General features: G+C 40.5%; 3 protein-coding genes and 2 long non-coding RNA genes across 6 annotated transcripts; 1 reads left to right on the forward strand and 4 right to left on the reverse strand.

Annotated features, from left to right (window-relative positions):
- The first annotated feature begins 15,338 nt into the window (after nt 1-15,338).
- Nucleotides 15,339-20,922, forward strand: LOC101465556 (uncharacterized). Its single transcript, XM_076881077.1, has 3 exons — nt 15,339-16,070; nt 16,257-16,420; nt 20,052-20,922. Exons 1-3 carry the CDS (start codon nt 15,360-15,362, stop codon nt 20,137-20,139), a joined length of 963 nt encoding a protein of 320 aa, XP_076737192.1. The 5' UTR covers nt 15,339-15,359; the 3' UTR covers nt 20,140-20,922.
- An 11,520-nt stretch (nt 20,923-32,442) lies between these two features.
- Nucleotides 32,443-35,981, reverse strand: LOC143415697 (uncharacterized). The gene is made up of 2 exons (XR_013096126.1): nt 33,437-35,981; nt 32,443-32,749 (listed from the first exon to the last, which is right to left on the reverse strand). It is a non-coding gene; the product is annotated as an uncharacterized LOC143415697 (long non-coding RNA).
- Nucleotides 35,982-38,155: 2,174 nt separating this feature from the next.
- On the reverse strand, nt 38,156-50,774 carry LOC101484233 (sialoadhesin). 2 transcript variants are annotated; one of them, XM_076881074.1, is made up of 13 exons: nt 50,688-50,774; nt 49,760-49,834; nt 49,327-49,402; nt 48,163-48,270; nt 47,990-48,022; nt 46,954-47,235; nt 46,379-46,645; nt 45,323-45,628; nt 44,968-45,228; nt 44,211-44,459; nt 43,945-44,007; nt 42,816-42,867; nt 38,156-40,573 (listed from the first exon to the last, which is right to left on the reverse strand). In XM_076881074.1, exons 3-13 carry the CDS (start codon nt 49,385-49,387, stop codon nt 40,525-40,527), a joined length of 1,731 nt encoding a protein of 576 aa, XP_076737189.1. In that variant the 5' UTR covers nt 49,388-49,402; nt 49,760-49,834; nt 50,688-50,774; the 3' UTR covers nt 38,156-40,524. The 2 variants fall into 2 exon arrangements, with proteins under 2 accessions (XP_076737189.1, XP_024655387.2); XM_024799619.2 differs by lacking the exon at nt 48,163-48,270.
- A 5,054-nt stretch (nt 50,775-55,828) lies between these two features.
- LOC105940468 (uncharacterized) lies at nt 55,829-58,985 on the reverse strand. Its single transcript, XM_076881127.1, is given in 6 exon segments — nt 55,829-56,002; nt 56,083-56,172; nt 56,331-56,576; nt 56,656-56,919; nt 57,140-57,175; nt 58,949-58,985. Coding segments are annotated over 6 exon segments (771 nt in total). The 5' UTR covers nt 58,980-58,985; the 3' UTR covers nt 55,829-55,898.
- A 7,615-nt stretch (nt 58,986-66,600) lies between these two features.
- LOC143415706 (uncharacterized) lies at nt 66,601-68,707 on the reverse strand. The gene is made up of 3 exons (XR_013096135.1): nt 68,273-68,707; nt 68,018-68,108; nt 66,601-67,912 (listed from the first exon to the last, which is right to left on the reverse strand). It is a non-coding gene; the product is annotated as an uncharacterized LOC143415706 (long non-coding RNA).
- Nucleotides 68,708-72,089: the final 3,382 nt, after the last annotated feature.

The following is a 72,089-nucleotide window of genomic DNA, read 5'->3' on the forward strand; positions in this document are numbered from 1 at the left end:
CAGACATCCCATCCCGAGAATACAGGAGATCCTGGAAAACCTTGGGGGCAACTCTTGGTTCACAGTATTGGACCAGGGAAAGGCTTATCACCAGGGTTTCATGAGTGAGAACAGCAGACCCTGTACCGCATTTATAACACCATGGGGACTCTATGAGTGGGTGAGGGTCCCATTCGGCCTTACTAATGCCCCAGCAGCATTCCAGCGCTACATGGAGGGATGCCTGGGAGACCTCAGGGATGAAATGTGTGTCCCATATTTGGATGATGTACTCGTCTTTAGCTCAAGCTTCGAACAACACATCCAAAATGTGAGGAGAGTGCTACAGCGACAAAGAGAATGTGGTATCAAATTAAGGCCACAGAAGTGTGACTTTTTCAAACGTGAAGTCTGCTATGTGGGGAGAGTGGTTTCAGCAGAGGGATACAAGATGAACCCCAAAGAAGTTGAAGCAGTGCAAGCACTGAAACAGGAGAAACCATCGACCGTGAGAGAGGTGAGAAAGTTGATGGGTTTCCTTAGCTACTACAGACCCTACATACAGGACTTCTCAAGGACAGCCAAACCCCTCTATGAACTCTTAGCAAAGCCTAAGTCTGAACACAAGCAGCGTGGAAAGAGTAAGGAGTGCCACCGCAAATCTGCCCAGCTGCCACCATCCCATCCAATCCAGTGGATGACAGTTCACCAAGAGACATTGGACAAAATGGTAAACCAGCTGACAAACCCACCAATCATGGCATATCCAGATCTAGAGAAGCCATTTGTTCTTCATGTAGATGCCTCTGAGGATGGTTTGGGTGCAGTCTTGTACCAGCGTCAAGGGACTGCCCTGAGAGTCATAGGCTATGGATCACGGACGCTGACAGCTGCAGAAAAAAACTACAAGCTACATTCAGGCAAGCTGGAATTCCTGGCACTGAAATGGGCCATAACAGAACGCTTTCGTGATTATCTGTTTCATGCGCCTCATTTTACTGTGTACAGTGACAATAACCCGCTGACATACGTCATGAAGTCAGCGAAACTTAATGCAGCTGGACACCGCTGGGTGGCGGAGTTGGCAGATTATCGGTTCACTCTTAAGTACAGGCCAGGGGCAGCGAATCGAGATGCAGATTTCTTATCAAGAAGAGGAAAGCCCATTGAAGACATCATGCAGGAATGCACAGAGGAATGTCAGCAACATGCCATTGAATGTATTGGGAAAGCCCTAGAGAGAGAGAAAACAGGAGAAATGAACTGGATCTCAGCTGTCACCTGTAATGTCAACGCGTTGCCAGAAGGATGCATCGTCTCAGAACCAATTCAGCCGTTTGCAGTTGACGACATCAGGGACGCCCAGGATGCAGACATAGCCATAAACCGAGTTTTGTCCCTGAAAAGAACACACACCTACCTGAAGCATAAAGAAAAGATGGCGGAGAGTGAGGCAGTTAGGTACCTTCTTCGGCAGTGGCCCCATTTGCTGATTGATGGAGATGGCACCAGGAGAAAACAGTTTGTTGTTCCTGACTCATTAAAGCCCATGGTCTATAAACATCTACATGAGGAGATGGGACATTTAGGAGCAGACAGGATGGTTGCTCTCGCCAGGGAGCGCTTCTTCTGGCCTAAAATGAGGCAGGAAATGGAGCACTATGTCACTCAGGTGTGTCGCTGTATGAAGAAGAAGAAGCCTAACAGAATAACCAGAACACCAATTCAGAGCATTGAAACCTCTGCGCCGTTTGAGATGATATCCATTGACTATCTGCATTTGGACAAGTGCACAGGAGGTGAAGAATACATACTCGTAGTTGTGGATCATTTCACCAAATATGCCCAGGCATATGCGACAAGGGACAAGTCTGGGAAGACTGCGGCAAGAAAGCTCTTTGATGACTTTATCATGCGCTTCGGTTTCCCATCCAAAATACACCATGACCAGGGGAAAGAATTTGAGAACAATCTTTTCCGCAAGCTTCAAGGCTACTGCGGTATCAGCCATTCTCGTACCTCCCCATACCACCCACAGGCCAATCCCGCAGAGCGCTTCAATAGGACCCTCCTAGGTATGCTCCGGACACTTGATGAATCTCAGAAGTCAAGATGGAAAGACCATTTGAACAAAGTAGTTCATGCCTACAACTCGACTGTGCACGAAGCAACAGGATTTTCTCCATTCTTCCTTCTCTTTGGCCGTGAACCAACCTTGCCTATCGACCTGCTCTTCCCAAAGAGAGAAAAAGAGAAGAGTCAGTCACACAGTGGCTATGCAGAGAAATGGAGAGGAGTTATGCAAGAGGCATATACAATTGCAAGGCAGAACATGAGAAAGAGTGCAAGAAGGGGACAGAAAAACTACAATCAACGTGCATGGAGCTCTGTGCTTCAGCCAGGTGACCATGTTTTGGTGAGAAATCTCACACCCAGAGGAGGTCCTGGGAAACTGCGCAGCTATTGGGAGGATATGATTCATGTCATCACCGAGAGGAAAGGTCCTGATAGTCCAGTGTATGTGGTTGAGCCGTTGCAGGGGACAGGAAGAAGACGAGTGTTACACCGTAACCTACTGTTGCCGTGTCCTTACCTGGTTGAAGAGTCTGGGTTGTGTGAAAGCAGCCTGAAAGAGAAAAGCCGTGGAAACAAACAGAGACAGTCAGCAAGAAGACATCATCAGACCAAGCCCGATACTGACCAAACAGACACAGGCAGTTCTAGTGAAGACGACTGTCACACGTGGACAGCACTCAGGTATGCTGATCCACCCCTCAACCCAGAAACAGAGGATTTCTGCCCCCGGAGTGACGCACTCGGAGAGAAGTCTGAGCCTGCTTTCAGAGCAGAGGGGCATCCTGAAGAGGAACAGGTGGAGGAGAGACCCAGTTTGGAGGAGGAGGTTGAAGCTCCAGCTGTTGGACCCGAGAGTGACCAGAGTGATGCTGAGACATGGAGGCACAAGCCAAAGAGAATGAGACAGCCCCGGCGTGTCTACACATATGACAAACTAGGCCAGCCAACCATCCAGCAATGGAGCACGTGCCCTGTCAGTGTGAACAGCCCTTCAAGTGGCATCCATCATTCCTCTGTCCCACCATTATTCATGTATCCTTTACAGTATGAATAGATATAACAGAAAAACACAGAGTCAACTTCACAAGAGAGTTTAATCTAAGCGTAACATTACAGTTGCAGTTCATGTTGTTGTAGTATTGACACGTTACAGTTAAAAGAGAAACAGGTACTCTGAGCATTATTACTATAATAAATAGAGGGAAGGTTTATCATTCTTGTGTCAAAGAGTAAGACAGTAGTGAGTACAAGATGGGTTTACTGAACTCATGGTTTTGAAGTGTGTAATCACATGATGTTGGGGTGTAAATGGTATTCTCCTTGTCCCACTGCGAAGATTCGGCGGGCCCACCAATACTTCGAGGGATAACCCACCCTTCAGTACAAAAGGACTATGAACATTTAGTTTTGTATCGTGACCATGAGAGACTTGTCCTGAGATACTAAGAGATGGTATAGCCTCTCACCCAGTAGTGTGTAATATGTGTGGAAATACTTGTTTGCTCACTCATCTTTGGTTAAATGTTCTATTTTTGGTAAATTGTCAAAGATTAGAAAGAAAATGTGTGGCAACATTTTTCTTTTGTGGGGGAGGGTGTTGCGCTCTAAAAGTAGTTATAAAACTTAAATTTTTCTGAACTGTTGGGAAAATCTTTAAAGACTATTCCTTTTTAATTGTGTTTTGTTTTTGGACACAGTTCTAGTTAATTTTTGTAGTTTACTGGCTCCAGGAGGTCAGAGTTCAGATGTGTGATGTCATCAGTAAGCGCAAAAAAAGCCCAAACAAACAGTGTCTGAGACGTGAGGGAGCGACGTTTTGCTGATGATCCGCTATCCTGCCTGTAAACTCCAAACCTGAACTGAGGAGAATAAAGTTGCAAGAAAAAGGAGAATGGAGTCATGTCTCTCTGAGGGTGCAACATTTAGAATACACTTTTCTTTCATGAAAAACCATGTTCATTAAATTAAATTAAATATGTTATACATTTAAAACTCTTACATGCAGATATTTAAAAAAAAAATGACACAAAATACAGTCGTGGCCAAAAGTTTTGAGAATGACACAAATATTAGTTTTCACAAAGTTTGCTGCTAGACTGCTTTCAGATCTTTGTCCCAGTTGTTTCTGTGATGTACTGAAATATAATGAAAAGCACTTCATACGTTCAAAGGCTTTTACCGACAATTACATGACATTTATGCAAAGAGTCAGTATTTGCAGTATTGGCCCTTCTTTTTCAGCACCTCTGCAATTCGACTGGGCATGCTCTCAATCAGCTTCTGTGCCAAATCCTGACTGATAGCAACCCATTCTGTCATAATCACTTCTTTGTCAGAATTAGTGGGGGGTTGCCTAACTTTTTAAAGTTTTAAAGTTAGGCGCACTGGCACAAAACTTAGGCACACTCCAATTTTTCAACCGCACCGCTTAACACCGCAGTTTTACATGTGCACTTCTTTTTTTTTTTCGCAGTCCATACATACAATATTGATTTGTAAATGATTAACTAACAATCTTGTGCTTAAATATTGCTTCATCAATATTGTAGATAATGTTAAACTTAACATTAAACAAAAAAGTTATCAATAGTTCTTTTCATCTTTTCTTATTACCCACAGCTACATCCACTTCTGTTGGGCATAGGCTGCTCACTAGGGCTGGGTATCATCACTGGTTTCTATGATCCATTCGATTCAGGTTCTCAAAGTCCTGATTCAATTCGATTTAGCCTCAGACAGTCAGAAATATTATAATTCTATAGCCATCAGAATTGTTGTCTTGAGGCCAAGAAAGATGCCAAGCGGATTTATTTTACCAAGTGGATCATCATGGCCTTGCCATATTGGTCCATTTGATTAACCTTTATTATAATTATGAATTTATTTTATTTTCAAATGCAAACGGGACAGACATAACTGTGGGATAGGACAGGGGGAAAGAATGAAAGAAAGAGGGGGAGAGAAAGAAAGAAAACCAAAGGGGAGAAGAGACGGTGAGGAATTGCACCTTAGAACACACATGCATCAACACTACTATGAGCGGGTGGGAGGAGGTTTGGAGTCTTTTCTCACCCCCGTTCTCTGCGGCCTGCTGGAGCGGGGGGGCTGGGAGGAGTTGGCCGTCCGGCTGCGGTCTGGGGTGTGGGGCCTCCCTGCTGCTGCGGAGTCGGGGCGGTCTGCCTCTCCCCACCGCAGGGAAAAGGGTAACACCACCTGGGTCTGGGTGCGGTTCCCCCCTCCAGGGGCAGGGGTACCTAGACCCGGTTTGTAGAGTACGCTTGGGGAGTGTGATCGCGTATACAGCGTCTCTTTATATTTGTCTCCACGTCGGTTGAGTGTGAAGTGCACATGAGAGCATGAGGGTGGGAATGGATGTTTGTGTCTGTGTGTGCCTGTATGTTTGTATCTATATGTCAGGTTGGGTATCAGACGCCACCTCTCTGGGGACATCTCGGGCCTTCCAAGGTTTGGAGGCCTATCTCCACCCACCACCACTTCCCCTGCCGGTGGCGGACTCCCTCAGGTGTCGGTGCGTTGGTGGTTCTTTGTATCTGGGGGTGGGCGTCCGGGTACACACCGGCTCACTCCTTGGCGGCCGCTTATTGGGGCTCGCTCGGGCCATTTCTGAGGTGGGGTGCCCCGGCCTCTTGGCCTGGGGCTCGGTCACTCAGGCACAGCTGGCTGCCGGCGGAGCTCACGGGCGCGTCACTGCAACTCCCCCTGGCTTCTGCTCCGCGGCTGCTGAATGAGCCCTCATCTGGGACTCTCTTTAGCTCTTACTGGGACAGTGGCGCAGCTGCCCCTCTGTGGGTCTTCCTTGGTCTCTTGTATTCTGGGGGCCTCTGGATGTCTGGAGTTTTGATCTCCTCCATACCCGCTTGATACCATAAAGGACGGGGCTGTGGCTCCCCACATTCCCTAACAGATCATTACATGGAGAAACCTTTGGAATGCAAGCATGCTGATCCACACAGGTATGCACACAGGTGTACACATGGGTATTCACAGACGCGGACTAAAGCTTTCTTGGCTGCTGCCTCAAAGCACACTGTGCGCTGTCTATCTTGCGTGCTGAACAATATCGTCTATTATTTAGTAACTATTGACTAGGTAGTTTATTGTGATGGTGCTTTTTTTTTCTATTATTATGTTGCTCTTTGTTGTTTGCTGTCTCCTCTGTTTGTTTGTTTTTTTTTTGTTTTTTTTTTCTCTCCATACAGGTGACCCAGGAGTTTTTTTTGGTGTTTTTTTTTTTTCTCTCTTCCCCCCCTTCTCACCGTCTCTTCTCCCCTTTGGTTTCCTTTCTTTCTCTCCCCCTCTTTCTTTCATTCTTTCCCCCTGTCCTATTTAAAAAAAAAAAAAAAAAAAAAGATGACAAAGGATGAACTGAAGCTCCGCCATCACGTGATGTCACATGCTGCTGTTTCTGATGTCAGTTAGGAAAAAAAAAAAAAAAAAAAAAAAGAGAAGAGACGGTGAGAAGGGGGGGGAAGAGAGAAAAAACAAACAAACAAACAAACAAACAAACAAAAAAAAAACACTCCTGGGTCACCTGTATGGAGAAAAAAAAACAAACAAAAAAAAAAACAGAGGAGACAGCAAACAACAAAGAGCAACATAATAATAGAAAAAAAGATCCAAACGGGACAAAAAAAAAAGAAATATTATAATTCTGATCATTTATCAGTAATGACACATGTGAGACTTGAGCGTGAGCATCACAGCCGATGCCTTAGCATCAAAATAACTGATAATAAAACACAGAAAACAAAAACATGAAGGAGATTTTCCTGCCCTGGCTTTTTATAGCAGATAACCTTAAAAATATTCTGCAATTTTGCATAATTTTTGTCCGAGATCATTTAAGTAAAAAAAAAAAAAGATGAAGAAAGAACAGTAAACAACCGACCTGTAAACAACGGTAGACTGGTGGGTGATAAGCAAATGTATAATGCAGAAAACAGATTTGAGACGGGAAACTGTTCTTGAAGTGCACACACACACACACAGAGCGAGAGAGAGAGTACTTATTATATCTATATAATGCGTGAGCTGTGCATGAAGTGTGATTTTTATCGCGGTGGAAGCAAAACAGCAAAAGGGAATTCATGACGACATTTATCAAATATGAAGCGTAGTTTGTCCGAGACTTCTTTTGCTGCTGGCTCAGTGAATTTTGGTTGGAGAGAGATAAATACTGTGTCCAAATTCAGGGAAAGGATGTTCATACGGACACTACCTACCTACGTCACAAGGTAGTGTCCTTAGACGGACGGGTAGTCAGGAAGTGAGCGGCTGTGGACAGCCCCTTTTTTTCTCCATAGAAACTGAACATAGAAATTTAACAAACAATGAGTGTCCAACACAACAGATAGGCTGTGCACAGTAGTGATGGGATTTCCAGCTCTTTTTAGCTCAGCTCACTAAAAAGAGCTGGCTCTTTCGGCTCCGAACCGACTCTTTAGGTTGTTTTGTTGCTTTAATAATAATAATAATAATATTAATAATAATCTATTATTAACAACAATATAAAATTATGCACAAAAAAAGTGGTTTTATTTATATATGTTTATATATAAATATATGCGGTGGCCACTAGAGACAAAGCACGTACAAACTCCAAAACACATTTCTAGCTGAACTTCCAAAACAGAGCTACACGGATCACTTAAATTACACAATTGAAGGCATGAAAGCATATGTGTATTGTTTGTGTATTTACACACAAGCACTCATATATATTCAAATAATTTAAAAAAAAAAAAGTTCATTTACCTGTTATTACCACACACCAAATCCAGTCGTTGGTACTTGCTGGCTTGTGTAGCCACTAGGTAACAAAAGCTCAACACTGCCCCTAGGAACCTGGAGCACTTCTGTTGTCTTTTGTATGTGTTTTAGAGTTTTTACATGTTTTGGAGTTTTTACGTGTTTTGGAGTTTTTACACCAGGGACATCAGAGGTTCTGCACAGCAGCGGTCCGTGAGTCGTTTGGTATCGGGCCACGAGAGTTGAGGCTCCGCTGTGAAATTTATGGTTTTCAGGGTTTTTATCGTTAACTCGGTTTCCCTGGGTCTTTCCCTTGTTGTAGTTGTGTGTCTTGTTTTGAAAGAAATACTTACACGTTACCATAGCACCCAGAGAGGATTAAGCGGCAGAGAGGATGATGTTACAGGACGACGCTGCTAATAAAGTTACACAATTACACAGTACATTCACGTTTATTATTATATTTACAAAATACGAAAGTTTTTGTCTTGGTCGGATCATTTTATGTGGTTGTATTTATCCGCGACACCTTAAAAATATTAAAGCCCGCTCCATGTCTGACATAAACCGGTCAGTAGCACAAAAAAAGGTTGGGGACCGCTGCTGTACAGCATAAAGGTTAATAGGACCGCACTCATATGAATATGGTGTGTAAATTGATCTATTCTTGTACATCCACGCCATAGCGGCCCAATTCTTCACCCCAGTGAAGAGGTGATCATTTTCTCCTCGTTTTAATAAATTAAGCTGTTTGGTCTTTGTTCCACACAACATATCACCAATTCCACAAAATCTAAATAAGCTGTATGTAAGAAGCAATACATGAAAAACTTTGACAGGCTAGAAAATTATTTTGGCTTTGTTAAATGCTCAGTACTCCTACTTAGAGGTCTGTTTCACCCAGTCCTTCCCCACAGGTGCCACAGCAAACTGATGTTCCCCCTCTGTAGCATGTGTGCTGAAGAGCAGAACCAACACACTGCACACTGACAGTGGGAGGATGTTGTCGGGAACCTGGGTGAAACAGACCTCTAGATGTGCTATGCCAGACCTTGCCAAAGTGTGGGGCCCACCCCCTAGGGGGGGCGCAGAGCCATTGCTGGGGGGGGGGGGGGGGTATGAAAAGGAAAAAACAAAACAAAAAAAACAATGCTTGGACACTGCTAGCACGGGGCGCCTCCACAAACGCAAATCAGGAGATGAAGCATCGCTGAATGTGTTTCCAAACCAACTTCATTCTAAGCCAAAGACTAGAAAATATGTTGACGCTGTTGGGTCTAAACTCAGACCCCGCTGTATCCAGAACTTATTCCCATGAAAGAAAAGCAAGGCAACAATGTTCGATCGATTTCTTGCGCAAGGGAGGCCTCTCATCTGTGACCAGCACGTCGAAATGACCACAATAGTGGCCTCCTCTCGCTGCCTTTTATTGACAAACTTCAAACAATAGTTTACAAAACACCTCCCCTTGCAACCCCCTTTGGTTACAAAGACAAGGCACTGTATGTAAATGTATACACTGAGTGTGTGTGTGTGTGTGTGTGTGTGTGTGTGTGTGTGTGTGTGTGTGTGTGTGTGAGAGACCTCCTGCTGACCAAAGGGTCATAAACCCAGGAAGCTTACATCAGAAGAAACAGATCTTTCAGATAGGATGTATCTACAATAAAACCTCCCCCAGCACAGAGTGGCTGGAGAGGTGGTCAGGATCAAAGGAATGGCTTTGATCCTACTGCTTAAACTAAGGCTGTACAAATTTAAGAAACACAATGGCAACATTCAACAATTAGACTTAACAGACGCATATCTTCCCTTTGGTTTCACCTGCACAAGTGCCAAGGTAGGTCTCCCCTGCAGGATTGGTTTTCCCTTCGTCGGGAGCAGCGCTGGGCTCTTCAAATCACGGACAAACAGTATCATACATTCTTGAGTTTTAGTTCACAAACACTTGTTGTAATAACTAACTACTCCTGACATTTTGGAGATGTTAGCTCTTTATACAGTAAAGTTACAGCGAGATACAAATAACATCAGGCTGATCCTCCCACGATTTGTTCCCCCGGTTCAAATCACGGACAAACAGCATCCAACAGTTGTTTATGTTGTTGAACTTTTTTTGTAGAGGGATTGAAAAATGTATTGATAGCAATGTTGAATATTATTACACAGGGAAAAAAACAACTACATGTAAAATAATTACATCGTGACGTCTCTGCCTTTGTAAATGGAGGGACAGTAACTGCGTGTATATGTAAGCATGTGAAACCTGCAGATAGTTAGATTAACAGTATTTTTGTCTCTATCTACAATTCATCTCATGTAAACAATAACGTGGCGCACAGCTGACGTAAAAAAAGGCACATACCTTTGACGTTGCGTGACGAACTCTGTATTCCTCGTCCACACGTAAACGCAAAAAAGGAGTTTTAAAAAATCTCAGTTTTCGGTGATTCGAAACACCGTTTACGTGTGGACGAAACAGCTGCGTTTTCAAAACTACCCATGTAGGTGCGGACATAGCGTAAAAGAGTTAGTCGTTTTTACTACGTTTACGTTCTTACTACCTGTAATTTATTGCAGATTACTTGTTTGCTTAATTGTTTACTAAATGTTTGAGGTGTGAAATAAACCGCAATGGAGCAAAATATAGGTGTGTGTGGTTGGAGGATGTGTCCGCGCACGAGGGGGGGCGCGAACATTTTTCTTGTAAAACAAAGGGGGGCCCAGCAAAAAAAGTTTGGGAACCAACGTGCTATGCTGTCCTGCAATAGGTGTAGGCTGTTGGGGGGATTCCCATGATGCATTGTGTTTCTTCTTCAGTCACCTTTCTCACTGACTATGTGTTAATAGATTTCTCTGCACTGAATCATACCTGTTATTTATCTCTGGCTGTATTCCACAGCAGCACAGCAAAGGACCACTGGGTCAGACCTGCTTGCAATGTGCGCAGTTATCTATGACACAAAGTTCACAAACTGCTGAGTTTACTATTTACTACAGCTGAGCACTTGATCATCCAAAGTTAAAACTTATTGCTGCTGTTACATATCCTCCTGAGGACCAAGGAAAAAATGTCTTTCACTTTAACACTTGTCTACTACAGAGGACACAATGAATAGGCTGGGTTTCAGGAGGACATAATCATGACTACGATGACCTGGATGACTGAGAACCTTCACAGACATAATCATGAAAAATGACAGTTATTCTGATTTTCCAGCTTTGTTTTGAAAATCATCACAGGCTCCATATTCCTGGTATCACTCAGGTATTTCCAGGTAAAGGTGGAGCCTGACAATATTATGGGTACAGGAGGAAGTAAAGTTGAGTGCAGGTGGATGTTTCAGTGAAAACGAAGTCTGAGACACAGTGAGTAATAGAATTTTTTCTCTCAGTTTAAAATGTCATTTCAAATGTTTATGTTCTGCTCTGTGCATGTAATCACTAGATCAACAATAAGCTCTCATCTTGTTTGAATCTGAGTTGTATTTGCTGTTAAACATTTTTGATCTTTGGAGATTTTTAAAACCCATCTGAGGGATTAAGGAAGCGTAGTCTTAAACAGAAGCCCCAGGTACACCATCAGCCTGTTCATGTGTCTAACTGCTTTTCCCCACTCAATGACATGCCTGCAGGGGATCAAACCCCAGTAATCGGTGATTCTGTTCTGAGACGTGAAGCTAGAGACACCAGCAACCATAGTCAATTTTCTTCCAGGGGCCAGAGCAAAACTGAGGAAATTTAAAACTGCTGGCTAAACACAAATGGAAATTCCATAAAACTGTAATTCACATTGGCAGTAATGACACCTGGTTACATCAATCGGAGGTCATTAAAATCAATATTGAATCGATGTGTAAATATGTCAAAACAAACTATGTAGTTTTCTCTGGTGTCCTCCCCAATCGGACCAGGAGTGACATCTTCATGACATGTTTAGCCGCATGTTCTCCTTAAATTGCTAGCTGTCTGAGTGGTGTCCAAAAAATGATGTGAGCTTTATAGACAATTGGGGAACTTTAAAACAGAGTTAAAAGGGAGTTTTTCCTTTGCACTGTTGCCAAAATGCTGCTCATAGGGGGGTCATATGATTGTTGGGGTTTTCTCAGTTTTTTTATTGTAGAGTCTAGTTTACAATATAAATTCCCTTAAGGGAGATGTTGTTGTGATTTGGCGCTGTATAAATTAATTAGAACTGAAATTTAAATTGAATTGAATTTGTAAGTAATTATGCTTTCTCCTGACTTTAACTCAGTAAGGGTCCACTGCAGTCTTCCCATATGGAAAAGATATGTATAAATCTTATAAAGTTTGTATCTGTCTTGTGTGAAACTTGTATGAAAAGCACACAAGAGTGAAAACAGATATAAGATCCCTTGAAAAATTATACAATGAAACTTGTATGTTTTGGATACTTACTACAACAATATTTGAAAGTAATGAGAAAGTGGCCACTTTCATGAGTAAATCATGTAAGTTTTTACTATTTCTTTTCCATATGGGTTTGGTTGGCTGTCTATAACAAATTCTGTATTAGTCACATTTCCTGCACAAAACCACTTTGGTCACCTGTGTTAAACTAAAAATAACACGTATGTGCAAAGGTAGGGAGGAGCAGTAAGAAACAAAGTCAACTAACATCTATTTCACCTGAATGTGACCTCACTCACCCCATCCTGAAAGGTTGATATCAACCTGAGTGTTGATACGGTTATCTACGACACAAAGTTCACAAACTGCTGTGTTTATTATTTAATACAGCTGAGCACTTTATCATCCAAAATAAAAACTTATTGCTGCTGTTACATATCCTCCTGAGGACTGTGGGGAAAAAAAATCTTTTACTTTAACACTTGTGTTTATTAACCCTTCTAACAAAATCCACAAACATTTTCCTTGCATTATCATGTTGTTTATTACAAATGTTATTTATCACATTTATCGCTTTTTGTTAATAACAGTGTTAATTTTTGACAACGAAAGAGTTTTGTCCATAACATTTTGAAATTACCATTTTTTTTCTCTCAGAAACTCATGTATCACATATGATACAAATGGCATTAAAGGGTTAATGGCAGGACTTCTTTAATCAGTTTTGTACGAATGGGGTCTAAAAGACACGTTGATGGTTTGGATGAAGTAATTACTGAAGTTAAATCAGAAAGATCAATTGGAGAAAAAGAGTCTACATAAATTTCAACGGTACTAAAAGTAGCTGTAGATAATGTTAAATCTGTGAGATGATTATGGGTAATTTATTTTCAGTATTGATTAAAATTTTATTTGTGAAGAAGTTCAAGAAATCATTACTAGTTAACGCTAAAGGAATGGTTGGCTCAACGGTGCTCTGACTTTTTTTCGGGCTGGAAACAGTGCTGAAGAGGAATCTAGGATTGTTCTTATTTTCTTCAATCAGTGTTGATGATGTGGGTGGCTGTAGCTCAGGTGGCAGAGCAGATAAGCCACTAAGCAGGAGATCAGGGATACTTGAGGGTGCATGGGAGTTTGCACAACCAGTCTACATGTGTTTTGTGGACTTGGAGAAGGCATTTGACCGTGTCCCTTGGGGCATCCTGTGGGAGGTGTTGCGGGAGTATGGGGTGTCTGGTCCATTGCTACGGGCCATTCAATCCCCATACAACCATTTCAAGAGCTTGGTCCACATAGCTGGTAATAAGTCGGAGTCGTTCCTGGTTGGTGATGGGCTCCGTCAGGGCTGCCCTTTGTCACCCATTCTGTTCATAATTTTTATGGACAGAACTTCTAGGCCAGGGGTGCCCAATCCCAGTCCTCGAGAGCTACCGTCCTGCAGCTTTTAGATGAATGGCTTGTTATCAGGCCTTTGCCAAACATGATGGCATGCTGAAGAGATCAAACCATTTGATTCAGTTTTGTTGGAGTAGGGATGCATCTAAAAGCTGCAGGATAGTAGCTCTCGAGGACCGGGATTGGGCACCCCTGTTCTAGGCCAACCAAGTGGCCAAAGGCACTTAGGTGGTCTCAGGATATCATCTCTGCTTTTCACGGATGATGTGGTTCTATTGCCTTCATCGGGTGATGGCCTCCAGCTCGCACAGGAACGGTTCGCAGCCGAGTGTGAAATAGCTTGAATACGGACCAGCACCTCCAAATCTGAGGCCATGGATCTCAGCTGGAAAAAGGTCAAGTGCCCACTCTGGGTCAGGGATGAGTTCCTGTCCCAAGTGGAGGAGTTTAAGCACAGTGGGATGCAAACGTTTGGGCAACCTTGTTAACAGTCATTATTTTTCTATATAAATCGTGTGTTGTTACAATTTGTTACAATAAAAAGATGTCAGTTAAATATATCATATAGGACGGCGGTCCCCAACCGGTACCGGTCCGTGAGTTGTTTGGTACCGGCCCGCGAGAGTTGGGGCTCAGGTGTGAAATGTATGGTTTTCAGGGTTTTTATCGGTTTTCAGGGTTATTTTGTTAGCGTTTTTATTGTTAACTCGGTTTTCCTGGGTCTTTTCACGTGTGTTATGAATAAATCTTCTTTTTTTCGGTACCGGTACTAGTTTTATTTTGTTGTATTTATCCGCAACACCTTAAAGGCTGGTCCGTGAAAATAATGTCGGGTATAAACCGGTCCGTGGCGCAAAAAAGGTTGGGGACCGCTGATATAGGAGACACACACAGTGATATTTGAGAAGTGAAATGAAGTTTATTGGATTTACAGAAAGTGTCCAATAATTGTTTGGTTAATTGGTGAAGCTGATTGTAAAAACAAAGCTCTGTCTTTAATTTACCGGTCGATCTACATCCCTACCCTCACCTATGGTCACGAACTGTGGGAAGTGACTGAAAAGAACGAGATCATGGATACAAGAAATGAGCTTCCTCCGAAGGGTGGCTGGCCTCTACCTTAGAGATAGGGTGAGAGGTTCAGCAATCCGTGAGGGGCTCAGAGTAGAGCTGTTGCTCCTCCACATCAAAAGGAGCCAGTTGAGGTGCTTTTGGCATCTGACAAGGATGCCTCCTGGGCACCTCTTGGGTGAGGTGTTCCGGGCATGTCCCACCGGGAGGAGGCCCCGGGGCAGACCCAGGACATGCTGGAGAGATTATATCTCTTGGCTGGCCTTAGTATTCTCCCAAACAAGCTGGAAGAAGTGGCTGGGGAGAAGGAGGTCTGGGCTTTTTTGCTTAGTGCTGCTGCCCCTGCGAAACGACCATGGGTAAGGGCCATCCATCGGAAGATGATGTATGGATAGATGGAACTCTGTTGGAATAGCGTTCAGGTAGCCGGTGTGCTCTGCTTGGCAGCCTATTGGCCTGAGTGCTAGGTCTGTCCAGCATCTTCCCCCGCCACCTGATCTAACTCACACAGGTGGTGATCGGTTGACAATGTAATTATGTTTTAAAATTAAAAAATTGACATGACATTTTCATAAATTTTGGAAATTCTACAATTCTGTTATTAATTTAAAAATGTTGTTGTCACAAAATATTAGAATTTTATTTCTGATTGTACTTATGTTTTCCTCTTATAGAGCTGCTGACGTAGGTGTGACACCAAGATGGATGATGCAGACAAGATCGTGAATAAAATCTTCTCATGGATGGATCTACAAAAGGACAGTGTAGACAAGTTGAACGAGCTAGCCAGTGAGTTGGAGGAACAGCAGAAGACTATTAATGTCACTAAAGTTGTCGGGAGCTCAGTGTCTGTGGGTGGTGCAGCTGCCATGACAGTAGCAGGTGTAGTAAGTGTTTTAACAGGAGGACTGTCGATACCTTTGTTAGCTGGAACAGGAGCAGTGGCATCAGGTCTCGGTTTGGCTACTAGTGTGGGTTCTGATGTTGTTGGTGCTGTCTTATCAAGTAGGACTATGAAAGAGGCCCAAAATATTTCAAAAAGCCTTGATGATCTTACAGCAGAAATCACAGCACTCATGGAGTCCCTCTTAACAAAAGCAACAGGCAGACAGCAACGGGGTAAAAATGTTTCTCCAGAAGAATATGTGAAGGAGGCGATCTTGAGAGCAATGGCCAAACGCAAGGGTTTGATATTAAAGGAGAAGGACAGTTTAATCAAGCTGTTATCTCAGCTGCCTCTTGAGAAGATCTTTAAGAACGACGCAGAATCAGACCTCCTCAAAAAGTCAACAACGGAGGTGCCACTGCTTTCAGACTTTGTTACAGGGTTGGTCTCAGAAAAACTCATGAAAAATAAGGTCAGCAAAGCCAATTCCCTGGGTTTAAAGGCATCGACTACAGCAGTTGGAAAAGTGAGTATCAGACAGCCATTACAATGGGCGGGGTTAAGAAATACTCTAGACCAGAGTATGTTTGTGTTTCCAGAACCACTAATCAGAGCACTAAACAACATACTCAGATGTGAACTAACATTTCAATATAAAATAATCTCAGTGCAGTAAATCCTGGAGCTCTTATTCTTAAATGCTCACTTTCAGATTGGCAGAGGGGCAGTAGGACTTCTGTTTTCGGTTCCTGAGCTCATCGAAAACTGTAAAAATCTGAACAACAATGAGACAGACGCCAGTCGGTACCTGAGAGTGAAGGCTGGAGCAATACAAGAAGCTTACGAAGCCATGAAATCAGAGCTGGATGAAATTGAGTGAGTAAAATGAGAAAAATTTATTATTTCATAGAGGGTGAAGGGCCCAGCACCGTAAATACACTGAAATAAAAACCATGCTAGTGCATCAGTAATTGTCAAATGAATTAATTTTTTTATACAGCACTATATCACAACAACAGTCACCTCAAGGCCGTTTTTATATACCCCTACCCTCACTGAGCTGTGAGATGACATGAAAAAATTATGTTTCAACTCAAGAAGCTAACATGCAGCTATATTTCTCTTAAAAACCCAGTAAAATTGTTCTTGTACAGCTGTTTATTAATGGTAATTTTAGAAAACAACAAGATAACATTTAAGTAAAACCCACTACAAATTGATGTTAATTCCACATAGTTATTAATTTTGGTGCTAGTTAAGCAGTATACAGGACACAATGTCATCAAACTGTTAAACTCAGCTAAGTCCAACATTCCGGTAAAGATTTGGACCAGCTTAGCATTGCTTTAGTTCAAGGAAAGTTCATCAGGACTTGACTAACAACATACATTACATTGCAGCATCATAACTTTGTAAACATTTTATTCATACTTAGGGACTTTCAATTCAATTACATTTTATTTATACAGTGCCAAATCACAACAACAGTCACCTCAAGGCACTTGTTGAAAGGTAGACCCTACAATAATTTATAAAGTTTAAAAATCAGTGACAGCACTTTCAGAAAGACATCTATACATTTTGAGAGAAGCCAATTGAGTCTAATAACAGATAAAATGCTGTGTTGAGGCTGTCATTTTTACCATCTACATGGATCTTAAAATCACTCACAATAATGATTTTATAAGCAACGTGAGCTCTGTGTGAACAAGAGTACACTCTGGAAAGTAGACTTTGATGGTGTGACTGTACAGTTACTATACAGTATGGCAGCACTTCATAATGCAGCTTACCTGTTAAAATGTAATGTCCCAGTATTTACCATGTTTTCGTGTGACTTTAGGGTGTAATTATTTTTGTATTTGAAAATACTGACTGCTTCCAAATGGTGCTTAAAATATAAGCACAGTAGAAAAAGAGAGTAACAACTGTCAGTTTTACAGAAAAGTAAAAACATATTATCTCAATTTAATCTTTTCAAAGTTTTCAGTAGGGATGGAATTGATAAAAACGTAGTGATTCTGAATACATTATCAATATCACTTAACAATTTGATCCCTTGTTTTTATTCTCATTGGGCTCACACTAAGCAGCACATCAAAGACATTACATTCATGCAAATTGCATGCTGAGTGGTCAAATGTGTGTGTTGGACATAGTTCTCCATGATCGTTGTTGTCACTCAAAAAAAGTAATCACGCATAGTATTACACATATTACACAGAACACTTTAAAAAAGTATTGCTGTACGTTACTTAATTACTCCCAGGAGAAGGTAATTTATTATAATACTCATTATGTTACTTTCGGGTTTTTCCCTAAAATGACCTGAAACACATTGTTGCATAGCTACCATTTACTAATATAAATCTATTGCATTTTCATCTTTTTGTGCAATATAAAATATAGTATGTCTATATCCAAGCTGTAGACTGTGACACTATTTTTCTTCACCTGTGCGTGAACTGAAATCAGCTCATTGTAGCTCAAGTGCAACTGGAACTGATAAGGAAAATCTACAGACATGCTGACAAACAATTCCAAGGAACTGAACAACTGGAAATCATTTCTCGATTCTCATCTATAGTTCTGAATCTCTTTGGGGTATTTAAGGGAAATCTTTCACTTTTAACATTTTAGATGCACAGGATTATTAAGGGTGTGGTCTTATTATGCTGTATCCTAACTTCCCCTTTATTTACTACTATTTAATACTATTTGTTAGTATTCAAACTGTGAAAAGTGAAATTGAGTATCAACTAGAGCTGAGTGATATAAGATTTTTTCATATCACGATATGTTTTTTTCATTTCAGGCGATAACGATATCTATCACGATATAAGCCAAATAACTATATTTGTAAGATTTAAATGTGACGTTGCTCACAAGTAAAATGTGAAATAATCAGCAGCTTGTTTTTATTTAAATATTTATTTCCCATAATAAGTTCAACAGGGTAGATGTACTTAAGGAACATGAGACTTTTTCAGATAAATGAAGGCAAATATTGCAAACTACACAAAAGGCAGCCGCTAAAGCATTTAAGTTTAAAAATAGAACAAACGAAACACTACTAACTACTAAATCTTAGTTTGTTTTACAGAAGAACAGACAAAACTGACTAACTTTTGTCAATATCAAATAAACTGAGAACTAAAAGGAAATTCTCAATCTCTCCTTGTTGTATAGCTGAGCTTTTCAAACAGTTTTAACAGTTACTTTAGTCTGACAAAAGCCGAATGACGAATTAGCGCTTCCAGTCAGAGACTGAGGCTACGTCCACACGTACACGGGTATTTTTGAAAACGGAGATTTTCCGTTTTCGTTTTAAAAAATAATCCCGTCCACACATAAAGGCAGAAATGAAGGAAAACGCTGCTATGAACATGCCAAAGCAGCAGGTGGAGCTAGATTCCTAACCGTGCAGAAATGTTGGCCAATCAGAAGTCTAGAAGCCTCGGTGGGAAAAAGTAAACAAAGCTGGGGCATAGAAGCAGAACCGAGTCGTATGTGTGGAGGGACAGTAACTGTGTGTATATGTAAGCATTTAAACACTGCAGAGAGTAGAATTAACAGTATTGTGGAAATTCATTTCACCGAAACAATAACGTGGCGCACAGTGTGACGCATGCACCAGTTTATTGTATTTCCAGACTTGCTTTCGGCACAATTTACAGTGCACGCTACTCTGTTTTTTGTCAGACTTGAAATAGCCGAAATACCTTCACACTACGGAACTTCTATGGCTCTTCTGTTCGACAATCTCTCCGGCATTGGAACCATCATCTGTTTTCTCTTCAATAACCTTCGGTCACGCTCGGTTGATTTTTCTAGTCGGCACACTCATTTCCTCCATGACCCGCTGGCTGCTTCCCAAACAAACACACGTGCGGCTTGGCACTTGTGCTGTACGTGACAAGTCACGCGACGTGACGCTGCGGCTGTGATTGGTTCGGCTCTGCGCTACTTAATTTGGATTGGCTGACCTTTTTTTATTCTTTTCTTTTTTTTTTTTTTTTTTAAGAGGACAAGAGCGGCGAGGTCTATCGCGATAGTTTAATTTCTCTCTCGAGTAAAAGTTATAACGCGATACATATCGTTATCGTTCTATCGCCCAGCTCTAGTATCAACACAATAAGATGTGACAAGTTATCAACAAACAAAACATATCAATTAAATTCTTAATAAAACTGGTGTCAATACAAATATACATGAAAAGCAAATCTAAATGTTAAGACCACTACAAGGACCTGTAATGAGTATTACTAACATTTTCTTAATGTTTGAAGCTAATTTTAATCTTAGACAAAGCTCACTTCTTTCTTTTTCTTTATCGTGAGCCCTACCTTTACTCGCAGTCACTGACAACATATTTATCTAGTTTTGTTCTGATTCTGATATGTATATCAATTTCCTCCAAAGGACAGGATCACAGAGATAAGGTATTAACAGTTAATGTCAAACATTGCCTCACAGTCAATTTCATCCCTTTATGTTTTTCTTTCAGGGCAACGTGTGCGAGGTTAGCTGACACGAAGTGGAAGAAGTACAGAAAGAGAAGCTGTTTGTGTTCATGTGCTTCTTCATCACCATGATATAACCAAAGAGGGATCACTGAATCATTTCTCATGTATGAAAATATGAATGAAAATATGAATAATATTAAGCATCTGTGAGCAAGTGTTCTATAGCCAGTGTGGGGACCAATATATATATTAAACATCTGTCTTTCTTTCATTTTGACCCCAATATAAATTAAATCTTTAAAGAAAGTGCTGTGAATGATGAGTTGCCAAGTTAGTTAGAAATATATTGTACTATAAGCTCAAGTTATTCACATCCAGATATTTACATATCAATACCTATGATCCATGACTTGCTCCTACATAATGTTTAATGTGTAATCAAAATAGATATCTAATTTTCCTAGCTGATGGCACAATTAGACATTATCAGTATATTTAAATGGACTGATTCTTATACAGTGCTTCTCTACTCGCTCTCTCCATATTCTTAAGTGACTAATAGACATTCATACAGGTAGCCAGTGTTACGGATTCAAATATTGGGGATGGATACGAGAGGAAAAACCACAATAACAACACTGGTCCAGCCGGGTTGAGTCAAACAATGATTTTAATGATCACACGCGTGGGAGATGGACACCGTACGCAGACAGCATCAGATCTCAAAATGGTGGAGCATTGATCAAACTCTTATAGCCTCTAGTTGCCTCCACCTAATCATAAAAGCCTAAACATTCACATGCTTTCTCTCACACAGCGCCTAAGCTACGACCTTGGCTCCCTGTTTATCTGCTCCTGCTGAGATGGGGCAGAAAACTCCAGTATGTTCTGTTCTCTTCTAATCAGACAAATAAGGCGATGACTCTCTGCGAACAGTATTATTATTATATCATTATTATTATTATTATTATAACTCAGCAGTATAATGCATCATAAAACAATATCATTCATTCACAATGAATCAGCAGTCTAATATAATGCAAATCAGTTTAACTAATGCAATAGTTATCACCTTCTTCTAATTCAGGAGAATAATGCAAACTAAAACTACATAATAATTCACAGTCTTTAATTAATAATAATAATGGATTGGATTGATATAGCGCTTTTCTAGGCACCCAAAGCGCTTTACAATACCACTATTCATTCACTCTCACATTCACACACTGGTGGAGGCAAGCTACAGTTGTAGCCACAGCTGCCCTGGGGCAGACTGACAGAAGTGAGGCTGCCATATCGCGCCATCGGCCCCTCTGGCCAACACCAGTAGGCGGTAAGGTAAAGTGTCTTGCCCAAGGACACAACGACCAGGACAGAGGGCCCAGGGATCGAACCGGCGACCTTCTGGTTACAGATGCGATTCCCAACCCCCTGAGCCACGGTCGCCCTATAGTTAATTATAATTATAATTAGGGATATAACATGGCATAAAATAATATTATAATCCCACACCAGCCAGAATGAAGCTTCAACCTTTAGCTAGCACAATGTGTCACATAGTATCATGATCCAGTATACATTACTCTAAAGCTGTTAATGTTGCCGACAAATTATGCTTATTTTCACAAAATAATGCTGGCATGGGGAACTTTTTTAGTGTACATGATTTTTGCAGATACAGCAACAACTTATAATTGTTTAAGTAACAATTTAAATATATGTATAAGTGCTTAAAGTACAAAGTAAACTTGTGATCAAAAAAGCCTGCAGTCTGCACTTGTTTTTGCTTCTTAAAGTACATTTAAAAAAAGAAAACAAAATGAATATATACAAAATACACATATCCAAATATCTGGGTCCCGTCCCAAAATAAAGGTGTATTTTTGTTCTTTAAATTCTTTGCCTGGAGTAAGTATTTTGGATCGATATATTCCACTCAAATTATGACCTCATGTGATGCCTGAATTCACAATCTACTTTTGTAATTATATTTCAAGTATTTAAAAATAACAGGAAAATTCAATAAAATTTCATAGAAAAAAATCTGTTTTACAGTGTATCCAGAACCTGACCAAACAGGATACCACAATCTCAATATCAATATAATACTATAATAATAATATAATAATCAATATATATATACTTATATCATATATATAATATATCATATATTATACAATGAAGGCTTCCCTTCATTGGCTTCCTGTTAAATCCAGAATTGAATTCAAAATCCTGCTCCTCACATACAAGGTCTTAAATAATCAGGCCCCATCTTATCTTAATGACCTTGTAGTACCATATCACCCTATTAGAGCACTTCGCTCTCGCTCTGCAGGCCTACTTGTTGTTCCTAGAGTATTTAAAAGTAGAATGGGAGGCAGAGCCTTCAGTTTTCAGGCCCCTCTTCTGTGGAACCAGCTTCCAGTTTGGATTCGGGAGACAGACACTATCTCTACTTTTAAGATAAGGCTTAAAACTTTCCTTTTTGCTAAAGCATATAGTTAGGGCTGGACCAGGTGACCCTGAATCCTCCCTTAGTTATGCTGCAATAGATGTAGGCTGCCGGGGGATTCCCATGATGCATTGAGTTTTTCCTTTCCAGTCACCTTTCTCACTCACTATGTATTAATAGACCTCTCTGCATTGAATCATATCTGTTATTAACCTCTGTCTCTCTTCCACAGCATGTCTTTATCCTGTCTTCCTTCTCTCACCCCAACCAGTCGCAGCAGATGGCCCCGCCCCTCCCTGAGCCTGGTTCTGCCGGAGGTTTCTTCCTGTTAAAAGGGAGTTTTTCCTTCCCACTGTCGCCAAAGTGCTTGCTCATAGGGGGTCATATGATTGTTGGGTTTTTCTCTGTATCTATGAAGCGCCTTGAGGCGACTTTTGTTGTGATTCGGCGCTATATAAATAAAATTGAATTGATTTGATTTGAAAGATTGGATATTCCACCTGCTAAGAATGTTTTAATGCAGTACAGTTGTTATTATCATCGGTTGTCACCTCCTGCTTATGACAGTTAAAATAAATAACATTCATATAAGAAATAAAATTGTCTCGTGTAAACTGTATGTGGTGTTAAATAGGCCTATACTACTGTACTTTAATGTCAGTCATAAGGGTGTTACTTCAAGAGCCATATATTTTATGAGGTGGCACTCATTGTGAAAAGTTTGAGAACCACTGCCATAGATGAAGTAAGCTGCTCTTACACAAACAAACATGAAACACATTAGATGCTCAGTTTCACTCACATGTAGCGTCACAAATCCCAAACAAAAACAAGAGGACTTCAAGAGAATCCATCCATGACAAATGGAGAGTTCGTGGCATGACTGTAGTCTGAACTGAACAGAGAGGTTTCATCAACAGCTTTGTCTGTGGGTGGAGGAAAGAGGAGGAGGAATTCTGCTGTCGTAGAGGAAGAAGCTTTGACTGCAGTTGTATGCTATTAATCTAAGTGGACATGTGTTATAAAGAGTATGGGTTGAGACTATGTAAGGACAAGAAAGACATTGTGGACAAAACAGGACACACACCCCCCCCCCAATAATCTTTAGTTACAATATTATAGTTAGTTAAATGGTCTGATTGTTCAAATATGTATTTTCTTTGATTGTGGTAAAATAATGTGTGCCCCAGTCTCCAAAAATGACATAGTGCAGGAAGCGTAGTTATTCCTCCGTTACACCACAAGAGGGAGTATCCCCTAAAATGAGCAGCTCTAGTGGGAGTAAATAAGCCCAGCCACTACCCTTAAGGCAGTGCGCCTATAAGAGTTGTGTGAGACTGCAAAAGTGTGTAACGTTGTGCTATGTCCATGTATATATTTGCAGGTAAGCAGATACAAGATGGTAAATAACTTAAAATGTATCTACAGATGAGTCCACGGGGTTGCAGAGAATGTGGGAAAGTTGGCCGTTAATCCCCACTATGTGTCATTAGTGTATAAGTTATTGGTAACGATGTGAATTAGCCGTGATGCTAACGATTAGCAGCTAGATCTGATTCATTAGTTTGTGTGGAAACCTCGTGGCACTTTTGTGGATTTATACCTGTACCGGGCTGTAATCACAGCAGATATAGACTGGTGGATCACGCTATCTTTTGTTTATGTTTATTTCATTGTTACACTGTAAGAAATATTAGTGATTTGAGTTTAAAGACTACCCATAAGGCAGTGCGCCTATAAGAGTTGTGTGAGACTGCAAAAGTGTGTAAAGTTGTGCTATGTCAATGTATATATTTGCAGATGCAGTAAAGGCGAACTCACAAAGCCACACTGGTTTCAATTCATTTTAATCCAAGTGTGCAACAACTAGCACTGCAAAACAGGGAGACTCTGTTTTTGAGTTGGTGGTGGTCAGAGGGCCCGGTGGCGCCAGTGTCCAGCAGCCTCGCCTCTGTCAGTGCGCCTCAGGGCAGCTGTGGCTACAATGTAGCTTGCCATCACCAGTGTGTGAATGTGTGTGTGAATGGGTGGATGACTGAATGTAGTGTAAAGCGCTTTGGGGTACAAATACAGGCCATTTATCATTTACCACTTAAAGAAGAGACTGATTATAAAAAATATAGCTGATGAATTTTGTTGACGTCTTGAAGACTTCAGAGTCATTTAGCCTCAACTCTGAAACATCTCTGAGAAAGGATTGTGGGAAACACTGAAGAGACATGACCGAGGAAGCTGGTTCTGTTTTGTATCCAGAGTGCAGGAAGTGCTGCAATCTGCTGCACAGCTTCCAACCACAAAACCATCATGGCAACTCAGTATTTCTCTACTGTCTGACAGTGACAGGCCTAAACGGTGATTTAGAGTCAAATGCATTTAATTTCCCTTCTTATTCACACAAGGAATTTTTGCAGTTTTGTTTTACTAAATAATAACAGAGCAGATTGCAGATTTGTAGCCTGAGCTGAAAATCTTCACTAACCTGGAAAATCAGACCCAAAAACCTGACTTTAAGAGCATTTATCTCTGGAGAGAAAACTGTCTGCAGTCTGAACCAAACAGAGAAGTTTTTGCGAACATCCCTGAGAACATGGGAGGGAAGGAGGGCGTGAGTAAATCTTGTGATTTAAAGCACTTCTGCTAAGCAAGAGAGGAGAAAGAGAACGCAACTGAGATATCACAACTTCTGCACATCTTCCAGATTCATGAAATGGAAATATAAATTCTTGATTATGTAAATACTGGAACACAGCTTTGCTGTTGTGCAGAACAAAAGTCATGAAGTCCAAACTAAACTTTCTTAATGTGACTGGTTATTGTTGTTATGACCATGAATAAAAAAAAAAATCCCACATTGAAAGTTTATTTATATACAAGCACCTGCAAGCAGTGGGGAGGACAAACTCCCTCAATAAATCTATGGCGGAACCAGACTTAGGGAGGAGAAGCAATCTTGCACGAATATTTGAGGTGGTGTAAAGAAACAAACACAAACAGTGGAAGAGAAAATAGAGACTATCTAGCATAGTTGAGATATGTAAACATCTGCAGAATGAAAAAGTGAAAATGGTGAGTGGAAAATAAATGCTCAGTGCATATAGGGGAAGTCAGCAGCAGCTTGGTGGATGGGCCTGAAAGCTAAAGCTGAAGGTGAATAGAATTAATGATAAATAAAACGATCAGTAGCTAAAACTCTAGTGTGAATCGTAACGTTGACTTTGTCCTGTAGGCCTACCTGTTGCCTCGAACGGCCTTCACAGAACACAATAACATCATCTTCATTAGCACATAGACGACTCAGGATCTGATGGTGAAAAATAATTTTTGACATGTTTTACTGGCCAGGTAACATGTTGTTACCTTCCTTCACATCCATAGAATTAGTTTTGGGTTAAACTGAAGTGTCAGCCCTGCAGATCAAAGTATCGGATTATTTCCTGTCACTGAGTGAGAGACATGGTACATCCTGGACCTTCACAGGGCTGACACAGAAAGACAAACAACTAGACCAGGCAACAACTAGAACAACTCCAGGCCTCGGCAGCCTGAACCCAATTATTAGTTCATTAGCAGGCCTCTGAAGAACTACAAGACATGTTGAGGAGGTCATTTAGCCATTTAAATTAGCTGTGTTGGATCAAGGACACATCTAAAACCTTGGGGCCTGGAGATCCCCTGGGCCAGCTTATCGCCTTTTCCTTTTACATCTTCAGATTATAAGAGGAAACCCACACACGCACGCATTTTGCTGCTCTACATGCACATTTTTCCACAAACTTCAAATACATCACAGCCTCCAAAGTTTCAGGTGACAAAAAGGCGTCAAACATGTAACAAGCATCTTATACATAATAAAGTGGCCACAAGTAGAAACTATAAAATTCTGTTTATATTTTTGCACTTGTGTCAGTCTGAGTGAGTCCAGTTTATCACCAGCTGCTGTTTTTTTCCTACTTTTCTTCCTCAGTAACATTGTTCATCTTTCAAAACAAACGTTAATTTTTTAATCTTCTTTTGAATCTTACAAACTTTGCAGAAGAAACAAAAATGTTATAGTTTGACCTCTAGGTGGCAGTGTTGTCTTAGTGCTACCATAGCCACCTACAGAGGACTGCAGTAACAGTGTCAATATGTTGGAGCTGTAAAATAAATATGTGTGTGACTGAAAACTGACCTTGATCAGCTGCCAGTGATCCAGTCAAAGTGTGGGACACAAACACTATTAAAATATGTTTCATTTGGATTTCAGACTTAAGTTTTCCCAAATGTTAAAAATAGAAGAAATAAAAGACATATTACGTGAAATATATACAATTTTTGACATTGTAAGAAACACCTGTCAGTTTGCACATAAGATTTTAGTCATACTGACAATAATTTAACACTCTTATATGGTCACTTTGTGTTTTCTTTGCTAAATACTTCAATCCTCTACACATGCAGGCAGAAACATCCATTAAAGATCCAGACCTACATGAAATATAGGCTAAGATATATCTGCAAGACAAATGGGAGATAATCATCATCACGTGGTATTTGATATGTTCCTGTGAGTTGGTAATCTATCTATCCATCCATCCATCCATACATACATAACAAAGCACACACACATAATCTGGGCTTTCACTCCCTCGCATTGGACCTGTTACTGTAATCAGAGACAACATGAAGCTCTGATCAAAGAGTGTAGCTGCTACAGCTCTGCCACCACAGTCTGAAGCAGGAATAAGGTTTGACAGAGAGCTTCCTCTGTGACAGGATAATATGTTGAAGTTTCTTCTTGTTTCTGCTTTATGTTCACAGAGTAGGTGAATTTATCACTCAGTGTAATGCAGACAGCAGCGTGTGGACACACTGAGAGGCCCACTCCTGTTTTTCTCTGTTACTGACTCACAGGAACATCCCAGATGTCTCAATCCACCCGAAAGCATGAGTCACGATCAGTCACTGAGAACCACGTGACGATGATCTTTCCATCCATCTGACAAACATGTCTCAGAATATGTTTTCAAAGCTGAATCCAGGTCTCCTTGACTTCTGTCACCACACACAGACATGGCATGTATAGTTTCAACACTCCCTCAAACCCCCATCTTCTTTTATTTGAGCCACACTGGTTCATCTAAAGCTGATCTCAATAGCTACAAAACAAATTTGACCCAGAAGAGACTTTGTGTGCTTTTGATCGGTAGGCCCACCAAACTCCTTCACAGGAAGCTGATTTCAGCTCTCTGACAAACAACGTCTTGATCCCTGATCCGATGAATCTCACGCAGTAGATAATGCAGGGTTCTGGAGCTGAGGTGGGTGAGAGGACTCGCCCAGCCTGACTGCCTTGTTGCACAGGAGTCTTTGCTGCTTGGCCTGATACGAAGAAACCTGAGTAGCCCTGCAGGCCAATTCTGAGTCACACCTCTTATGGCAGCTCCCCTCTCGATCGTGACGATGATGATGATGAACACCTCTGGGCATCCAACTTTATACTTTACCCCATTCACATCCCATTCTCTTGCTCTCCCTCTAATATCAAGTCAACCAATTAGGTTTTGACATAAGATTCACTGATCTTCAGCCCCACCTTATTATCCTCTCCATCTCTGACCTTTCACCCACTTTTAACTAAGACAAAGGTCATTTCATGCCTTTATTCGGTTCATTAGCATTTCATTCACTTTAGCAGAATCCCTTTAAAACCAATTTTTCCCTTTTAAAACTACTCAGACTTCAGCAGTTTATTTGATCACGTCAACAAAGAGACTCTAAATGTAAGAAGAAACAGCACGATAAGTGACACTTTTCACATTTACTTTTTATTCTTTCAATTCAGCTTTCCAAAAAGTATTAATGCCTGAACATTCACACAATGTAATCAAATAAAGTTTCACTTTACATTTCAGACTGCAATAACCTGAGAGAGAGAGAGATAAGATAAGATAAAACTTTATCAATTCCTCGGGTGGGTTCCTCTGGGAAATTCGGTTCACAAACACATTTTTTTATTTGCTTTTTACACACACAAGAAACTGTAAAACCCAGAGCGCAAAAACAGAGGTTCAGGAAAATCTGTGTCCACAATCAGCGAAGAAGTGTAAAAACTGTTGAAAGGGAGAAAAGAGGAAAAACTTTGTTTAAAAAAAAAAACCCGGAAAAGATCGTAAGAAAAAAAAAAAGAAAAAAAAGTTGGAAAAAGTCTAAAATCCCTGTTCACAAAAGGTGAAGAAGCGTAAAAACTGTTCAAAAAGTGAAAAAACAGTGTTTAAAAAAACAGCAAAAGTGTGAAATGCTTCTCCAAAAATAGAAAAAAGGTTAGAAAAGTGTAAAAACTGTAAAAAAAAACAGACAAAAAAACAACAGCAAAAACAAAAACGTGTAAAGCGATTGCCCAAAAAGAGACAGAATATTGCAAAATGTCCAAAACGAAATCAAAGGTTGAGAAAACTGTAAGAACCGTATCCAGAAAAGTTGAAAAAGTGAAAAAACTAGGTTGAGAACCCCCCACCCCCCAAAAAAGACCGAAATCTGTGTGGCAAAACGGGAAGAAAGCTGCCAAAGTCGTGTCTCCGTCTTTGGTGTGGATACGATTTTTAATTAGGGCCTCTAAGCTAAGACTGAAAACCAAAAATCATATAAACTACAGTGAAACGAGCAAAAGTCGAAGTGGAACCCATCTGAAAAGAATTGTGTTTAAGGGTTCAGCAGGACTAGAGAACAATACCTGAACAAGTCTGCTGAAGCCCTTAAACACAGCCTCTCAGTGGGTAAAAAGGTTTCAACTTACCGTCAGAGGCTGAAGAAAAACTTGGGCACATAAGAGCCGATGTGTCCACACCGAAGCTGAGAGAGGCTGCTGAAGTGTTTTCAGCTTCGTGTGAGGCAAAACAGACAAGCCGCTATTCCCGAAGCTGAGCGGTCCCGAGAAATTTCAGTTTATTAATGTTGCATGTGTGAGCAGCATGTATGAGACACCTCTTTGCTCTCCGCTCGAATGGCTACACTCCGAATTACGTCACTGTTCGTGGGCGTGCTCTGCGCATGCGTCCTGGCTTGCACTGCTGAAGGCGAGCTCAGCGGTTCTTCACACACACGTGACAAAAAAGTCCCAGCTGAGTCTGGAAAAAACGTCACTCTGACATGTCGAGCTCCAAACAACAAGTTCATAGTTGTGAACTGGAGCAGAGCTGATCTGGGAGAAGAATATGTGCTCTTGTACCGGGACGAGCACTTTGATACCACCAAGCAGCATCCATCTTTTAAGAAGCGGGTGGCTCTGCAGGACAGACACATGAAGGATGGAGACGTGTCTTTGATTCTGGACAATGCGACGACTGCGGATGCTGGAACGTACGAGTGTCGCGTCTTCATGGAAGAAACACGCTCGTGGGAATCTATCTGCACCTCACACCTGTTTCTGCTAGAAGATCAACCAGGAGGACTGAGAGGGGACGGAGTCAGAAGAGGACGTGCTGGACTGATAGCGAGCGCGTCACTTTGTGTTGTGCTTGTTGTTGTTGCTGTTGTTGCTTTTCTGACCTACAGAACACATGGACAGAGTCAGGATTCAGAGCGTCCTCCTGCTGAACTGCAGACTGTCTGAAATGTCTCAGAGCGTTTTGCAGATGAACTTTGAGTCTCCTGCTGCTGAGCAGAGACAGACAGCATTCAGCAACACTCCACACAGACCACTGATTTCACTCTGACACTACAGGAAGGACTTCATCATCCCGCGGGCTGACGAGTACATTTACTGTAAATATTTTTCCCCTATTGTCTATGAGACTGACCAATAGGAGCAGAAAGTACTCAGCTGAGCCAAACTTTAAGCAGCTGTTACTGAACCCAGCCTCAGTGAGAATGAACTGTTCTGTCCAACACAAGCTTCATGTTGGAAACATCAGCAGGTCTCTTCTCTGACTCAGTCCAGCTGATTATTTGTCTTTGCAGGCTGATAATCCAGATGTTTCTACACTAATGTGTAAAACATCAGTTTCTCGGTTTCAGATTATTATTTATTTGTACCACTTTGTTATTTTCCATTTTAAAGGATTCAATAACTGTCAGATAACCCAAGAAATTACACGAACGTGTCAGTGTGCAGCAGTTATTCGTTTTATTGTGTTCTCTGTTGTGAGTTGTAAAGATTTAAAGCAGAATATATTGTTGTAAATGATTATTTGTGGATTATCAAATTTTCCTTCACAATAAAGTCAAATGTAACTAAAGTATTAGACAAACTGCAGCAACTCCTTTAGGAATACTTTCACATCCTGATGTAAAAGTTGTGTTTTTAAATCAAATATGAATGGTTGAGACACTTATGATGCACATTTGCTGATGAATGCAGCTTGAAGCTTTGATGAGACTGTTTCATTACTTGTTTAGGATTTTATTCATGTTTTTCATTCAAAATGTAAAAGAATAAAGAGAATAAATGTGACAATCATCACTTGACTGGTTTGCTTCTGCTTCATGTGTTATTTTTTGTTGTCTTTGTTAGCACCCTTCATGCTTGGGGTCGATTCTGTAGGAGTCAATTTGACAATTGTTTTCTGATTGTACAGAAAAAATGCATTTAAACCAAGTGCTCCTTGAGATATCTTTGTCTAATAATTACGTTTATCTGATGTTCCGAACAATGTAAATGTATAAAAAAAAAATTTATTTTAAAAGAACTCTGGAAATGGGGAATACTTTTCAAAACCACTGTACTCCACCGACTGTAGTGGATCGTCACGCAGGCACCCACTAATCATGACTCATGCTTTCAGGTGGATTGAGAGATTTGGGATGTTCCTGGGGGTTGGTAATATATATTAAAAAGGAAAACCCACCCAGTCTCTCACGTTGGACCTGTTACTGTAATCAGAGACAACATGAAGCTCTGATCAAAGAGTGTAGCTGCTACAGCTCTGCCACCACAGTCTGAAGCAGGAATAAGGTTTGACAGAGAGCTTCCTCTGTGACAGGATAGAAGTTTCTTCTTGTTTCTGCTTTATGTTCACAGAGTAGGTGAATTTATCACTCAGTGTAATGCAGTGTGCCTGTGGACACACTGAGAGGCCCACTCCTGTTTTTCTCTGTTACTGACTCACAGGAACATCCCAGATGTCTCAATCCACCCGAAAGCATGAGTCACGATCAGTCACTGAGAACCACGTGACGATGATCTTTCCATCCATCTGACAAACATGTCTCAGAATATGTTTTCAAAGCTGAATCCAGGTCTCCTTGACTTCTGTCACCACACACAGACATGGCATGTATAGTTTCAACACTCCCTCAAACCCCCATCTTCTTTTATTTGAGCCACACTGGTTCATCTAAAGCTGATCTCAATAGCTACAAAACAAATTTGACCCAGAAGAGACTTTGTGTGCTTTTGATCGGTAGGCCCACCAAACTCCTTCACAGGAAGCTGATTTCAGCTCTCTGACAAACAACGTCTTGATCCCTGATCCGATGAATCTCACGCAGTAGATAATGCAGGGTTCTGGAGCTGAGGTGGGTGAGAGGACTCGCCCAGCCTGACTGCCTTGTTGCACAGGAGTCTTTGCTGCTTGGCCTGATACGAAGAAACCTGAGTAGCCCTGCAGGCCAATTCTGAGTCACACCTCTTATGGCAGCTCCCCTCTCGATCGTGACGATGATGATGATGAACACCTCTGGGCATCCAACTTTATACTTTACCCCATTCACATCCCATTCTCTTGCTCTCCCTCTAATATTAAGTCAACCAATTAGGTTTTGACATAAGATTCGCTGATCTTCAGCCCCACCTTATTATCCTCTCCATCTCTGACCTTTCACCCACTTTTAACTAAGACAAAGGTCATTTCATGCCTTTATTCGGTTCATTAGCATTTCATTCACTTTAGCAGAATCCCTTTAAAACCAATTTTTCCCTTTTAAAACTACTCAGACTTCAGCAGTTTATTTGATCACGTCAACAAAGAGACTCTAAATGTAAGAAGAAACAGCACGATAAGTGACACTTTTCACATTTACTTTTTATTCTTTCAATTCAGCTTTCCAAAAAGTATTAATGCCTGAACATTCACACAATGTAATCAAATAAAGTTTCACTTTACATTTCAGACTGCAATAACCCGAGAGAGAGAGAGATAAGATAAGATAAAACTTTATCAATTCCTCGGGTGGGTTCCTCTGGGAAATTCGGTTCACAAACACATTTTTTTATTTGCTTTTTACACACACAAGAAACTGTAAAACCCAGAGCGCAAAAACAGAGGTTCAGGAAAATCTGTGTCCACAATCAGCGAAGAAGTGTAAAAACTGTTGAAAGGGAGAAAAGAGGAAAAACTTTGTTTAAAAAAAAAAACCCGGAAAAGATCGTAAGAAAAAAAAAAAAAGAAAAAAAGTTGGAAAAAGTCTAAAATCCCTGTTCACAAAAGGTGAAGAAGCGTAAAAACTGTTCAAAAAGTGAAAAAACAGTGTTTAAAAAAAACAGCAAAAAAGTGTGAAATGCTTCTCCAAAAATAGAAAAAAGGTTAGAAAAGTGTAAAAACTGTAAAAAAAAACAGACAAAAAAACAACAGCAAAAACAAAAACGTGTAAAGCGATTGCCCAAAAAGAGACAGAATATTGGAAAATGTCCAAAACGAAATCAAAGGTGGAGAAAACTGTAAGAACCGTATCCAGAAAAGTTGAAAAAGTGAAAAAAATAGGTTGAGAACCCCCCACCCCCCAAAAAAGACCGAAATCTGTGTGGCAAAACGGGAAGAAAGCTGCCAAAGTCGTGTCTCCGTCTTTGGTGTGGATACGATTTTTAATTAGGGCCTCCAAGCTAAGACTGAAAACCAAAAATCATATAAACTACAGTGAAATGAGCAAAAGTCGAAGTGGAACCCATCTGAAAAGAATTGTGTTTAAGGGTTCAGCAGGACTAGAGAACAATACCTGAACAAGTCTGCTGAAGCCCTTAAACACAGCCTCTCAGTGGGTAAAAAGGTTTCAACTTACCGTCAGAGGCTGAAGAAAAACTTGGGCACATAAGAGCCGATGTGTCCACACCGAAGCTGAGAGAGGCTGCTGAAGTGTTTTCAGCTTCGTGTGAGGCAAAACAGACAAGCCGCTATTCCCGAAGCTGAGCGGTCCCGAGAAATTTCAGTTTATTAATGTTGCATGTGTGAGCAGCATGTATGAGACACCTCTTTGCTCTCCGCTAGAATGGCTACACTCCGAATTACGTCACTGTTCGGGGGCGTGCTCTGCGCATGCGTCCTGGCTTGCACTGCTGAAGGCGAGCTCAGCGGTTCTTCACACACACGTGACAAAAAAGTCCCAGCTGAGTCTGGAAAAAACGTCACTCTGACATGTCGAGCTCCAAACAACAAGTTCATAGTTGTGAACTGGAGCAGAGCTGATCTGGGAGAAGAATATGTGCTCTTGTACCGGGACGAGCACTTTGATACCACCAAGCAGCATCCATCTTTTAAGAAGCGGGTGGCTCTGCAGGACAGACACATGAAGGATGGAGACGTGTCTTTGATTCTGGAGAATGCGACGACTGCGGATGCTGGAACGTACGAGTGTCGCGTCTTCATGGAAGAAACACGCTCGTGGGAATCTATCTGCACCTCACACCTGTTTCTGCTAGAAGATCAACCAGGAGGACTGAGAGGGGACGGAGTCAGAAGAGGACGTGCTGGACTGATAGCGAGCGCGTCACTTTGTGTTGTGCTTGTTGTTGTTGCTGTTGTTGCTTTTCTGACCTACAGAACACATGGACAGAGTCAGGATTCAGAGCGTCCTCCTGCTGAACTGCAGACTGTCTGAAATGTCTCAGAGCGTTTTGCAGATGAACTTTGAGTCTCCTGCTGCTGAGCAGAGACAGACAGCATTCAGCAACACTCCACACAGACCACTGATTTCACTCTGACACTACAGGAAGGACTTCATCATCCCGCGGGCTGACGAGTACATTTACTGTAAATATTTTTCCCCTATTGTCTATGAGACTGACCAATAGGAGCAGAAAGTACTCAGCTGAGCCAAACTTTAAGCAGCTGTTACTGAACCCAGCCTCAGTGAGAATGAACTGTTCTGTCCAACACAAGCTTCATGTTGGAAACATCAGCAGGTCTCTTCTCTGACTCAGTCCAGCTGATTATTTGTCTTTGCAGGCTGATAATCCAGATGTTTCTACACTAATGTGTAAAACATCAGTTTCTCGGTTTCAGATTATTATTTATTTGTACCACTTTGTTATTTTCCATTTTAAAGGATTCAATAACTGTCAGATAACCCAAGAAATTACACGAACGTGTCAGTGTGCAGCAGTTATTCGTTTTATTGTGTTCTCTGTTGTGAGTTGTAAAGATTTAAAGCAGAATATATTGTTGTAAATGATTATTTGTGGATTATCAAATTTTCCTTCACAATAAAGTCAAATGTAACTAAAGTATTAGACAAACTGCAGCAACTCCTTTAGGAATACTTTCACATCCTGATGTAAAAGTTGTGTTTTTAAATCAAATATGAATGGTTGAGACACTTATGATGCACATTTGCTGATGAATGCAGCTTGAAGCTTTGATGAGACTGTTTCATTACTTGTTTAGGATTTTATTCATGTTTTTCATTCAAAATGTAAAAGAATAAAGAGAATAAATGTGACAATCATCACTTGACTGGTTTGCTTCTGCTTCATGTGTTATTTTTTGTTGTCTTTGTTAGCACCCTTCATGCTTGGGGTCGATTCTGTAGGAGTCAATTTGACAATTGTTTTCTGATTGTACAGAAAAACTGCATTTAAACCAAGTGCTCCTTGAGATATCTTTGTCTAATAATTACGTTTATCTGATGTTCCGAACAATGTAAATGTATAAAAAAAAAATTTATTTTAAAAGAACTCTGGAAATGGGGAATACTTTTCAAAACCACTGTACTCCACCGACTGTAGTGGATCGTCACGCAGGCACCCACTAATCATGACTCATGCTTTCAGGTGGATTGAGAGATTTGGGATGTTCCTGGGGGTTGGTAATATATATTAAAAAGGAAAACCCACCCAGTCTCTCACGTTGGACCTGTTACTGTAATCAGAGACAACATGAAGCTCTGATCAAAGAGTGTAGCTGCTACAGCTCTGCCACCACAGTCTGAAGCAGGAATAAGGTTTGACAGAGAGCTTCCTCTGTGACAGGATAGAAGTTTCTTCTTGTTTCTGCTTTATGTTCACAGAGTAGGTGAATTTATCACTCAGTGTAATGCAGACAGCAGCGTGTGGACACACTGAGAGGCCCACTCCTGTTTTTCTCTGTTACTGACTCACAGGAACATCCCAGATGTCTCAATCCACCCGAAAGCATGAGTCACGATCAGTCACTGAGAACCACGTGACGATGATCTTTCCATCCATCTGACAAACATGTCTCAGAATATGTTTTCAAAGCTGAATCCAGGTCTCCTTGACTTCTGTCACCACACACAGACATGGCATGTATAGTTTCAACACTCCCTCAAACCCCCATCTTCTTTTATTTGAGCCACACTGGTTCATCTAAAGCTGATCTCAATAGCTACAAAACTAATTTGACCCAGAAGAGACTTTGTGTGCTTTTGATCGGTAGGCCCACCAAACTCCTTCACAGGAAGCTGATTTCAGCTCTCTGACAAACAACGTCTTGATCCCTGATCCGATGAATCTCACGCAGTAGATAATGCAGGGTTCTGGAGCTGAGGTGGGTGAGAGGACTCGCCCAGCCTATGTCCTAGTGCAGTCAGAGGGGGAAATCCAGGGCCAAAGGTCAGGCATATCAAGCACATAATAATTTTGTGGTCATCTTAGATGAGTAGTTTTATGGACAAAAACCACCAGTTCATTTAGTGTTCCCTTAGTGCTAATGCATAAGAGAAGTTGGTGTACTATAACTGAAGTAATCTTGTTAAGATAAGATAAGATAACCTTTATTAGTCCCACACGTGGGAAATTTGTTTTGTCACAGCAGAAAGTGGTCAGTGCAAAGTTATATAGCAAAAATTTGAATACAATAAGAATAATATACTGTACACAACTGTACAGAATAGAATAGAATAAAATAGTAGAATAAAATATACATTAGGATAAAAATAGAATACAAATGTTATATACAACTGAGTAAAAATACAACTTACAAAAATACTCAGAAAAGAGTATTGCACTTAGTCTTATTGCACATGTGTGGGTTTGTGTGTGATCAGCTGCGAAATCGCTCCATCCCACATTTAAGTCCTTAAAGTCATATTCTTCTATTGTCTTGACTGTATTTGAAGCTGTTTTTATTTTTGTATGATACCTGATTTATATGGAATATGGCTGAAGTAAACTAAAGTCTAAAATACTTAGTGATTTGTTTAATAGTAATTTAACATTATATAATTCACATATAAAACTATGAATTGTAATTTTAAATGGTTTAATAGCAGGTAGAATAGCATATGTAGGCAAGTATATTTCTCCTTTTTTATCAAGAAGCAAAGACAAAAAGGAAAAAAAAAGAAACAGGGCAGGGTTCGGTGGCTGAAACACCCGTCCCCACCAATGCCAAAACCGAATCTACGCCCTTGCGTTGACAGATCGTTTTTATAATTATAATTAGCTAAGCAAGCTGGGCCAAGTGATGGTTTTTTAACTGGTGGTTTAATTTCTTCCAGCTTGAAGGCCAGTGATATGTAGCCCAATTTGATAGATGGGTTGTTAATATTTAAGACTGGAGTATTAAGCAATGGTTTGACTTTTTTAAACAGTGTTGTAGGAATGGAGTCTCAGATACACATTGATGTTTTGAAGGAATTATTAAAGTTAACTTGATAGATAATTTGGGGGGAAAGATTTAAAATAAATATCAATGGCAGCTGTAGATAGTGATGTCTTTTAGGTGGTTATATAAAATAATCTAATGGTTACAATTCTGTTTGTGAAGACATTCATAAAGTCATTACTAGTTAATGTTAAAGTTATGCTTGGTCAACAAACTTCTCATGTTTTGTCAGCCTGGCTACAGTACTGAAAAGAAACTTAGGGTTTAAAGTATAAGAAATCTGCTATTTGTAAGGTAATAGTAACAATGTTAAAACAGCCAGCTGATTCATTGATATGAATTGTTTGGAATTCTGAGCAGTAACATATATTTACAGACACAGTTAAAAAAGGGTCATGTAAACTACTTAAATGTATATCTTTCAAATTACAAAAGAACTACGTAAAACCAGTAAAAGATGTAAACAGCACACTCTCTCTATCTGTTTGTGGCTGTATAAACATCCTCTTATTCATGCCATACTTTGCTAATGCAATATTACTGAGAGAAAGGGAAAAAAAGGACAGATCACATAACTTTAACTTCCATAACTAAGGGATAAACAGGAGAACTTACGAGTATCTTCAATGATGGCAGCATTACTTTAGTGTGTGATGCTACCTGAATCGCTTCTTCCTCTGCAGTGGTAGATACCTCCTTGTGACACATTAATAGCTTTCTTCCCTTCATATTCTGTCATAGGCTCATCTTTAGAGCCATATGTGGCAGCTCTGTACCACAAAATGGTCCAGTTGTCAGAGCCGTCCACAAAGCAGCTCAGTGTCACGTTGCCCCCTAGTGGTATCTCATACCTCATTGGTCTCAGTGTGGCAGTGGGTGTGTCAAAAGGGTACTTCGCTTTTCCAGTAGTATTTAGAGAAAAGCAGAAAGAGAGAGATTTATTTTAAAAGCTGTTGTTTCAGTTATTTTATTTTCACCACAAAAACAAAACAGTGTGAAAAAGCAGCATAAAACACAATGTTCAACTTATTCTGCTAAAATAATAACTTGAATTGAAATTGTCCAAATTCGGATGTTAGATGTATGTATGTATAACTCTGAGTTTGTTAGCTTTGCCTAATACCACATATAACAGCTGCTGTTTTATCGTGAGTCCAGCTGAGTCTAGGACCTCAATAAACTGAATATGAACTGTTTACATGAAAATATCTATTTAGGAGATAAAAAATAATCTTTGGTCTTCATAACGTGAGAATAAATGCAAGACAGCTAGCTGGGTCACAGACAAACCGTATAAAATGCATAAAAAATTATGTAAGCAACTTAAATTTATAGTCTTTATTTTGTAATAGGTTTTTTTCTTCTTTTTATTTGTTCTCATATTTACTCTGCACCCAATATTAGTTTTTATCTGACAAGAAGAGGTCTTTCCAGAGGCTTTTGGTGTCATTGTCATGATAGCACACTTTAGACAGTGTTAGAAATATCGTCATGCAGCCACAATTTGAGACAAGCAACTCATCTTACAGTGCAGGTACAGAGATTAATTGTTACATATGTATAAATAGATATGTATATATCTATGACAATGCTCAAGGTAAGATATATATATATATATATATATATATATATATATATATATATATATATATATATATATCTTACTTTGAGCATTGTCAGAGAAAAGTGCTGCAAGCTCTATAACAATTGTTAAATCAAGACATTATCACATTAGCAGACAATCAAAATCATTAAACGATGGGAAAAAAGAAAATTAAAAAAAAAAGATTGCTATACACACACACACACACACACACATACTGGTATGGGTTGTATGCTTTGCCCTTTTCTCAAACCTTAATCACTTAATTTGAAATACATCTGTGTGTCGTCGGCATAACAATGATGTGCAATGTTATACTTCTCAAAGATTGCGCCTAAGGGGAGCATATACAGTGAGAAGAGCAGGGGGCCAAGGACAGATCCTTGAGGCACGCTGCAGGGTTAGGTGCAGCAGAGGAGAAATAAGGGCCAAAATTGATCGAGAAGGACCTATTAGAAAGGTATGACTTAAACTAATCTAGGGTGGCACCTCCAATGCCAACTATGTGTTCAAGCCTCACTAATAGGATGTTATGATCTACCATATCAAAGGCCGAGGATAGATCTAGTAGGACCAAGAATGAAGAGTGTCCAGAGTCAGTATTCAGAAGGAGATCATTGAGGACTCTGAGCAAGGCCGTTTTAGTACTATAACAGGGTTTGTAAGCAGACTGAAATTTATCATAAATGGCATTCACATCCAAATACGGCCGGAGTTGTGAAAGAACGATCCTCTCCAGTATTTTGGACAGGAATGGAAGCTTAGAGATTGGCCTATAGTTCCCAAGATTGTTATAACATCTACAGGTGATTTTTCATTCAGATTGTGTAATAGAATTTTTCACAATCTATTCAGAGATTATTTGGAGTTAAAAAGCTGAAGTCACTTAAGATCATCTATTTCAGTTTTTTCTTACTTCATGGGCCATCACACTGAGTGATGTCTGAATGACATCTTTCATAAGTCATTTTTGGAGGTCCAATTTTGGCCCATGGAAGGGTTGTTTTGTAACACCAGGCAATGTCTTTTTTTCGACATCTGCTGAACATCTAGTGTTGTTATTGCTAGGATCTTTACGTTTACGAGCTATTATTGTTCAAATGTAGTGGTTGTGGATGTCTTTTCAACACATTTTAATAAATGACAATTTCAACCTGGTTACAAACAAATAACTTGATTAATTAACATAAACAAACCAGTCAAAGAAAAACAAGAAAATGTTAAATAACCAAAACAATTACCCACATGTACTTATTAAATATATAGGCTAACACGTAATTAATCATGTTTGTTTATACATAACCCACATTCATATGCATCATGTTGATAACACCACATTAATGTTTATATTTGTAAATTAATAAAAATACATTTATTAATCATGTAAATTCCCTGCACCTGTAATAGACATCCATAACATCCAAAAGATTACTCAGTTAAAATCCAAATGTTGAACATCATATTGACCTTCAAGTTGGGTCACGGTTGGGCTTGGTTGTGTATAGATGTACAGAATTAGTCTTCGACCGACGGACCCAATAAAGACATGATCTGCAAGTCTAGAGCTGGAATTCCTTTTTTGTGCCATATTTGTAGATAATAGTGTATAGAGTATGAGGTATTTAATGTGTTATCTTCAAACAAACTAACTGGAAAATCTGAAGCGTCACTGATATTTGTGTAGCAGAGGAGCAACAGTGGGTTCACAAAAGGATTCTTTTTTGCTTCGCAGCTACGGCTCTCCTCACTGACCTGTAAAACATCCACATAAAGACATAGAAAGTTTTATGATGCCATGATGAGCCAAAACCTGAAATCCTTTAATCAAAAATACTTATATATATATATATATATATATATATATATATATATATATATATATATATATATAAAAAAAAAAAACACCCAGCACGCCCCTGCGGGCGGTTTATCCTTCAAGCTCGGGTCCTCTACCAGAGGCCTGGGAGCTTGAGGGTCCTGCGCAGTATCTTAGCTGTTCCCAGGACTGCGCTCTTCTGGACAGAGATCTCCGATGTTGTTCCTGGGATCTGCTGGAGCCACTCGCCTAGCTTGGGAGTCACCGCACCTAGTGCTCCGATTACCACGGGGACCACCGTTACCTTCACCCTCCACATCCTCTCGAGCTCTTCTCTGAGCCCTTGGTATTTCTCCAGCTTCTCGTGTTCCTTCTTCCTGATATTGCTGTCATTCGGAACCGCTACATCGATCACTACGGCCATCTTCTTCTGTTTGTCTACCACCACTATATCCGGTTGGTTAGCCACCACCATTTTGTCCGTCTGTATCTGGAAGTCCCACAGGATCTTAGCTCGGTCATTCTCCACCACCCTTGGGGGCATCTCCCATTTTGACCTCGGGACTTCCAGGTTATACTCGGCACAGATGTTCCTGTACACTATGCCGGCCACTTGGTTATGGCGTTCCATGTATGCCTTGCCTGCTAGCATCTTGCACCCTGCTGTTATGTGCTGGATTGTCTCTGGGGCATCTTTACACAGCCTGCACCTGGGGTCTTGCCTGGTGTGATAGACCCCAGCCTCTATGGATCTTGTGCTCAGAGCTTGTTCTTGTGCTGCCATGATTAGTGCCTCTGTGCTGTCTTTCAGTCCAGCTTTGTCCAGCCACTGGTAGGATTTCTGGATATCAGCCACCTCCTCTATCTGCCGGTGGTACATACCGTGCAGGGGCCTGTCCTTCCATGATGGTTCCTCGTCTCCCTCCTCTTTCTTGGGTTTCTGCTGCCTGAGGTATTCACTGAGCACTCGGTCAGTTGGGGCCATCTTCCCAATGTATTCTTGGATGTTCCTTGTCTCATCCTGGACTGTGGTGCTGACACTCACCAGTCCCCGGCCCCCTTCCTTCCGCTTAGCGTACAGCCTCAGGGTGCTGGATTTGGGGTGAAACCCTCCATGCATGGTAAGGAGCTTCCTTGTCTTTATGTCAGTGGCTTCTATCTCCTCCTTTGGCCAGCCTATTACCCCAGCAGGGTACCTGATCACGGGCAGGGCGTACGTGTTGATGGCCCAGATCTTGTTCTTACCATTCAGCTGACTCCTCAGGACTTGCCTGACCCTCTGCAGGTACTTGGTGGTTGCAGCTTTTCTAGCGGCCTCTTCATGGTTCCCATTTGCCTGCGGGATCCCCAAGTACTTGTAACTGTCCTCTATGTCTGCAATGTTGCCTTCTGGTAGTTCAATCCCCTCAGTTCTGACTACCTTCCCTCTCTTTGTTACCATCCGACTACACTTCTCCAGTCCGAACGACATTCCAATGTCATTGCTGTATAGCCTGGTAGTGTGGATCAGTGAATCGATGTCTCGTTCACTCTTGGCATACAGCTTGATGTCATCCATGTACAGGAGGTGGCTGACAACTGCTCCGTTCCGTAGTCGGTATCCGTAGCCAGTCTTGTTAATGATCTCACTGAGGGGGTTCAGGCCTATGCAGAACAGCAGTGGGGACAGAGCATCTCCTTGGTAGATCCCGCACTTGATGGTGACTTGTGCTATGGGCTTGGATTTGGCCTCTAGTGTTGTACGCCACATCCCCATTGAGTTCCTGATGAAGGCTCTTAGGGTCCCATTGATCTTGTACAATTCTAGGCATTCCAGTATCCAGCTGTGGGGCATTGAGTCATAGGCCTTCTTGTAATCAATCCAGGCAGTGCACAGGTTGGTCAGTCTGGTCTTGCAGTCTCGGCTGATTGTTCTGTCTACCAGTAGCTGGTGTTTTGCGCCTCTGGTATTCTTGCCAATTCCTTTCTGTGTCCCGCTCATGTATTGACCCATGTGCCTGTTCATCTTAGCCGATATGATGCCTGACAGGAGCTTCCATGTAGTACTGAGGCAGGTTATTGGTCGGTAGTATATATATATATATATATATATATATATATATATATATATATATATATATATATATATATATAATATGTGTGTGTGTGTGTGTGTGTGTGTGTGTGTCTGTACTGTACCATTTCCAGTGTCTTCCATTTTTGTTTGCTGATTCATAGACAGCGGCACTACCTAAAAAAATAAATAAATCCAGCAACAATTATTTTAAAGTCATTAGACTGAATAAACAACAACAACAACAACTTTTATTGTATAAATAAATCCAGAACTATGCAATTTTTCATAATTCAAAATATTTTCATACTGTGAGTCTTTTTAAATTAAAATATTCTTCATTTGGCTGCCGGCTGCCAACACATTATCACATGGTCACCACAACACATTATCTGACTCCATCTCAGCCTCCCTGTCATTCTCCACAGTCACACCAACCCTCTACATACTCGACTAGTTATGGATAGATGACACCTTATGCACCTTATCCCCCTTACTGTGTCAATACTGTGTTGGCGTGTTACTCGATATGTGCTGAATTGTAAAAAACAAAACAAAACCCCCCCAAAACATTTCAGGCTACTGGGATCCCAGATGATACCAGACTGGAGAAAATCATGTTTTCTCTCAACTTGGATTGTTTAATGGAGGATAAAAAGCTAGCACCTCTCCTCTTGGTGATTTGGAAATTGCAGTCAATTTGGCTCGGTCATATGATTTTTTTTTTTTTTAAAGCTATACACACACTGATGAATCTTCTTCTATGGTCGTCTGCTTTACCTCCTCTAGGGCAGCTCCATCTTCAACTTCCTTTGTCCACTATGCCCACTGTCCTCTGCACATATCCAAACCATCTCAGTCTCACCTTCAATCTTGTCAACCTGAGCTGTCCCTCTGATGTACTCATTTCTACTCTTGTCTATCCTGGTCACTCCCAATGAAAATCTTAATATCACAAATCACCCCTGACACATTGTCAAACATGTCCTGCTCCACCCTCACAAACTTCTCTGTCACTTCTGACTTCCTCCAGCAGAACCACAGTTGCTCTCTTGACACCATATCATGTCACAGTGTGTGAATGTGTGTGTGAATGGGTGAATGACTGAATGTAGTATGAAGCGCTTTGGGGTCCTTAGGGACTAGAAAAGCGCTATACAAATGCAGGCCATTTACCATTTACATAAAAATTTGACTTGTAACGCAGCCTCAATCAAAATTAAAATTTTAATAATAACAAATTTAAGTACTGACCAGGATGAAGGGGGCTGTTTTCACTACTTTCACTCTGGCTGAAGATTTCAGGTGGTACAGTAGCTAGTGTGATACCAAACATTTAAACAGTATTAAATGACACTATATGAGACATTTTTCAAAATACAATTTTAAAACCATTCTCCCAAAAAAGAACAAGATTATTTCGATGCTCATATATGTGCTAATACAACAAATGACACGTGAGTTCCTTCTCAAAGATTACAATTATTTAAAAAGAAGTCACATTTTCAAATGCTACTCACATTTAACCGTCATGTAACGCGATGGTGACTCTTTTCCTGAGTACTGACACTTGTAGAAACCTTCATCAGACTTTGACACTGCCAAGAAGTTCAGCTCCTCTCGGGAATCATTTTGGACAAGTTTGTCATTGTGATAAAAAGCCACATTGGGAAAGATTTTTTTTCTTCTCAAGTTGCAACTAAGACTAACAAAAGTTCCCTCATTCACAGGATCAACAGGGACCACCATGAGAGGACCAGAATAAAAGTCTGCAAAACATACAGAAGATATTGTTTCAAATGGATCAGCTGGTGCTGGATTTTAGAAAATAAAAAAGAGGAAAAAAAACATGTGCAATAATAATTACTGATTGATCAAATGTGTTATAGCTTATAGCTAAAGATCTGATATGTGACTTATAAAAAAAAAACAACAAAATCGTCCTTTCTTTTAGCTCATAGAGCCCTTTCAACTGTCAAGTGTGTCTCAGCGAGATGCTATTCAGCCTCAGCTGAATGGGGAGTACAATTACATCATAATCATATATATATATATATATATATGTTCTTGAAAAATGTTGGTAAATTAATTTATAAAACATGGAATGAAATAAAACTAATAACGAAGAGTATTATGCTGCTGAGTTGAGATTCCAAAAATAAAATAATCTTTACATTTCTGCCTCTTTTTCCATGAAAGAATTGCTTAACATACATAGTGATAGAAATATTCATGAAACGTTATAACACAAAAGGGGAAAAAAACCATTCTACAAACCCTGTAAAGTGATGTTGACTGCATTGCTGAACTCTTTTAACATAGACTCACACCAGTACACTCCGTCATCTGAATATGTTGTGTCGATTGTGCATACAGATTCTCCTGACAGCCAAAAGTTGCTACAATATGGCCGGCCATTCTCTGGGAACTTCCTCACTCTCCATGAAGAAGAGTTTCCCTTACAAGTCAGTTTGACAAAGTCAGAGCCAAAATTTTGCACTACAGGGCCGACTGTGAGAGACGCTGCTGATGAAGCATCTGAAAAACAACATGGATCAATAAGTGAAAGCACAGGAAGAACACATAAAAACTAAGCATCATTACAAGTATTGAGAGACAGAAAGAAACTGACCAGCAGACCAGACAAACTTTGGATCGCTGTAGTAGGTGTAGTAGTAGTTGCTTCCTCTTTCCGCTCTGCACACATATGCTGCTGTGCTTGTCTGCCCAGTAATGATGTACAAACTCTGAGCAGTCTTGCTGCCATCAGGTAGCAGCTCATACGTGTAGGGCTCCTCTGTTATTTTATAATAAGGAACAGCTTTATACCAGGAGAAGCTCCATCCTTCAGAAGGATATTCAACCTCACAGTTCAGAGTTACTGAGGCTCCAGGACTGAGCCATGAGGGAGACAGAGTGAGGACAGGATGCAGTTTAACTGTTGAAACAAGATTTTTAGATTAGGCTTTTTTATTTATGTATTTTTTTAAATAATATTGGTATATGATGGGTCCACAAATCAGGCCAGGTTCACTCTGCCCTTTTGAGCAAAAACATTTAAATAACTGGATGAAAACATGTAAATAAATATCACCAAATCTTGACAGTGGAATTACAAACTGTACCACTGTCATACATAATACTAATTTTATTGTTGTCATTTGAACCACACCATGTCACAATACGCTGTGTGTGGCACACATAAAGTAACACACTGGAGAACACAATAACAGACACTGAGATACAACTGGAAAAACACGACATTTAGATGTGACAGACTGAGAGGGAGTAAAAAAAGGGAAATATGCACAAAGATGCTGAAGACAGAACAGATCAGACAAGGACAGACTAGGCATGAAAAAGGGAACCAACATAAAACAAGAAATCCAGTGCTATAGCTACCAAATTCAGAAAAAAAACACACATTCTAGAACTAGAACATAAATAATTTCTTAACTCCAAGGCAAAGAATCACATGTTCAGCACAAACTCAAAATACTGGGTCATTATTTAATTAATCAGTCAAGTGACGAGTTGCTTTTCTTTCCAAGCTCCTTAGGTTACCATGGCCTGGATGAATGAGAATCTGCACAGACAAGTTATCGTATGTCTTTTTTTTTTTGGGTTTTTTTGTTTTTTTACTAATTTGAATGAAGCAGTTTATATGGATGAAAGATGCCCAACTTACATGATACAGTTACTGGAATGACATTACTCCACTGTGTGAAGGAAAGATCCGTTTTGCCTCTGCATTGATAATCTCCATTGTCATCCCAACCAACATTGTAGAATGTTCTTTCATTGGTTGTATAATATGTGGTAAACCTTTTTGGTCTCCAATCATAGCTCCAGTAAGTTCCTTCACCTCCCTGGATGTCACATCTGACAGTGAATGTTTCACCCATGTATATCTTAGTCCAGTTGGGCTTCAGGGTCAAAATGGCTGTAATAGGAACTGTTCACATAAAATATGAAATTAAAAGAAACACAGAAGCATCATCTAATTCAATCCAATTAAATTTATTTACATAGCACCAAATGATGCCAACAATTGCCTCAAGGCTCTTTATATTGTGATGTAAATACCCTGATATATATATATATATATATATATATATATATATATATATATATATATATATATATACACACACACACAAAGTCTCTCTATCTGTCTCGCTGAGAGGAAGACAAAACGAAGGACAGATCACATAATCTCATAACTTTAACTTCCATGGCTAAGAGATAAATAGGAAAACTTACGAGTATCTTCAATGATGGCAGCATTACTTTGGTGTGTGATGCTACCTGAATCGCTTCTTCCTCTGCAGTGGTAGATACCTCCTTGTGACACATTAATAGCTTTCTTCCCTTCATATTCTGTCATAGGCTCGTCTTTAGAGCCATATGTGGCAGCTCTGTACCACAAAATGGTCCAGTTGTCAGAGCCGTCCACAAAGCAGCTCAGTGTCACGTTGCCCCCTAGTGGTATCTCATACCTCATTGGTCTCAGTGTGGCAGTGGGTGTGTCAAAAGGGTACTTAACTTTTCCAGTAGTATTTAGAGAAAAGCAGAAAGAGAGAGATTTATTTTAAAAGCTGTTGTTTCAGTTATTTTATTTTCACCACAAAAACAAAACAGTGTGAAAAAGCAGCATAAAACACAATGTTCAACTTATTCTGCTAAAATAATAACTTGAATTGAAATTGTCCAAATTCGGATGTTAGGGGTATGTATGTATAACTCTGAGTTTGTTAGCTTTGCCTAGCACCACATATAACAGTGGCTGTTTTATCATGAGTCTAGGACCTCAATAAACTGAATATGAACTGTTTACATAAAAATATCCATTTAGGAGATAAAAAACAAAACAAAAAAAACTTTGGTCTTCATAACATAAGAATAAATGCAAGACAGCTAGCTGGGTCACTATTTATGCATGTGTTGTTGTCTTACCGTTTTTGAGACAACTTAAATTTAAAGTCTTTATTTTGTACTAGGTTTCTTTCATCTTTTTCTTTCTTTTCATATTTCCTCTGCCCAATAGTAGTTTTTATCTGACAGGAAGAGGTCTTTCCAGAGGCTTTTGGTGTCTTCGTGATAATAGGACACTTTAGCCAGTGTTAAAAATACTCTTCATCAACCGCAATTTGAGACAAGGAACTCATCTTACAGTGAAGGTACATAGAATTAACTGTTACATATGTACAATATAAATACAGAGAAAATGTAACTTTAATTGTAACTTAGAGTGCGGATAGTTTATATATTATAAAAGAGAAAGAAAACAACTTCTTACCTCGAGCATCGTCAGAGAAAAGTGCTGCAAGCTCTGTAGCAAAGATTAAATCAGGACATTATCAAATTAGCAGACTATCAAAATCATTAAACGATGGAAAAAAGGAAACTTTACAAAAGATTGCCTGCCACACACACACACACACACGCACATACATACACACATACACATACTGGTATGGGTGGTATGCTTTGCCCTTTTCTCAAACCCTGCTAATCGTTGGTCTAGATGGAGTAGTCTTTCCACAGGTCCTGGACTCCTGAATGTATGGCTGCGCTGTTCTAAAAAGTATGGGGGGAAAAATGGGTCACTTCAGACCTCTTACACTGTGTGTGGAAGTCAATAAAATCTAAAACACACCAACTGGACATTTTGAATTTGGGCAAATATGTGGTTCACAAGGTCAAAATAAACAGTTTATAAGGACTTTAAAGGGACAATGATGTAATTTATTAAATCCCACCTCATTAACATAAATACACCTTTGACATAACTGTGTTACTGGAACAGCAGTATTTGATTAACAAAAATCTGGTTTTGCTAAACATAACCCTAAAATATGTAAATCAAAATATATTCAAAATGTATATAATATATTTTATGAAAATAAAGAGAAAAAAAAATTACTCTTGTTTTACAAAAGCTTTTTTCTTGTTTGAAGAACAGCTGGAGGGCTGTAGTCACAGTGGGTTCTTGTTCCCCTCTCCACACAGCATCTTTGGATTTCAGAGTGGTCATCGGGTTCTTGGTCAGCGTTCTCACTAAAGCCAGTCTATGTCAACTGCTCAGTTTGGGCAGCTGAATAGTTCTCACAAGGGTCCTATTTGTGCCGAACCTCTTCCATTTGACAATTATGGAGCTCACTACACTCTTGGGAACCGTCAGTAGAGCAGAACATTTTCTGCAGCCTTGCACACAGCTTTGCATTGTAAAACCTCATCTCTGACCTCTGCATAGAGTTCCTTTGACTTTATGGCCTTATTTTTGCTCTGATGTGGATAATCAGGTGTGAAGCCTTCTATAAAGAGTTGTATGCTTTTCCACATCATGTCTAATCAGTTTTGGTCCACAGGTGTACTCCAGTCAAGCTTTGGAAGCATCTTATAGCAATGATCAATTCATTTATTTCATTTTGATTACAGTTTGTCATCATGACATACTGAGAGTAGATTATTAAGAAAAAATGAGACTGAATAACTCTGGGGAAAAAAGTAAACAAGGATATAGACAAAGTCATGTAACTCAATGGAAAGTTAAATCATAATCCAACCCTCCTGATTCGCTTTTCCTCTTTTCTCTGTAAGGACACATTCAAAACGACTGGTGCATGTGTTTACCTGAAAGTGCAATGAGAGCAGACAGGAAGAGCAGGGGGTGGAGCATCTTGTAGGGAGCCATCTAGCGGATAGGGAACTATAAGACAACAAAGATCGAAACCACTAAACAGAAAGTTAAAGACACATTCTGAACAGTGCACATTATTAAAAAAAATCATAACATGCGAACAGACTCAGTGTTTGAACAAAGAAAGTGTAGTGATTGTAATTCATCTCTAAAATCTGATTCCTCACACTTATATTTCACACATTTCTCTAGACTGGAAGAGAACTCAGTTTGCTATTTTTGTTTTTATTTAATAATCAAATCCAAAAGTTTAAAGTGTTCCTCGCCCAGCATATTTACTATAAATAGTCTGTCACACAGTCACTAGATTTTTTTCAATAAATACCAGGCATGTTTCATTTCTGGGATGTAGAGTTTGGAGTTTACCTCAAATATAACCAGCTGTGTGTCTGTGATAAACACACTTATGTTGTGGGTAAAGAAGTCACTTCTTGATTCTGCCTAAAACAACATGGATAAAAAAAAAGTTGCATTTTTTAAATGGGTCACTTAGTGCAAATCTCCTGGAGTTTCAGTCTTTGCAGAGCAAACAATAATTTTTAATGCCATCCTTCCTTACAAACAAAACTGGGATTAAGCAATTATGAAAAATTATAATTTGTTTAAATTAAGCAATTATAAACAAATTATGAAAACTAACATAAAGATGTAAGCAGCCCGAGGCTCCTTTTGCAGGAACATTACAAAATAACATTTTGAATAAGTTGCATTTGAAGGTTGTACATTTAATAACATTATATTTTACATTCACCTGACTTTACATCATTATCATCACATCACATGGTTAACTACGTTAACATTATGGCAACAATGCATAAAAGAACCATTATTATCTGAACTAAAATGCTAAACTGGCTGTATGTTTTTGTAAGATCTACATATACCTTTACTGACTCTGTTAAAAGTCACAGATTAATTTCAGGCAATCATTAAAATATACTTTTACACAGAGGGATGGAGTTCAGTAAAGTATTTTCATTATTTAAAAGTGTTTTTAAAAAGTCACTTCCTGTTATTTCTCCAGATGACACCACAGAGCTGCCTTTGGATCTCTGTGTTTTTATTGTTTTTCTTGTGCAGCTTGTTTACAGTCCTGATGTGTTTCAAGTAGAACTTTGCAATGTGGATGTAAGTAAGTAGGTAAAGTTTATTTAAATAACGCTTTTCACATATTTCACATATAAAAGTGTCAAATTAAAAGACAATATTGAAAAGAGATTCATGTTAAAACTGAATTAGAATAAATAAAGTACAGGTGCCGGCGTGCTGAGGAGTAGATTGCGGCTCATCTTACCTTGGCTCTGATGAAGGCTGCTGTTCAGAAGGCGATCCTGGTGCAGCTGGACAGATTTGTCTCTGAGGACAGCTCTGTTTATGTGAGTCCTCACCTTTGTTCATGCCCAGGATAGGATGGGTGGAGGTGTAGTTCACAGTTGAGCTGCCTGATGGGAACCTCCCACTGATGATTCATTATGTAAAAACGAGGCCTTGACTGCTCCAATCAGAGAGCATAATTAATTGCACCACTGCCTGAAATGGTAGCAACAGAGTTAGCTGGGAAACGTCTATAACTCACAGTACTGTGAGTCTTGCCTGATGTCGGTGTAATCACAGTTAAAGTGGGATTTGGCAGATTTCCAACCCTTACCCGTATTATGAAAAGTTTAACCTGCCGAGCACTGTGACGACCTGAGCGGCAGCATTCTGTCGCTCTGAAGATGCTTCAGTGATAAGTCAGCGACGACAGAGCTCATTCCTGGAGCAGGGGTGCATTCCTTTTACTCGTGCTAAAGTGAGCAGTAGCGCTGTGTGCATAAACCCTGCTTTTCACCTGCTGTATGTGTAATATATATGTGTGGTATTTATTAAACTTAAAGCAAAGGCTTTAAGTTTAATAAAGCCAGGCTGACAAACCATCTGTCAGCCTGGCTGTGGCACAACAGACACTGTGCTATAACACTGTGCCAGTTTGTGCCTCTTTATGAGGTTCATGAGTCCTACAGCTTTGGTGTCACTATTGCAAATAAAGTTAAACGTCGAACTGCAGTGTGAACTAACCAAGAACTGCAGTTTGCCAATCGTGGCTGCTCAGGAGCTCTTTGCCAGCATAAAGCCAATGTAAAGGGAGAATCTGCCAAATCATAAAATTATTACAAACTGGTAGTTGTCGTTCTGTTAACAGCTGCACTGCAAACAAATAAGTCAAATCAGAGCCTGATGTTCCACTCCTTGTAACTCGTGTAGTTTTGATGCCAAGCAACAACATGTACAGTCATACAGTGCTGTGCAAAACTCTTGAGCCTCCTCTCACTTCATAATTGTCATCTTCCAAAACAGCATTTTTGTAACTTTTAAAGTGCTCTTGAGTGACATTTATAGGCTTTCTAAAGGTTTTTCAGTTTTTTCTTTGGACATTAGCAGGGTTTTCACTTTGTTCCAGTCCCATCCATGTATCCAGCTATTTTCAGAAGACTGTTTCATACAGTTTGGCAGGAAGGTGCACAAGTTGATTCCTAAAGAGCTGAAGACTATCACAGCATAGTGTGCAGGATTTCCTTAAGAACTTTGAGAAAAAATGACCAGTGGAGGAGTAAAGAAGTGTCAGGCTTGAAAAACAAATTTAATAAATACAAGTGTAGGCTGGTTCTCAGGAGGATATATAATATAATCTTTAACAGAAAAGGAAAAAAAAGAAATTAAGAATATGATCAAGTAGAAGGATGATATGGAAAATTAATAAAATAAATCAGACGATATCCAAAGAAACACTTTGAAAGACCTCCAGAAACCCGGTGGAACTACTTATCAACACTACTTGAAAACATAGAGAAGAATGTCTGGCTTCTTGGTAGGAAAAGATGAAGAAGTGACAAGTGAGGGGTGGATCAAGAACACTGAACACTACTGTGCATTTCTTTGCTGTACATTCTCCCTGGGTGAAACCTTTGACTTCAGTGCTATGTACCAAAACAAAGTGCAACACGAACTATGTCATGCCAAGCTTGTACACTTTGTCAACTCTGAGTGGCAGCATTCAGTCACTCAGAGATAAGTCAGTGGGGGGACAACTCATTCCTGGAATTCAGTTTGCCATCATTTGCTCTATTTTCCTGAAGAGAACAACAGGATGCAAAAGTCTAAAGCTCATGTTTGTGTCTTTCTAATTTTTTCCAAGCAGCCAGCTGTTCTAGTAGATTTGTTTAAGTGGTCTTCAGTAATAGTTCTTACCTTGACTTACAGTCCTGACAGTGGTGCTATTTAAAAAAAGCAATGTTTGTTGCCACATGAAGAATGCATTGGGGTTTCATTGATACTGAAGTTGCATTAAACTAAGTCACGGGGTGCAGCACTGTATCCTGGGAATAGATGAACTACATGTGGTCATTGTGAACTTACAGAGTTTGTCATGATTAGGCTGTGTGCAGGCACGATGAGGACCCAAACACAAGCTCACGGAGGCAGGAATGAACTCAAAACACAGTTTTATTGCTGAGGGAAGTTAAGGCGATACAAAATAATATGAAACTAAACTGGGAAGTCATAAAGGAGGACTCACGAGGAAACACACGAAGGGGCACACAGTCATGACGGAGAACACAACCCTGAACTGAGGGAGACGCGGACATAAATACTCAGAGGGTTAACGAGGGAAGTGGGAGCACACGGGGAACACAGCTGACACAGATAATCGTAACGAGACAGGGCAGGAGTGAACACAACATGACGCATACTGACGAGAGACTGTCAAAGTAAAACAGGAAGTACACAGAGGTTCAGACAGGAGGCGAGAGAGCACGGGGAGAGCACAGACACAAGGGCTGGGGAAAACATGGAATAAAACACAAGGAGGGGAAACGAGGGCTCACAGATACACACAGGGAGTAATCAAATAAGGAACATCTTAACAGAACAACCTAGGAACCAAGGCATGAATAAAGAACAAAATACAAAACACACGACAACTAAGAATACTGGGCCAACATGGCCCAGGACCATGACATTGTTTCTCATTATTACGTGTACATTTTTCACCTCAATACACAGACTCAGATTTCACTCGTTATCTAAGTAGGCAATATCACCAGTGAGTTAAACTGTCCAAATGCACAGCAGACATAAACATATTTGTAGGTTGGTTAAAAAATAATAATTTGGACCTCTGTGTAATTTTTGTCTTTCACAATTAATTGAATATTTTTTTTCAATAATTCTTTCAATAACAGAGAATAGGCTCCTGTAAGAAACTATGTGCTCAGTATTGCTTCTTGCTTCTTTTCCACTAATCAGGTGCCTGCCTTGTTTTTTTTTTAAAGTAATGTTAGAGAAAGAAGTGGGAGTAATGTTAGTAGATATGTTTCTACAGCAAGAAGACATTAAACACTTGTAGACTAAACACCTCTTTTGCAATGCACCATGTTTTTGACTTTGTCTGTTGAAGGTCCATTGCATTTTGTTAAGCAGGTAAAGTTTTCAAACTTTAGGATTTATTACAGCTAATTTATGCTCAACGTAACAGATTTGGTGGTGAGTCAGTGGAGCGAAAAAACAGATCTCTAAAAGGTAGATAACCTGACTGCCATTAGGTATTAGGAAGAAATTGTTGCCAGACAACAAAAACAAACCAAAACACATTGTGGGTGAGTGGCTGAAGTCAGTTGGGAGACCGCACACGAAATTAAATACATGAAAACATGTCAGTACCTGTAAGATGCCTTCATTGGCAGTTCTTTATGTTCACTATTTGATAGCAAACCTTTCTGTTTTAATATAAGAGAATTTCAACAGTACTTATTAGTTACTTTGATTAAGTTTTGTCTTAGTATTTTCTTGTGTTGCACATTTTTGACACATTTTTTTTTCTACCTGACTGTGGTTCAGCACAGAGGAAGTGAGCTGGAGGTGGTTTGATTACTGATGAGTGACTGCATCAGTAATCAGTCTGCTTTAACCACAGACTTGCTGTTAGAAAAACTGAGACACTGCGACAAAGACCAAAACTGTGACAGGATCTTGCCATCAATGTGGGAGAAACACATTTCTAAAGTCTTTGTTTTAGCCAGAAAACAGGAAACGCTTCATGCAGGTTGACCTGCAGCAGTCTTCCTGCAAACACTACACAGAAAAAAAAAGAAACTATGGGCTCAAAATGGGTCATAAATATTTTGTACTTGTAAATCAAATGCATATTTTTGTTTTGTAACCTCCTAAAACAAAATATGTGAAAATTCAATGTTTGTGCGTCTATAGATGAGAATTTGTGTGTTTGTAAAAAATATTTACTCAAGTTACACATTTTTTGCTTAAGGTCTGGTTACAGATACAAAGCAAAAACCTGCATGTAAAACATCTGCGCTCAGGTTTCCTGGCTGCGTGTGGCTTTCAACTTAGACGTACAAATTTTGACTTGATTTTTCTTCCTTTCAGCTGATTGGTCAATGTCATGTCAATCAGAAATTTAACAATCCAGTCCAAGAACAGATGGGTTTGGCTGTTGGAGGGGTGCGTTAGGTAGAGTTTTACACTCAGTTTTTTACAAAATATTTATGACCACACTTTGAGCTCATGCAAAACAGACTGTGAGCCACCACAAAGTCACGAAACTATGCAAATTTGTGTAAAATATGATGGACGCCATCTCAAAGAAAATTATACTCATCTTATACTCAGACTGCAAAACTCTGGGGTTGACATTTTTGCCAGAGTTAGGGTACAAAGTGTGCCAAGAAAATATGGCCCACACCTCTACACCATGACCATCATCAACCTGAACTGCTGATAAAAGGAAGGATCCATGATTTTATAACATTGTTGTAGTGTAAACGTTGTCATAGATGCTATCCTGCATACTTTGATTGTAACAAGTGCTTATCTGAGTTATTATGAACCTACTGTGCCATCAAATCAATCAGATCACTCACGTCAGACCTATGACATCAATAAGGCATTTTCTCCCACAGAACACTTCTGCTTTGTATTTTGATTTACTAAAATATAAATGTTTTAGGGTCCCAGGGGAGTCTAGGTCACAGCTTTGGAAGGTGCTTCAGGTCAAGAGGAAGTTAGGTGTAAGTGGTGGTGCTACAGAAAAAGCTGAGAGCAAACACACCACAAATGGCTAAAATAGAGACACATTCAAAGTTTCAGTTACACAGAGAAGTGTCAAACGAGAGTCTGCAGGCTGTGATGTACATGAGTCTGTGGAAAACAACACAGGTTATGTGCATTTACTACCACAGTATAAAGATACGGGCGTCATGTTAACTGCTGACATGTACTTGTGTTGTTGTTGATCAAGCCTGCCTGGTGCTAACATAAAACCTATAATATAAAAATGTGCCACAGCAACATCAGGATGTCAACAAGCTCTTTCTGTTATACTGACATGTAAAAAAAAGCTGACAGAACAATCAAAATTTATTCATAAAGCTCAGACAAACAAAGACTCGCATTGTGATGTCACATAAAATTCAGTCACAGTGACCTAATAACCACAATTTGATGGAGCTCAGAACTGATGCTCAGAGGTCACCGCCGCAATATCATCATAGTCCTCAGACATTCTCTGCTCAGCATTGGCTGCTGTTGCCAAGATGACGGTGGGGTCATTTCCTGTAACATGAGGTCATCAGATATTTTTGAGGCAAAAGCAATTGAGTTTGATAAATAATCAAGGATACTCAGAGTCTTACCTTTGGCTCTGTGTTGATATAAAGACACCAAGACGAGAGTGGAGATGAAGTATGGACAGATCACCACCAGGTGACAGACCAGCCTGATCACTAGAGGGAGGGTGGTGGAGGAAGGGGACAAAGCAGAGGTAGGGTACATATTTGTAGAGGTGGTGGGCAAGGTTGTGGTTGTAGGTCTCCCTGCAGAGAGTTCTGGTCAGTGAATATATGGACAAAATAAGAGGTGAAATCAGAGTGAAGCTCCTCACCTGTGACAGTGATCCAGCTGGATGGAGACTCTCCATGACCGCTGATGTCACACTTGTAGAGGCCTTCATCAGACCTGGAAACATGCTGGATGGTCATGTGACCTGTAGGCTGCTTCCTGATGAGGGAGCCATCTTTATAGAAAGCAGCTGGGAGGTTGGAGGGAGTGGTCTTTGTTTTACTGAGCAGAGTGACGTCATCTCCCTCCATCACAGGGAGGACAGGACTCTGCAGGATCACTGATCCACCTCAACACAGAGACAAACTACAGCATTTCATCCATTTACACACAGCTTCATCAACACTAACTCCACACACTCAGCTTACCAGTGACTGTCAGGTTAACCATGTTACTGATGGGACCCTCTCTGGACTCACACCAGTAAACTCCACTGTGTGATGTGTAAATGTAACTGATGTTACATGAAGAACCAGCTGCTTCTCCCCACCCATCTCCACACTGAGTCCTCTGTTGTTTGCTTGTGTTTCTCCTCAGAGTCTATCCAGCAGAGCTGTCGTCCTCCTCACAGCTCAGAGACACAAAGGCTCTAATAAAAAACTGAGAACTGCTGGGACTCACAGTCAGACGAGCTGTGAAGAGAATATTTAGTAATTTCTATCACATAAAATAAATGATGTGACTCTACTTCCTTTATACCTATGAGGGTTACCGTAAGTATTTAGCAGGCTGAAGTGATCTGTTTCTGCATGATTGTCATGTCATGCTACAAGAAAGCTCAAAAAAGGACGAGGCACTTAGTGAGGTTCAGTTCATGTCAGGTTTAAACTGTGACAGAAGAAGGTTACTGACCTTGGTTTGTTGTGCAGCTCAGCAGTGAGATCAGAACTAAAGAGAAATGACACTTAGTTTAATTTGAGTTTGACATTTAACTAAACAGGAGTAAAAACAAATCCACCAGACTGTGAAGAACACAGTCTGAGTTGATACTGATAAGCGTAGAAAGGATGAAACAGTTTTCTCTTTCGTGTCCTACACAGAGGCATGTGTGCTGGACTATAGTGCTGATAATCTGTTAATATCAGCAGGGACACGGTGTAAAGCAGTACATTTACTCGAGTGGTTAATGGAAATTCTACATACTTTATACTATGTTTAAGCATTTCTTTGTTTTGCACCTTTCAACTTCAGCTCAGCTGTATCTTGGATTAAAACATTGCACTGCACACCAGATATTTTAAAGATTTAAGTACCATATGTTGTTATATTATTATAGATAAACTTACCGAGTAGTACATATTAAGTCGGTTTTTCATTAAAACAGTTGGTTGGACACATATGCTGGACTCACAACAAGGGAAACAAACTCAAAACAGCTTTAATGCTGAAATTGTTCAAAATACAAAAAACAAAACAAGGCAGTGCTGGAGCCAGGAGTACAAAACTAGGAATCTAGGGAAAGACACAAAAAACAGGAGCACACTGCATTGCAGGCACGATGGCAGACAAGGGGAGAGTATAAAGGTGGGAATAAATCAGGAATAACAAGAACAGGGTGAATTAACTAGAGACTTAAGAGACAAAAGTCAACCAAAATGAAATAAAATACAACAGCAAGTAACAGATGATAAGGCAAGGCAAGGCAAATTTATTTGTATAGCACAATTCAACAACAAGGTGATTCAAAGTGCTTTACAGAGACATTAGAAACAAAAACAAATAAAAAGCATGATTTAAAATTGATTAAAACAAGCAAACAAACAAACTAACTAAACACACACATTCACATTCACACCTGTTCGCGCGATCTGAACCCTTATCGTAAGGGGAGCTACCAGTCCTTCTGTGGACGAGCTACTTTCTATTTTAAATTCCCTGAATTTAAAATACTCTCTAGATAAGCTCACATATGTGAATTTAACATAGAGAGAGAAGACAAACATGGAGGCAAGACTGAATGAACAGAATAAGAACACAAAAGGCTCGTCATAAAATGTCAAGGAACTAGAAGCATAACAAGAAATTAAGAAGCACCAGAAAAGCAAAACTAACATCATGAACAAAGACTATGGAGCACAAACATAACATCTATCTTAAAACCAAAAATAAAGCCACAAACCCACGACACACAGAATAAATGAGCATCAGGACAGAAGAACTGAAATAACAGCAAAAGGAACTAGTATCAGGTAAACTGATATAAAGACCAATGAACCATAAGAAATAATAACAAGCTAAATGTCAACAGTGCAAAATACAGAACCAAGATACAAATACACAAAAAACTGAGAAATTCAAACAGAGGAATTTTACTTTTTGGATAGAGAAATCTTTGTACCTTTATACCTTCTGATATTTATGAAAGTAGCTTCTTTTAGAATTTTTTTTAAAATTGCTGTTGAACAAAAACCACATTAAGCTACACTAAATGTCATGCATCTGTATGACGGATGTACACAAAACTGTAAATCAGTGTATCCATGTCAATTTTCTGCACTGTATTAATTTATTATGAAATATTCTGATTCCCTGTTGACCCTCTTCCTTTTTTTGGTGTCCTTGATAAAAACTCATCTACTGCCGTCCTATTCTAATCCAACCTGAATGCATGTTCCTGAAGAAATGACAGATATTCATAGATAATCATTTCAGTGTACTTACTGAGCAGCCACAGCAGAGATGTGTTCTTCATCCTACTCTCTGTGATATCAGGTCAACACTTTAACCAGTTCACGGTCAGTTAAAGTCAAACCGTAATCCTCTGCTCTGTGACAGGATGTAAGTGTTGTGGTTTTTAGCGGAAGCAAAGTTTCTTTGTCTGACTGCAACAAATACAAGAGAAAAAAAGCTTTAAAATGGTCAAACTGACTGTTAAGTGACTGTAGACATGGGCCCCAACAAATTTAGTTGACATAAAGGGGAGCAGATCCCTTCACTGACTTTAAAAAACAAACAAACAAACATTGTGAGTGGCTGAAGTCAGTCAGGAAACCACACACACACAAATCCCCACCAAAAACATGTAAATAACAAAAAAAAAAAGATATTTATAGATCGCCCACATGGTGCCTTTACTGACAGGATTATGTCTTTGTCATTACAGGGCAAACTATTCTTATCTCAATAATGATCATCATCAATGATTTATTTAATTTTTATCTTAGACATTGGTTGTGTTGATCATGTTGTTGATTCGTGGAAACAACTTGCATCTTCCTGTAGCTGACCACAGTTCAGCTGAGAGGAAGTGAGCTGGAGGTGGTACGAATGCTGTTTGACTGATTGCATCTCTCTGCTTTAACCACTGATGTGCTGTCATGGCTGAAAGGCTTCAGGCAGGTTGACCACCACTGACTTCCTGAAAACACTACCCCCAAAAAACTGTGAAAAAACTCACTCTTACCATCACAGATGTCCATAATGCACTGAGCAGAATCAACACTCGCAAAGGTGCTGGCCCTGACGACATTCCTGAATGTGTGCTTCGAGCACTTGCTGAGCAGGGGGTCTATACAGACATCTTTAACCTCTTGCTTGCCCAGGCAGTATTACCAGCATGCTTCAAGACCACCTCCATTGTGCCAGGGAAAACGTTAAATGGATCAAAGGCATCATATTATTTTCCATTTTTTAATATTTCCATTTCTGTGTGTTCAGTGTAAACTTAAACAGTGAAAGAATGGATTACAGAACATTAAAACACTCACCATGTGCTGTGAAAAACATGCACATTTAAGTTCCAGAACATAATCATAATACACAAAATGATCAATGAAATGATGACCAGAGTCCCTGTTTTTATTTTAGGCACTAATTTTTAAGTCAGAGTCCATGTGTATTGTAAAAGACACTATGAGCATAACTGCAACAATGTCCCCTCTAACCTCTAAGTGTGCGCAATTGCGCAGTGCTGGTCTCTGCGAACAGAAAATCTGCGCTGCACACCAAAAAAATCTAACCTGCATTGAAATTAAAATAAATACGTAACAATTCTTTCTGTGCTGTTATGCAGTATGAGTCAGTAAGTGACCGGTGACTGGCTGGCTGCTCCAGCCAATAATGCGGTTTACATTCGTATATACGCAGCTAAATAAAGTTGTTGACAGCGTCCTTATGTGCCGCTTCCGTTGTTTTAGCTACCAAAAGTGGCCAATGTGGAGTGAAGACTCTTATCTGTCAGCTGTCGAAGTAAGTAAAAAAACAAACAAACAAAAACAAATAGGACTGAAAGAAGACAGGCTATATTGAACTCAGCAAAAGAGCAATTACCCAACTTTTTGGATATTATATCTCATTACTATTTAACAACAATAAGTTATTTAATTTTAAATATCCACATGGTTAGTAGCGGCAGCTTTATTGCTGGAATTTGTCCACTGTTATACATCAATCTAAAAAGTTACACCTGGCAGATGTTGATGGCCCCAGTGCGAGACTACGATGGGACCCCAGGCCCCAGAGAACTGCTACACATCCAACTGAGCTCCCACTACACAACAAAGAGAACCATGAAATGAAATGTAAGTGTCCTGAGGTCAGTACACACCAGCTGCTGGAAAGATAGCTTCTTTTTTATTTAATTCTTTTTTATTTTTTAATGCTTGTACTGCACCCAGGCCCCACCCTCCAGCATAAGCAGCTCCAGTTAACAATATCACAGTTGTAAAGTGGGGCTGAGACCATGGACAACAATATTTCCTGACAACCAACATTCATCTATTAGGGTTGTCAGGACATAGTGAATGGTAGATGGACTGATTCTTATATAGCACTTTTCTACTCTCCCAGAGTACTCAAAACACTGTATACAACATGCCTCATTCACCCCACTCACACTCCGATGAACTCATCGGAGATGCAACTTGGGGTTCGTATCTTGCCCAAGGATATGGGGCATGCAGACCGGGGAAGCCAAGGATCAAACCACCAACCTTCCAATCAGTAGCTGATCTGCGCTACCACCTGAGCCAAAACCACCCCAGACTCAAGCACACATATGTGTGTGTTTGAGTGTGTGTTTGAGTCAAACACACATATGTGTGTGTTTGAGCCAAACAACCTTGGTGAATGTTTTACTGCCATTAATAAGTGTCATTAAAAAGAATGCAGGCGTGAGGCTTCACCTACCAGAACTTGTCTGTGTCATGGATTCAGTTGTGACAGTCACAGTGTAAAAGCAGCAAGCTGTTGCCAGACTCTGATGTTTTAACTTTCACTACACTTGCATGTTTGTAAAATCCTGTAATAGGAAATAAACTAACTGAATGTTTTTTTTTTTTTTATCTCTATAGTCCAATGATTCCGACTCTTTAGATTTGTTTTGAAGCTTATAATGTTGTCAGCCTAAAATAAATCATTGGACTGATAAAGTATTGTGTCGGTTGTTTGCAAAACTGGCAATATTTAAATACCCAGTAAGATAAATCAGTTACAAAACACATATTCATGGAAAAATAAATGTTTCCAAAATGCCTGAAAGTATAATTTGCAACCGTAGCGGATAAAAATCACAATATACCCCAAATCAGTGGACACACACAAGTTTAGGCCTCTCTTCCTGTTTAGCCCAATGAAACATGGGTGGGGCGATCATGGCTCAAGAGTTGGCAGTTTGTCATGTAATCGGAAGGTTTACAAGGTCAGAGGGCCTGGTGGCGCCAGTGTCCGGCAGCCTCGCCTCTGTCAGTGCGCCCCAGGGCATTTGCTTTACAAAAGATTCAATAGAAAATATCCATCCATTCATCCATCTTCATCCGCTAAATCCGAGGCCGGGTCGCGGGGGCAGCAGCCTAAGCAAAGAGGCCCAGACCTCCCTCTCCCCAGCCACCTCCTCCAGCTTATCCGGGGGAACACCAAGGCGTTCCCAGGCCAGCCGAGAGATATAATCTCTCCAGCGTGTCCTGGCCTCCTCCCAGTGGGACATGCCTGGAACACCTCACCCAGGAGGCGCCCAGGGGGCATCCTGGTCAGATGCCCGAACCACCTCAGCTGGCTCCTTTCAATGTGGAGCAGCAGCTGCTCTACTCTGAGCCCCTCCCGGATGGCCGAACTTCTCACCCTATCTCTAAGGGAGAGGCCAGCCACCCTTCGGAGGAAGCTCATTTCTGCCGCTTGTATCCGCGATCTCGTTCTTTCGGTCACTACCCACAGCTCGTGGCCATAGGTGACGGTTGGGACGTAGATCGACCGGTAAATTGAGAGCTTCGCTTTTACACTCAGCTCCCTCTTCACCACGACGGACCGGTGCAGCGTCCGCATTACTGCAGTTGCAGCCCCAATCCGTCTGTTGATCTCCGGCTCCCTTCTCCCATCACTTGCGAACAAGACCCCGAGACACTTGAACTCCTCCACTTGGGGCAGGAACTCATCCCCGACCCGGAGTGGGCACTCCACTCTTTTCCGGCTGAGAACCATGGCCTCAGATTTGGAGGTGCTGATCCTCATTCCCGCTGCTTCACACTCGGCTGCGAACCGTTCCAGTGCGAGCTGGAGGCCCTCACCGGATGAAGCCAACAGAACCACATCATCCACAAAAATCAGAGATGAGATTCTGAGGCCACCAAAGCGAAAGCCTTGGCTGCGCCTAGAAATCCTGTCCATAAAAATTATGAACAGAACCGGAGACAAAGGGCAGCCCTGGCGGAGCCCATCACCCACCGGGAACGAGTCCGACTTATTGCCGGCAATGTGAAGCTCTTGCAACGGTTGTATAGGGATCGAATGGCCCGTAGCAATGGGCCAGACACCCCATACTCCCGCAACACCTCCCACAGGACACCCGAGGGACACGGTCGAATGCCTTCTCCAAGTCCACAAAACACATGTAGACTGGTTAGGCAAACTCCCATGCACCCTCAAGTATCCTCGAGAGGATAAAGAGCTGGTCCAGTGTTACACGACCAGGACGAAAACCGCATTGTTCCTCCTGTATCCGAGGTTCGACTAGCGGACGAACTCTCCTTTCCAGCACCCTGGCATAGACTTTCCCAGGGAGGCTGAGGAGTGTTATCCCCCGTAGTTGGAACACACCCTCCGGTCCCCCTTCTTAAAGATGGGGACTGCCCCTGATCTCCACGCAACATTGCAGAGGCGTGTCAACCAGGACAGCCCTACAATGTCCAGAGCCTTCAGGAACTCGGGGCGGACCTCATCAACACCAGGGGCTCTGCCACCAAGGAGTTGTTTAACTGCCTCAGTGACCTCGCCCCCGGAATTTGGCGGGTCATTCCCCTCATCCCCAGACTCTGCTTCCTCCTCGGAAGACGTGTCAGTGGGATTAAGGAGGTCCTCGAAGTATTCCTTTCACCGCCTGACAATTTTCTCAGTCGACGTCAGCAGCGCTCCGCCAGCACTATACACAGTGCAGGCAGAGCACCGCTTTCCCCTCCTGAGACACCTGACGGTTTGCCAGAATCTCTTCGAGGCAGTCCGAAAGTCTTTTTCCATGGCCTCTCCGAACTCCTCCCACACCCGAGTTTTTGCTAGACGTTCCCAGCACACCCTCACTACGCGTTTAGGTGTTCCAGGTCTGTCCAGCGTCCTCCCCCGCCACCTGATCCAACTCACCACCAGGTGGTGATCAGTTGACAGCTCAGCCCCTCTCTTTACCCGAGTGTCCAGAACATATGGTCGCAGGTCTGGTGATACGATTACAAAATCGATCATCGACCTACGGCCTAGAGCATCCTGGTGCCACATGCACTTATGGACACTCTTATGTTCGAACAGGGTGTTCGTTATGGCCAAACTGTGATTAGCACAGAAGTCCAATAACAAAACACGCTCGGGTTCAGATCAGGGAGGCTGTTCCTCCCAATCACACCCCTCCAGGTCTCGCTGTCGTTACCCACTTGAGCATTGAAGTCTCCCAGCAGGACAACAACAGAAAATAATGAATACATAAATAAATAAATAAAATATAGTTTTGAGGAAGTTCATTACAACTGATTCATGTCATTATATCTCAGCTACACTTCCTCTGATCCTCATCACGACTCTCTGTCCACACAAACAAAGAAATGAGTTGGCGTTGACACTTCTGTTTGATGCACTTCTGTAGCTCATCAATGATTCATGTTGTGAAATTGCAGCAAAATCTAGAAAAGTGGAATTTCGGAGATTATTAACAGGTTTATCTACTTAATGTCAGCAGGTCATTTCTTCTTTCATTTCTGTTCTGCAACGTCTTTCTGTTCATGCCTGTAAAAACTACAAACTCTGTTAGATACATGCTTTGGTTAAGTCGATGTCAAAGGTCTGACCAAGTCTAACAAACGGCTGCTATTATATGAGTACGGAGAGATTCAGAACTTTATTTTTATTGGTCACTAGGACCTGAACAATTCTTTAATCTGCACCTCTTTCATGAGCCTCATTGTACTCGTACTAATTTAGACAGACAAGCTGCAAAGATCCTAACTTTTCATCTTACATGTAAATAATGTATAATGTCTTCACTTTTTTCCCACCCATTATCGTCTAAAATGAATGGTCCGGAAAGAAGAAAATATCCAGTTAGCGTGAAAATGCTAGACCACAGAGGAGAATTGCCAGAACGCAAAAGGGACTCAAATAACCAGAAGACCACACGAGTTTTACTCCTGTAAGCTAAGAACAGAAGATGGGAAACACATGTCCTGGTCTAATGAGTCTCTGATGATGATTTCTGCTGTGACCTTCATTGAACGTGAGTTCAAGACACTGTACTCAAGTTCACTGTACTCAAATTTCCTCCACACTCTCCAGGTCTTAATGTGTATGTGTGCTTCACCCTTTCAATGTTAGAACCTGAGTAAGTGCAATAATTACACTGCATTACAAATTAATATGCAAATTGTATTTAAGTGTCATAAAGATTAAATATGTTGTTTTTCAATTAAAGTCATGGATGGCATTGAGTCTCAGGGCTCTTTAGATCACTAAAATCAATCTCGGACACCTGTGATAATTGGTTCACTATGGTTAGATATTTGAAGCTGCTGTGCCTCTGGAGCCCTGCGAACATCAAGGTGTAGGATCCTCCAGAGACTTGCAGTTATGCATAAAACTTCTATTCGGCCACCTCTAACCAATGCTCACAAGCAGAATGGCTGCAGTGGGCCCAGAACTACATGAAGACTAATTTTCAAACAGTCTTGTTAACTGATGAGTGCCGTGCAACCCTGGATTATCCAGGTAGATGAAGTGGTGGATGGTTGGTGGACGGCCACCATGTCCCAATAAGGCTGTGACATCAGCAAGGAGGTGGTGGAGTCATGTTTTAGTCTGGAATCATGGGAACCATACTTTCTGCAACAAAATCACAATGCACCATCTCATGTTGCAAGGAATACCTCTGCATCACTGGCAGCTATTGTTATTAAAGGAGAGAAACTCATGGTATGACCCCCATCCTCCTCTTACTTCAATCCTATTAAGAACCTTTGGAGCAACCTCAAGCAAAAGATCTATGTGGGAGGCAGTTCACATCCAAACAGCAGCTCTGGGAGGCTATTCTGACATCCTGCAAACACATTTAAGCAGAAACTGTCCAAAAACATCCAAGTTCCATTGATGCAAGAATGAAATGTTTCTTTGTTGTGAGTAAAAATTTGGAACAGTGGATTTTAAGTTTTTTATTTTTATTTTTTTAAACATACTGTTTTCATTGGGAGGTTTGTTCAGTAATATTTGAATTATACTCTAATACTCAATGACTCGACAATTATGCTGACTGTAATTTGCAACAAATATTTAGGGAAATCAGAGAAAAATACAATTTGCATAATAATTTGGAACGCGGTGTAGATCTAGGGACAAACTGTCATGGCTAGATGACTGAGTCATGTGGGTGTCATGACTGTTCCCATCTGCAGTAGTCGGCATCAACAATGGTCCAAGGAAGGAACAGTGGTGAAACAGCGACTAATGCACGCAGTGAGTTAAAGTTGGTCTGTGTGGTTCTATCAAACAGAAAAGTGATTGTGTGTCAAACTGCCAAAAAGATGCTGGTGATGCTGGTTCTGAAAGAAAGGTGTCAGAATACATGGTGCATTGCAGTTTGTGTGAGGAGGATAACAAATTTGAGATGTTGACTTGGCCTTTAAATTCCTCAGATCTCAGCACACCTTCAGAAGTCCAGTGGAGTCTATACCTCAGTGGGTCAGGGCTGTTTGTCAGTAATAACACCAGTGCACCAATTAGATCTGCAGAGGACTGAAGTAATTATAAGCCAAGGAGTTGAGATGTTGGAACACTGCACATAGTGTATTATGTGTATGTGGGCTCCACCCTGTGAAACACTAGAGTGCACACAAAACCTGAGCACAATAAACAACCATTTTGGATCTGACCTTTATATACAGTACAACCAGAAAAATCACAAGGACATTTGTTTTCTTTTTTAAATTACAAATTAACAGATATTGGACAAAAACTTAAACAAATAAACAGTAAAGACTGTAAGTACAAGTTGTATGGGTGCATGTATGCTTATTGTATGTTTGCTGATTATGCTGTTTTATAACCACGTTCCTTTAAATGTTAAAAAACCACTGCAACAGTAACAGAAAAATTAAACACAACTCCTTAATGTTAATGTCAAATAACAACTTAACAATGCAAAATACATATAGGGTATACACTGTCTTTTGAATGGGTTTTTCCTGTGCAGCCAGTTGTATCTAGTTTCAGGCAGTAACACGTTAGTGCTCCAGTTCTGCCCTCGTGCAGATTGTAACACGACTACTGTTGGAAATGTTTCAACAACCTGACTTACAGTGAGCTCAAACTGCACCCGTCTCACAGTCTGCGAGTTGAAGTAAAACATTGTTACACACAATTTCTGTGCCATTAGGAAATTCTGCAGAAGTAAATCAACACTGCTTAAAATAGATTATTATGAAGGTGTAATTTTACATTACATATTTTGAAATATTAGGTAATTGTTATTTTGTTTCATTATGTATTAGTTTTAATTAAAACTTACCCTCCAAAAATAAAGATATAATTTTTTAGACATTGATTACAGAGGTACAAAGCTCCAAAATATTGCATCTACATAGTTTTTAGTGCAAACCACTTTTACTTAACCCCCCCCCCCCCCCAAAAAAAAAACCCACAACAACATCAACAACAACAAAATAAAGCAACAAAGAACAATAGCAGATACACACGTGCACCACTTGATTGTTATTTTTTTACATTGTTACCCCAGTAACAAGCCAAGCATTCAGACAGTGACCTCTGAGTCAGCTACAGAGCCACGTCCCCTAAATGCTGCCCATCCTCTTCTGTTCCCATTTGGAAGACACAGGTAGTTTGTTATTATTACCTGTTATTACTCCCAAGCCTGGATAATAGGAGGAAGCATACAACACTTTCAAAGCTGCTGAGGACATGACTGAAGGTCAAGACTCACAATATGCAGCTGCCTTACATGTCTTTTCGGCATTGTACTGCAGACAAGGTGAACTTCCATCTTCCTTTCTCGTCCAGTCTTGTCCCGAGCAGACACAGAAAATGTCCGTCCTCCTTCTCCCACTGAGACAGACGTTAAAGCTATGACTGCTCCGTTACTTTTTATTGTGAAACTCGGGTCCTTCACAGTTAACTGCACTGATTTTGCATCACAGCCGACGGTTTCAACTGAAAAGCAAGAAAGTGAAAGATAAAAAGAGCCATAAAACACAAAACATTCGGCTTACAACACGTTTTCACACTGAAGGAATAAAAAATTAAGCAGAGTGGCACCTTTTGCTACTTGGTATCCAGGTGGAATTGTTTCAGGTAAAATAACGTAGAGAGATCTCAGCAGAAAGCACGACTCCACACAGGACAGGATCTGGAGGTGAAAGTGAGTTTCAAACTGACTTGTCACGTTTAAATGTTTTAATGCTTCTGGGCATTAAAATGTTGGCTATGGCAATGAGGAATGACTGAAGTAACAGAAATGAAACACATATTAGTGATGCAGGAGTGCCATAAAACCCAACTAGAAGGAGTTACCTGGGTTAGGCAGATGGTGAATATTAAAAATTTCCACAGATGAAAAAAATAAGACGGATTTTGTCCTGCATCCAAGTGTGGAGAGTTCAGTTAGTGTTTAACAGACTAATAGATGACAAATGTGTCTCGTCTACTCCAGAGCTTTGTCTCCTGTTTGTTCCTTCACTCCTCTATTAATGCAAAAAGGCAGGTTTTTCTCAGATGGCTCTAACTGTCGCTATTGGGTGAGTCAGCAGACACACCTTTGATGACACACCCAAGTGTGAAGTGAAGTCCCTTTAGGGCAGGGTAGGGAACGTTAATCCTTGAGAGCCGGTGTCCTGCAGGTTTTAGATCTCACCCTGGGTCACCACACCTGAATCAAACGATTAGTTTATTACCAGGCCTCTGGAGAACTTCAAGACATGTTTAGGAGCTAATTTAGCCATTTAAATCAGCTGTGTTTGATCAAGGACACATCTAAAACCTGCAGGACACCGGCTCTCGAGGCCTGGAGTTCCCTACCCCTGCTTTAGGCTGTGCTCTCTGTTGTCTGCTGAGAAAGCCAACGCCCTCAAAGTTGTGTATATTTACATTTTTTTCCCCACCAGCAGGGGGAAACTGTTTTTTACTGCAAGACATTAAACCGCTACCAAATGCTTTACTATTTCCCCTTAAACAGTTTTAGCAGGACTATAAGAGCTACAAATACACATTAATCCATGCATATGAAGTGAAAATTACACTATGGCATTCTTTTTTTTTTGTTTGTTTTTTTGCCTGTCCCATTTGGTTCTTTAGCCATCAGAATTGTTGTCTGAAGACCAACAAGGATACCCAATGGATTTACTTTGCCAAATGGATCATCGTGGCATTGCCGTATTGGTCCATTTGATCGATCTTTGTTTTTATTATTTATTATATTTTATTTTCAGATGTCACAGCCGGGACAGACATGAGTGAGGGACAGGAAAGGGAGAGAGAAAGAGGAAGGAAAAGAAAAACAGAAGGGGAGAGGGACAGTGAGAAAGGGGGGGAGAAAATAAAAATCTCCTGGATCACCTGTTGAGAGAAGAATAGAAAACAAGCAAAAAAACCAAAAAACAAAGCAACATACTAAACACAACACCATCGCATTAATCTAGCTAAGTGTAAACAGCAGTAAATACTAAATATTCAATGTTGTTGTGCAGCACGCAGGACAGACAGCGCACAATGTGCTTCGAAGTAGCAGCCAAGAAAGGTGTAATTTAAGTCTACGTGCAGTGAACACCCGTGTGCACACCTGTGTGGATCAGCGTGCTTGTATTCAAATGGTTTCCACATGTAATGGTCTGCAAGAGGATGTAGCGAGCCATAGCCCCGTCCCCCAGGGCATGAAGCAGGCATGGAGGAGATCCAGGCCCCAGGCATCCAGAGGCCTCAGAGTGCGAGAGCCCAAGGAGGACCACCGGAGGGGCATCCGTGCCACCTTCATGGGAAGGGCTGAGGATCCCCAGACGAGGCGTCACCCAGTAGCCACCGAGCAGAAGCTAGAGGGGGCTGCACCGGCGTGCCCGCCGGCTCTGCCGGCAGCCAGCTGTGCCAGAGTGAACCGAGCCGCAGGCCCAGGGGCCAGAGGCCCGAGGGCCCCCCGCACCCTGGAGGAGGCCTGACCGAGCAACAGGCGCCAGGCCCTGACACTATGGCATTCTGCAGGTAAATGCATTAGATGAAATACTGGTGTGTCTGTTTCTTTTGTCAAGACTAGAACTGGAGCTGAACGCTCTAGTGGGAGAGGCTGTGCTTGTCACAGCTAAATGCTCACTATCCCTATAAACTGGTCATAAATGTGAATGTGATGTTATTCCCTCAATAAAAATGTGAAAGTTAACTGTTGTCATACTCAGGCTTCAGAGTGTTTGCATAATTCAAAGTCTAAACAAGCCGTTATTTCAGGTTATTTAGTTGGTCTCACTATTTCTGATTACTTTTCCCACCACAGTATCCCAGTAATATTAATCATAACAGATGTTTTTAGATTCTATTGTTGCATTTGCTGAGTTGTGCACTGCTAAAAAACCCTAGAGGTTATCTTTCTCTGGAAGACCCATAAGCCATTTTAAGCTCTAAGTTAAATTCATAAAATGTACAACATGACTACAAACTTCAATTCTCTGTTAGTTTGAACCAGGAGCGATTCTAGGATCAGAGCTTTGGGGGTGCTGTTGTTAAAGAGGGTCAAAAATGTTTCAACCCAGTTTGTTTTGCAGATTCTGTATAGCAGCTTTAATATAGGGAGAACACAACTTCCAGATTGTGTGAGTAAAATCAGGTTTTTTCCTCTTTGTCAGTTTAACAGTTTCTGTTGTGCCTGTCACTGTTCACTGTCTGTTTTCTTACCTGGTTCTTCCTGACCTTGTACTTTCTCCTCACATTCCGCTCTTTCCTCTCTCCCTCTTTGGACTGTCAATCATACACAAATAGATGGTATTCAATTAGATGAAAAATTACATTAATATGAAAAAATACCATTAAGATCAGTGATAAAAAGTCCTCTCTCAGTGTACTTTCAACCAAAAGGCAAATAACCGAACTATATGCACATCTAATAAAAGATATAAATATTGAAACAGTGATCCAACATTATTTTGATTGACGGATCATTTGTTCTTACACTTTTACCTGCATGTGGCTCCCTTTTTTGAAAAATAAAAAAAAACTTCCTTATATCCATTATGAACCTGGCTGTCTCTCTGTACACACACACACACACACACACACACACACACACACACACACACACACACACACACACACACACACACACACACACACACACAACAGGATTTATAAGGTTAATGGGCATCCAGTCAGTTAGCTAGTTAGTACCTTGGCTTTAATATCGGCACATATGACAAAATAAGCAGCTTCTCTCAAGTCAAGTCAAGTTTATTTATAAAGCACATTTAAAAAACAACCGAGGCTACCAAAGTGCTGTACAATAAAATACAAATATAAAATACAATAAAACACAAATACATAAAAACACTGATAAAACAATAGATTAAAACAATAAGTTAAACCTTGCTAAAGGCCAATGAGAAGAGGTGAGTTTTAAGAGCAGTTTTAAAAGTTGCTAGGCTTGTGGAGAATCTGATGTGAGGAGGTAAACTGTTCCACAGTCTGGGTGCAGCCACACCAAAAGCCCTCTCTCCCCTAGTCTTTAGTCTGTTCCTGGTCTTTGAGGTCAGCATCAGGTCTGCTGACCTCAAAGACTCATCCCTCTCATCCCATTTCAAACAGGACAGTGGTAACAACAGCACGCTACGGACAATTTTAAGTTTTTTGATTTTAAATAGGCTCTAAAAATTTTAATGGGAGCAACAGGACAGTCGAATGACGCTGATTTTACTGCAGAGTAGGGTATCCAACATCGCTCTGGCAAAAGGGCACTAGGGCCGGAGTAGGGGCGAGACGAGCTGGAACAAAATGTTTTTTGGAGGGGGGAGGGGCATATCTATACTTTAGTTGTTAAAATATTACATCTCAACCAAGTACTGTATGGTTTTTATATTTTTAGTATTGTGTCACATAAATAGCAAATATTGTATAACAAAAAGTAAGAAATCTTTGGGGGATCTTTGATTCATTTTGAAATGGGATAAAAACGACCCTGGTTTGAACACATCTGTTACAATTTCACGTAAATGCTGGAGAGCTAAGAGAGGCTGTTGTGAAAATCAGTGTTTTAAATGAAGTTCAAAATAAGCTTCAAATGCCCGTATAAAGGGAGTATAAAAGCTATCTAAGCAGCCATTTCAGTGGTTATGGAAAATACATGTTCAAGTTCCTCACC

Source organism: Maylandia zebra, unplaced genomic scaffold (genome assembly GCF_041146795.1).
Source record: "Maylandia zebra isolate NMK-2024a unplaced genomic scaffold, Mzebra_GT3a scaffold02, whole genome shotgun sequence".
NCBI lineage: Eukaryota > Metazoa > Chordata > Actinopteri > Cichliformes > Cichlidae > Maylandia > Maylandia zebra.

What these genes read in the sequence shown, in the direction of transcription:
- LOC101465556 (XM_076881077.1), top strand. Translation starts at nt 15,360, where the DNA reads ATGGATGATGCAGACAAGATCGTGAATAAAATCTTCTCATGGATGGAT. An exon ending in CGACTACAGCAGTTGGAAAA is followed by an intron (nt 16,071 to 16,256) that starts GTGAGTATCAGA and finishes GCTCACTTTCAG; the next exon opens with ATTGGCAGAGGGGCAGTAGG. An exon ending in TCAGAGCTGGATGAAATTGA is followed by an intron (nt 16,421 to 20,051) that starts GTGAGTAAAATG and finishes TTTTTCTTTCAG; the next exon opens with GGCAACGTGTGCGAGGTTAG.
- LOC101484233 (XM_076881074.1), bottom strand. Translation starts at nt 49,387, where the DNA reads ATGGCTCCCTACAAGATGCTCCACCCCCTGCTCTTCCTGTCTGCTCTC. An exon ending in TGCCATCATTGAAGATACTC is followed by an intron (nt 46,646 to 46,953) that starts GTAAGTTTTCCT and finishes TTATGTGAACAG; the next exon opens with TTCCTATTACAGCCATTTTG. An exon ending in CATTCCAGTAACTGTATCAT is followed by an intron (nt 45,629 to 46,378) that starts GTAAGTTGGGCA and finishes TTGTTTCAACAG; the next exon opens with TTAAACTGCATCCTGTCCTC.